A 72,089-nucleotide genomic window follows, 5' to 3' on the forward strand; every position below is an offset into this window, starting at 1 on the left:
GTGAACTCGCTCAACATTATTGTTGACACCTTACTGCATGCTTTGCAGGTAACCAGTGACTCAGGAGCTCGCAGCTTGGGGACGTGTAGTGGTCGTCAAAACCCGTGTGTTGGGTTTTAAAATCACCTTGAACTATGAACTTGTTTTTAAACCTATTTGAATTATGCTTCTGCTGTTTACTTAAACTATGATCCGAACTTGAACTTTTGAAACTTTAAACTATTATGGTTGCTAACTATTTTGGTAGGTGAACATTTTTACTATTAAATCAACGCTCAGTATAATCGGTGGCTGGATCCTGGTCAGTCACGCCCTCAAGCGGATGATACTCCACAGGTGAAATTTGGGGGTTGTGACAGATTGGTATCAGAGCCATTGGTTATAGTGAACTTGGTTTTAAAAAGGGGAAAATCTTTTTGAGAAAAACCAGACTATAACCTGTGACTCGTGACGACACTACACTCCAAGTGCAAGACTCGACTTATCTGACCTCATAGCTCGGACTCGTGTTTACTTGCTTGTTTATTTTATGCTTTCCACTCTGCTATACGTACTAGTTTGCCTAATTAGATGGATACGCCTCCCCTCTTCTATCTCATTCTCGCTATACTACGACATCACACTCATACTATGTTTTCTGGTTATGAAGACAATGAGTGGACGCGGACGAGGAAACGTCAACATGACTCAGGCTCAGTTCACTAACCTGATCAACACGGTGGCTGCAGCTTTCGCAGCTCACCCTGGAGGTAAGCTCGTTGTTTTAGGATGTTTAGATCCTACCGCCGCATCGTCTTTTCACCCCTAAACCTATTTCGCTTCACTTCTCACAACAGGTCAGCATGCGCCTGTGCAACCACGTGTTTGTACTTTCAAGACCTTCATGGATTGCAAGCCCCTCCCTTTCAATGGCACTGAGGGTGCCATAGGTCTACTACATTGGATCGAGAAGGTCGAAGCTGTCTTTGCTGTCTGCGAATGTCCCCCTGCTAATTGGGTGAAGTTTGCTACTGGCACCCTTGAGGGAAGCGCGCTTTCGTGGTGGAAGGCGCAAATTCAAATGCTTGGTTTGGAGACTGCTAATGCTACGGCATGGGAGGATTTCAAGGATATGATCAAGGAAGAGTATTGTCACAGGGATGACATCCACAAACTCGAGGACGAGTACTATGGTCTCAAGATGGTTGGGTCAGAGATTGAGACCTACACCAAGCTGTCCAACGACTATGCTGCACTTTGCCCAAACATGTCCCGACCTATGTATCGAAGGATCGAATTGTACATCAAAGGCTTGGTCCCAGAAATCCGGAGCCATGTGACCTCGGCCAACCTCGATACCATACAGCCCGTGGTTCGTCTTGCCCACAAACTCACCAACCAGGCTGTGGAGGAGGGCAAGTTGCCCAAGAGGATCAGTGTTACGGAAGGAGCTTCCAGTGACGGCAAACGAAAGTGGGATGGAAATCAGGGCAAGGATGCTAGCTCTACTCAGGCTCCAGCCCAGCAAAGGAGAACTGATAACAACAAAGGCCCTCAGCAACAAGGTGGCTACTGGGGAAGCTACCCTAAGTGCAACAAGTGTAACAGACACCACAATGGGGCGTGTAACAAAGGCCAGTGTCAGCGATGCAACAAAATGGGGCATGAAGCCAAGGATTGTAGAAGTCAGTTCCCGGCAAGGCAGAATCAGCAACAACCCCAACAGTAGCAGAAACAAGGAAACAACCGTGGATGTTACAAGTGTGGGGCAGTGGGACACTTGCGAAAGGACTGCCCAGAGCTAAACCAGAATCGCAACAACAACCAGGGAGCTGGGAACCACGATCAAAACAACAATGTTGGGAATGGTGCAAGGGGAAGAGCTTTCGTGATTGGAGCTGGGGAAGCAAGGAATGACCCCAACGTTGTGGCGGGTAAGTTCCTACTTGATGATCGCTATGTTTCTGTGTTATTTGATTCTGGGGCCGATGCTAGTTATGTATCCCTACGTATTAGTAAGAAGCTTAAGCACCCACCTGCATTATTAAGTTCTAAGCACATCGTCGAGTTAGCCAATGGCAGAAACATCGAGGCCTCGCATGTGATCCACGACTGCAAGCTAGAATTGTCTGGTCAGACGTTTAGTATCGATCTTTTCCCTGTCATTCTTGGAAGTTTCGACGTCGTCATCGGTATGGATTGGTTATCCAAACATCGCGCTGAAATTCTCTGTCAAGAGAAAGCAGTCTGTATTCCACGCCGTTTTAGCAAACCCCTCATTGTCCAAGGTAACAAAGGCGGAGAAGTCTCGAGCATCATCTCGTTCCTAAAAGCCCAGAAGTGTTTACGAAAAGGGCACATCGCTATCTTGGCACTTGTCACCGACACACAAGAAAAGGAAAAGAGGATTGAAGATTTTCCAGTAGTACGTGACTACCCCGAGGTATTTCCTGAGGAACTACCTGGACTCCCTCCTCATCGTCAGGTCGAATTCCAAATCGAGCTAGCTCCCGGAGCAGCGCCCATAGCTCGTGCGCCTTATCGACTAGCCCCTGCAGAACAGAAGGAACTCTCTACGCAATTACAGGAACTATTGGATAAAGGATTTATCCGTCCTAGTTCGTCACCCTGGGGAGCGCCGGTACTCTTTGTTAAGAAGAAGGATGGCACGTTCCGAATGTGCATCGACTATCGTGAGTTGAACAAGGTTACCATCAAGAATCGCTACCCTCTCCCGCGAATCGACGACCTGTTCGATCAGTTGCAAGGGTCGAGCTACTACTCCAAGATTGACCTGCGATCAGGTTATCATCAGCTGAGAGTCCGTGATGAAGACATCTCCAAAACTGCCTTCAGGACTCGTTATGGTTATTATGAATTCCTCGTTATGCCCTTTGGGATGACCAACGCACCTGCGGTTTTCATGGATCTCATGAACCGAGTGTGCAAGCCGTACCTCGACAAATTCGTGATTGTGTTCATCGACGACATCCTGATCTACTCAAAAAGTCAGGAGGAGCACGAGCAACACCTGCGCCTTATTCTTGAACTCCTTCGCAACGAACAATTGTACGCCAAATTCTCGAAATGTGACTTCTGGCTTCGAGAAGTCCATTTCCTTGGGCATGTGGTCAATAAGAACGGAATTCACGTCGACCCAGCTAAGATCGACTCGATAAAGAACTGGCCTACGCCCAAAACTCCAACCCAAGTTCACCAATTCTTGGGATTGGCAGGATACTACCGCAGATTCATCCAGGGATTCTCGAAGATTGCTCAACCCCTCACGGCACTCACTCAGAAAGGCATTGCTTACAAGTGGAACGAGACGCAGGAGTCTGCCTTTCAGAAGCTAAAGGATAACCTCTGTAGTGCTCCTATTCTCTCGTTACCAGAGGGTACCGACGACTTCGTAATTTACTGCGATGCGTCTATTCATGGGCTCGGTTGCGTGTTGATGCAACGCGAGAAAGTTATTGCCTACGCTTCTCGACAACTTAAGACGCACGAAAGAAACTACACAACGCATGACTTGGAACTGGGAGCAGTGGTTTTTGCTCTTAAGATATGGAGACATTACCTGTACGGTACCAAGTGCACTATCTACACCGATCACAGGAGTCTCGAGCATTCATAAAACCCAAAACGATTGATGTTCAAGTCAAACTTTGTTTGAGTAGCGGAAACATAATAATGAAAACCCAAAATAAGTTATAAGTTCAAATATCGTTCATTGCGTCACCCTGACCAATCATGTGCACGCGGCCCCGGCGTCATGGTTTCCATTGCTTCCCCCGACGCTATCCCCGTTGTCGTCCCTGTTTCCATGGTCGTGACTCTGAGTCTGGCCCTGGTTTAATTGAGGGCAATCGCGTTTAAAATGACCCTCAGCCCCACACTGGAAACATCCCCCGCTTCCACGCTGTGGCTGCTGCTGCTGTGTGTTCTGTGGAGCTGGTAGTTGCAGTTGCTGGTCCTGTGAGGATTGAGGTGGTCGTTGTGGTTCTTGAGTTACAGGACGTGAGCTTCGACAATCCTTAGCTTCATGACCAATCTTGAGACATCTCTGACATCGTTCCTTGCGACACCTTCCACTGTGGTGCCTGTTACACTTGTTACATAGTGGGTGTACTCCCCGGTATCCACCCTGCTCCTGACTGCCAGATGATTGCTGACTCGGATTCTGGTAGTCATTCGTCCTGCGCTGCTGTGCTTGAGACTGAACGGAAAATGATCCCCTGCTGGAATCCCCATCCCATTTCCGTTTGTTGTCGTTGGGTGTAGCAGAAGTAGCAGCTGGAGTGACTGTAGCAGTAGCGTTGACACGCTTAGGCAGTTTATTCTGATCCACTGCCTGGTCGGTGATGCGATGAGCGAGACGCTGTATATCCTGGATGTTGTCGAGATTAGCCGAGGTAACATGGCTCTGGATCTCTGGCGCCAATCCCTTGAGATACATCTCGATGCGCTTGTATGGAGGGTCCACCATAGTTGGGCACAGCACGGCCAGCTCGTTTGACCGTTTAGTATACGCTTCGATCTCTGATCCAACCATTTTCAAATTATACAGCTCGTCTTCCAACTTGTGAATATCTTCACGTGTACAATACTCCCTCTTAATGAGTTCCTTAAAGTCGTTCCAGGGCGTGGCGTTAGCAGCTGCCAATCCTAAGATCTGAACTTGGGCATTCCACCAAGTTAGTGCTATTCCTTCTAGCGTGCCAGTGGCGTATTTCACCCTGCGAGCCTCAGGGCATTCACACATTTCGAAAACTGACTCTAGCTTCTCGAACCAGTGGAGGAGTCCCACTGCCCCCTCTGTGCCGCCGAAAGTACTTGGACGACAGTCCATGAAGTTCTTAAAGGTGCAAACTTGTTGCGCTGGTTGACCTATTGTGTACGAATAGGGCAAAGTTTAAATACAAGGGCTAGCTTAGGAATGTAGGATCTAAAGATCCTAGCGTAAGTTATGACTACAGGGTATACTACCTGCTTGAGCAGCTGCAAGTGCCGCAGCAACTTGAGCTTGAACGAGAGCCTCTAGCTGGGCTTGAGTCATGTTGATTCGTCCAGACATGATCTTCATAGTAAAAGTAACGTAAATGAGAATGGTTCGCGAGTAGGGCGATGACAGAAAAGTGTAAGCCCGTAGGTGTTCTCATGTAACAAAGTCATGTGTATCTAAGCGTAATGCGAGCAAAGTTCTAAGCAGTTCTAGCAAACAGGCAATAAACATAAACCTTATTACCTAGGATGTCGAGTCTTGCACGTGGAGCGAAGCGTCGTTGTGGATCGTTGAGAGCACTGTTCTGGTTATAGTCCGGTTTTAATAAAACGTTTTCCATATTAAAACCAAGTTCTCTATAACCAATGGCTCTGATACCAATCTGTCACACCCCCAAAAATCCACACGCGGAGTACCACCGCTTGGAGGCGTGACATGACCAGGATCAAGCCATCAATCATATCAAACATAGCATTTAATAATAATAGTAGATACGACTGATGTTCAAAACCAAACGTTGTATATGTAGCGGAAGCATTAAATGTAAAACCCAAAACGTAAGTATCAATGTGTGAATGTAAAAGTGTTTAATAAGCATTCACGTGTTCTTGTCCACAACGACCCGCTTCTCCTCTGGTGCAAGCTCCAAGTATACCTAAGGTCCTGCAAGGCATGCAGCAAATAATCAACAAACTAGTTGAGCGAGTTCACAGAAAGTAAGTTCATAACATAGTGCATAAGTATAACTAGTGGGGGCTTCCCATACTAGTGTGTACTAAAGGTGGGGGCTTCCCAAACCTTGTGTTTATATTACCGGTGGGGGCTTCCCACTTTGATCCTTACTAACGAGGGCTTCTCATTAGTGGTACTTACTAGACTAACTTCCAACCATGTGTTCTTCTTTACCGAGAACAGGAATACGTACTGGGTCACGTAGCCTTTACGTGACGTGCCCTTCCCCGAGGACAGTGGTACGCGTGGGGGCTACGTAGGCTTTACGCAGCGTGTCCTTCCGACCCGGAAGACAGTAGAAGGTCTTGGGTTACGTAGGCTTTACGTAACGTGTCCTCCCGACCCGGGAGACAAATGGCAAATACTGGGTTACGTAGGCTTTACGTAACGTGTCCTGACTATCCTGAGGACGATGGTCTATAGTCTAGTGAATGCGTAAGTACGAGTAACTCTTTCAATATCAACATATCCAACCCAATTCCCAACCCGGGAATCCCATGCCTTGGCTGTGTGAACTCACCTTGGTTTGCTCGGCAGATACACAATGAGTATAGATAAGCTAGTAAATGGTCAATCACGTCCTAGCATAGTTGTAATACAAGTCAGGTTTTGACTAAGATAATGCACGTATACATCATAGCAAACATGTATAGGTCATGGCAACACTTAACAATCAAGTAACGAAATCAAGAAGCCCAATTAATCATCACAGATCAATTACACCTACTCGGCCCAATAAATGACATTGTGCAATTCTTACGGATTGTGCGAGTAGGATTTGGGCTTGAGGCCCAACCGTTAAACGGTTTCACTCTTTGTGCGACTGAACATGTTTTGTGCGTTCCATTTGGGTTGTGCGACCGTCTAGCCCAACCCAGCATACCCTCGGCCAAAATAGTCACACATAACAGTTAAGAAAATTCATAACACTTGTGCGATCCAGCTACTTACCCAGCCCAACAGTTCATCCGGCCCAAACTATCAAGTAACCCTTTTAACACATACGGCCCAAATAACGAAACAATCACTTGTGCGATCTGTGTAAGCTTGTGCGATAGAAGTCTTGGGCTGTCCGGCCCAACATACAGCCTTGTGCGACCAGGCTGCACTTGTGCGACTGGTTCAGCTTGTGTGATCGGACCAGTTTGTGCGACCCGTGCCCCTTGTGCGTTTGGGCCAGCTTGTGCGTGTGGTCCGTTTGTGCGATTGGACTCCTTGGTCGGCCAAGGAGTCTTGTGCGATGGTTGAACTAATTCCACAATTCAAGCAATCGGTTACAGCCATACATTCTGTCAATCAATTACCATGTTTCCATATATGCACAAAATCAATTAACAACTAATAATTTTCCATATTATAGATCAAACAAGGGTTTCCAAACACTAATTCATATGAACCCTAGCAAGAATCAAAGCATGAACAATAATAACATTCATAACAATACATACATTCTAACATGGATCTCGATTACCAACTATATCCGATCAAACAATACATAACAGCCGATCCATCATACATTCATATATATCCGATTCATGTGCAAGCCGATTACATGAACATTATCTATCATTGATTAGTAACACCCAATCTAACATTATCATGCACAACATGTTGACAAGAATCCTTCGGGTATCAAGCAATCATCAACATACAAACAATAACACACAACCAATAACATAATCACTAACCGGATTAAAGAAGGAGAAGAGGGTGATCCGAGTAGTAGTCTTGGTGGCCGTCGGTTTCAAGCAAAACGAGAGAGAGCAATAGTTGTCTAGGGTTGTGTGTGTGTTCTTGTGTTTGCTAGTTGTGAGGAACAAACCCACCACTTGGGTGTTTGTACGAATAAAAGGAGTGGGCCGGCCCTTGCTTGGGCTGCCCTTGGGCCGTGTGCGAGTGAAGTAGCCCAACATGAGCTTGTGCGATCGTTGTGTGTATGTGTTGTGCGGTTCGAGTCAAAAACATAATACATAAACTATACACAATGCACGTAACACATTAATCATAAAATCGTATAATACAGTTCTCACAAGCACGTGATGTTACATCAAAGTAAGTCTAAAGTTCGAGTTGTCACATTATCCCCAACTAATTGGAAATTTCGTCCCGAAATTTGGTATGCACTCACTAAGGAAGCTAGGTAAACTGTATTGTTCACTGATTTTCCTGGGGTGTCACATCCTCCCCCCGTTGATCTGCCCGAAATTCCGAAGTAGTAGCTTCAGCCTCAGCAGTGGTTGTACTGTTCGCGAACAATTGGGGGTACTTTTCTGTCATCCTGTCTTCGCGTTCCCAGGTGTACTCTGGGCCACGTTTGGAGTTCCAACGTACTCGAACAAGAGGGATTCTCTTGTTTTTGAGGACCTTCACATCCCGGTCCGTGATTTCAACTGGTTCCTCGACGAACTGCAACCGCTCGTCGATAGTGAGTTCCTTGAAAGGAATGATGAGGTTTTCATCTGATAGGCACTTCTTTAGGTTTGACACATGAAAGACATTGTGAACTGCCCCGAGTTCAGCTGGTAGGTTCAACTTGTAGGCTACTTTGCCAATCTTTTCTATGATTTCGAATGGTCCGACGTACCGCGGATTTAGTTTGCCCCGTTTGCCAAAACGTACCACACCCTTCCAGGGTGAGACTTTCAGTAATACCCGGTCCCCGACCTGAAATTCCAAAGGCTTTCTACGCTTGTCCGCGTAGGTTTTCTGACGGTCGCGTGCTGCCGCCATGCGTTGTCGTATCTGTGTTATCTTTTCTGTGGCGTCCACTACAATCTCTGGACCCGTGATCTGACTATCCCCCACCTCTGCCCAACAGAGAGGTGACCGGCATTTACGCCCGTACAATGCCTCGAATGGAGCGGCTTGAATGCTGGTATGATAACTATTATTATACGAGAACTCCACCAAAGGGAGATGCTTTTCCCAGCCGTTACCGAAATCAATAGCGCATGCCCGAAGCATGTCTTCGAGAGTTTGGATCGTACGCTCAGACTGTCCATCCGTCTGAGGATGATATGATGTGCTCATGTCTAACCGTGAGCCGAAAGATTTGTGCATCGCTTGCCATAGTTATGACGTGAATCGTGCATCGCGATCCGAAATGATGGATGTGGGCACCCCGTGCCTCGAAGCAACTTCTTTAAGATAGACGTCTGCGAGAGCGGAGAACTTATCCGTTTCCTTTATATGTAGGAAGTGTGCAGACTTGGTGAGTCGATCCACGATCACCCATATGGTATCATTGCCACGCTGGGATCTGGGTAAGCCTGTAACGAAATCCATGGAAATTTCCTCCCATTTCCATTGAGGTATCTTAGGCTGCTGAAGTAGGCCAGCTGGTTTCTGATATTCAACCTTGACTATCGCACAGGTCAAGCATTTTCCAACGTACGTAGCGATGTGGGCCTTCATACTAGGCCACCAATAAGTAGTGCTGATGTCGTGGTACATTTTATCCGACCCTGGATGTACCGAATAGCGAGACTTGTGTGCTTCATCCATTACAAGTTCGCGTAGACCGCCATAAAGTGGGACCCAAATACGCCCCGTTACATAGTAGGCGCCGTCTGCCTTCTGTTCTAATCGTTGTCGTGAGCCGCGTAGGGCTTCAGCGTTGACGTTTTCTGGTTTCAATGCTTCTGCCTGAGCATCTCGTATCTGTGCAGGAAGGCTAGACTGAATCGTAAGCTGTAGCGCTCGCACGCGCTTCGGTAAGGTGTCCTTTCGACTAAGGGCGTCAACCACAACATTGGCTTTGCCTGGATGGTACTTGATGGCGCATTCGTAATCGTTCAGTAACTCGACCCATCGCCGTTGACGCATGTTCAAATCCTTCTGCTTAAGAATATGCTCGAGACTCCTGTGATCGGTGTAAATCGTGCACCTGGTACCGTACAGGTAGTGTCGCCATATCTTAAGCGCGAAAACAACAGCTCCCAGCTCTAAGTCGTGCGTCGTGTAGTTCCGTTCATGAACCTTGAGTTGACGAGAGGCATAAGCGATAACCTTGTCGCGCTGCATTAACACACATCCAAGTCCCCGAATGGATGCATCACAATAAACCACGAAGTCACCTGTGCCCTCTGGCAAGGAGAGAATAGGTGCGCTGCAAAGCCTATCCTTTAGATACTGAAAAGTAGTTTCCTGCGTGTTGCCCCAACGGTAGGTGACACCCTTCTGTGTCAGTAGCGTAAGTGGTTGCGCGATCTTCGAGAAATCCTTGATAAACCGTCTGTAGTAACCTGCCAAACCCAAGAAATGGGCGTTTTTCCGTTGGCGTTCGTGGTGCAGGCCAGTTTCTGATCGAGTCTACCTTGGGTGGATCGACATGGATCCCATCCTTGTTTACTACGTGGCCTAAGAAGTGGACTTCACGAAGCCAGAAGTTGCATTTCGAAAACTTAGCGTATAGCTGTTCCTTCCGAAGGAGTTCCAAAATAAGGCGTAGATGCTGCTCGCGTTCCTCCTGACTCTTGGAGTAAATCAGAATGTCGTCGATGAATACTATGACGAACTCGTCAAGATAGGGTTTGCACACCCTGTTCATAAGGTCCATAAATACGGCAGGTGCGTTCAATAACACCAAACCACCCATCATGTCAAACATAAAGTGTAATAGTTAAAATAATTCATAAAACCCAAAACGATTGATGTTCAAGTCAAACTTTGTTTGAGTAGCGGAAACATAATAATGAAAACCCAAAATAAGTTATAAGTTCAAATATCGTTCATTGCGTCACCCTGACCAATCATGTGCACGCGGCCCCGGCGTCATGGTTTCCATTGCTTCCCCCGACGCTATCCCCGTTGTCGTCCCTGTTTCCATGGTCGTGACTCTGAGTCTGGCCCTGGTTTAATTGAGGGCAATCGCGTTTAAAATGACCCTCAGCCCCACACTGGAAACATCCCCCGCTTCCACGCTGTGGCTGCTGCTGCTGCTGTGTGTTCTGTGGAGCTGGTAGTTGCAGTTGCTGGTCCTGTGAGGATTGAGGTGGTCGTTGTGGTTCTTGAGTTACAGGACGTGAGCTTCGACAATCCTTAGCTTCATGACCAATCTTGAGACATCTCTGACATCGTTCCTTGCGACACCTTCCACTGTGGTGCCTGTTACACTTGTTACATAGTGGGTGTACTCCCCGGTATCCACCCTGCTCCTGACTGCCAGATGATTGCTGACTCGGATTCTGGTAGTCATTCGTCCTGCGCTGCTGTGCTTGAGACTGAACGGAAAATGATCCCCTGCTGGAATCCCCATCCCATTTCCGTTTGTTGTCGTTGGGTGTAGCAGAAGTAGCAGCTGGAGTGACTGTAGCAGTAGCGTTGACACGCTTAGGCAGTTTATTCTGATCCACTGCCTGGTCGGTGATGCGATGAGCGAGACGCTGTATATCCTGGATGTTGTCGAGATTAGCCGAGGTAACATGGCTCTGGATCTCTTGCGCCAATCCCTTGAGATACATCTCGATGCGCTTGTATGGAGGGTCCACCATAGTTGGGCACAGCACGGCCAGCTCGTTTGACCGTTTAGTATACGCTTCGATCTCTGATCCAACCATTTTCAAATTATACAGCTCGTCTTCCAACTTGTGAATATCTTCACGTGTACAATACTCCCTCTTAATGAGTTCCTTAAAGTCGTTCCAGGGCGTGGCGTTAGCAGCTGCCAATCCTAAGATCTGAACTTGGGCATTCCACCAAGTTAGTGCTATTCCTTCTAGCGTGCCAGTGGCGTATTTCACCCTGCGAGCCTCAGGGCATTCACACATTTCGAAAACTGACTCTAGCTTCTCGAACCAGTGGAGGAGTCCCACTGCCCCCTCTGTGCCGCCGAAAGTACTTGGACGACAGTCCATGAAGTTCTTAAAGGTGCAAACTTGTTGCGCTGGTTGACCTATTGTGTACGAATAGGGCAAAGTTTAAATACAAGGGCTAGCTTAGGAATGTAGGATCTAAAGATCCTAGCGTAAGTTATGACTACAGGGTATACTACCTGCTTGAGCAGCTGCAAGTGCCGCAGCAACTTGAGCTTGAACGAGAGCCTCTAGCTGGGCTTGAGTCATGTTGATTCGTCCAGACATGATCTTCATAGTAAAAGTAACGTAAATGAGAATGGTTCGCGAGTAGGGCGATGACAGAAAAGTGTAAGCCCGTAGGTGTTCTCATGTAACAAAGTCATGTGTATCTAAGCGTAATGCGAGCAAAGTTCTAAGCAGTTCTAGCAAACAGGCAATAAACATAAACCTTATTACCTAGGATGTCGAGTCTTGCACGTGGAGCGAAGCGTCGTTGTGGATCGTTGAGAGCACTGTTCTGGTTATAGTCCGGTTTTAATAAAACGTTTTCCATATTAAAACCAAGTTCTCTATAACCAATGGCTCTGATACCAATCTGTCACACCCCCAAAAATCCACACGCGGAGTACCACCGCTTGGAGGCGTGACATGACCAGGATCAAGCCATCAATCATATCAAACATAGCATTTAATAATAATAGTAGATACGACTGATGTTCAAAACCAAACGTTGTATATGTAGCGGAAGCATTAAATGTAAAACCCAAAACGTAAGTATCAATGTGTGAATGTAAAAGTGTTTAATAAGCATTCACGTGTTCTTGTCCACAACGACCCGCTTCTCCTCTGGTGCAAGCTCCAAGTATACCTAAGGTCCTGCAAGGCATGCAGCAAATAATCAACAAACTAGTTGAGCGAGTTCACAGAAAGTAAGTTCATAACATAGTGCATAAGTATAACTAGTGGGGGCTTCCCATACTAGTGTGTACTAAAGGTGGGGGCTTCCCAAACCTTGTGTTTATATTACCGGTGGGGGCTTCCCACGTTTATCCTTACTAACGAGGGCTTCTCATTAGTGGTACTTACTAGACTAACTTCCAACCATGTGTTCTTCTTTACCGAGAACAGGAATACGTACTGGGTCACGTAGGCTTTACGTGACGTGCCCTTCCCCGAGGACAGTGGTACGCGTGGGGGCTACGTAGGCTTTACGCAGCGTGTCCTTCCGACCCGGAAGACAGTAGAAGGTATTGGGTTACGTAGGCTTTACGTAACGTGTCCTCCCGACCCGGGAGACAAATGGCAAATACTGGGTTACGTAGGCTTTACGTAACGTGTCCTGACTATCCTGAGGACGATGGTCTATAGTCTAGTGAATGCGTAAGTACGAGTAACTCTTTCAATATCAACATATCCAACCCAATTCCCAACCCGGGAATCCCATGCCTTGGCTGTGTGAACTCACCTTGGTTTGCTCGGCAGATACACAATGAGTATAGATAAGCTAGTAAATGGTCAATCACGTCCTAGCATAGTTGTAATACAAGTCAGGTTTTGACTAAGATAATGCACGTATACATCATAGCAAACATGTATAGGTCATGGCAACACTTAACAATCAAGTAACGAAATCAAGAAGCCCAATTAATCATCACAGATCAATTACACCTACTCGGCCCAATAAATGACATTGTGCAATTCTTACGGATTGTGCGAGTAGGATTTGGGCTTGAGGCCCAACCGTTAAACGGTTTCACTCTTTGTGCGACTGAACATGTTTTGTGCGTTCCATTTGGGTTGTGCGACCGTCTAGCCCAACCCAGCATACCCTCGGCCAAAATAGTCACACATAACAGTTAAGAAAATTCGTAACACTTGTGCGATCCAGCTACTTACCCAGCCCAACAGTTCATCCGGCCCAAACTATCAAGTAACCCTTTTAACACATACGGCCCAAATAACGAAACAATCACTTGTGCGATCTGTGTAAGCTTGTGCGATAGAAGTCTTGGGCTGTCCGGCCCAACATACAGCCTTGTGCGACCAGGCTGCACTTGTGCGACTGGTTCAGCTTGTGTGATCGGACCAGTTTGTGCGACCCGTGACCCTTGTGCGTTTGGGCCAGCTTGTGCGTGTGGTCCGTTTGTGCGATTGGACTCCTTGGTCGGCCAAGGAGTCTTGTGCGATGGTTGAACTAATTCCACAATTCAAGCAATCGGTTACAGCCATACATTCTGTCAATCAATTACCATGTTTCCATATATGCACAAAATCAATTAACAACTAATAATTTTCCATATTATAGATCAAACAAGGGTTTCCAAACACTAATTCATATGAACCCTAGCAAGAATCAAAGCATGAACAATAATAACATTCATAACAATACATACATTCTAACATGGATCTCGATTACCAACTATATCCGATCAAACAATACATAACAGCCGATCCATCATACATTCATATATATCCGATTCATGTGCAAGCCGATTACATGAACATTATCTATCATTGATTAGTAACACCCAATCTAACATTATCATGCACAACATGTTGACAAGAATCCTTCGGGTATCAAGCAATCATCAACATACAAACAATAACACACAACCAATAACATAATCACTAACCGGATTAAAGAAGGAGAAGAGGGTGATCCGAGTAGTAGTCTTGGTGGCCGTCGGTTTCAAGCAAAACGAGAGAGAGCAATAGTTGTCTAGGGTTGTGTGTGTGTTCTTGTGTTTGCTAGTTGTGAGGAACAAACCCACCACTTGGGTGTTTGTACGAATAAAAGGAGTGGGCCGGCCCTTGCTTGGGCTGCCCTTGGGCCGTGTGCGAGTGAAGTAGCCCAACATGAGCTTGTGCGATCGTTGTGTGTATGTGTTGTGCGGTTCGAGTCAAAAACATAATACATAAACTATACACAATGCACGTAACACATTAATCATAAAATCGTATAATACAGTTCTCACAAGCACGTGATGTTACATCAAAGTAAGTCTAAAGTTCGAGTTGTCACAGAGAACATCAGGGCCGAGTCTCTGCGAGGATCGAGACAGCGATTAGAACAAAAGGAAGATGGCGCATACTATGTGACAGGGCGCATTTAGGTTCCACTCTACGGGGATCTACGTGAACTAGTGATGGACGAAGCCCATAAGTCCCGCTACTCAGTACACCCTGGATCAGATAAGATGTACCACGACTTGAGGACTACGTATTGGTGGCCTGGCATGAAAGCCCACATCGCAACATATGTCAGCAAATGTTTGACTTGTGCAAGAGTCAAAACAGAGTACCAGAAACCAGCAGGCCTACTCCAGCAACCGGAAATTCCGAAATGGAAATGGGAGCAAATTTCCATGGATTTTGTCACAGGGCTACCTAGGTCTCAACGCGGAAACGACACTATCTGGGTGATAGTAGACCGATTGACCAAGTCTGCACACTTTTTGGCTATTAAGGAAACAGATAAGTTTTCTACCTTGGCAGACGTGTACTTAAAGGAAGTGGTTTCGAGGCACGGGGTGCCAACCTCCATTATTTCCGACCGAGACGCTCGTTTTACTTCGGAATTGTGGCAAGCTATGCACAGATCCTTTGGCTCACGACTAGACATGAGCACCGCTTATCATCCACAAACGGATGGGCAGTCCGAGCGCACCATCCAAACCTTGGAAGACATGCTTAGGGCATGTGTGATTGATTTTGGCAAGAATTGGGAGAAGCACCTACCGCTAGTAGAATTCTCATATAATAACAGCTACCACTCTAGCATTCAGGCAGCACCTTTTGAGGCATTGTACGGTTGGAAATGCCGATCACCCCTTTGCTGGGCGGAAGTTGGTGACAGCCAGATCACAGGCCCAGAACTGGTGGTAGACACAACGGAAAAGATTGCCCAGATCAGACAACGCATGGCGGCCGCTCGTGACCGTCAGAAAAGTTACGCTGATAAGCGTAGGAAACCGCTAGAATTCCAGGTCGGTGACCGGGTTCTACTTAAAGTCTCACCCTGGAAGGGTGTGGTTCGTTTTGGTAAACGAGGCAAGCTTAATCCGTGATACGTCGGACCATTCGAAGTTACCGAGAAGATCGGTAAGGTTGCTTATAGACTGAATCTGCCTGAAGAGCTGAGTGCGGTGCACAATGTTTTCCACGTGTCTAATCTGAAGAAGTGTCTGTCAGATGAAACACTCGTAATTCCTTTCAAGGAACTCACTATTGATGAACAGCTACACTTTACTGGGGAACCGATTGAGATCACGGATCGAGAGATCAAAATCCTCAAACGTAGCCAGATACCTCTTGTGCGAGTTCGTTGGAACTCACGGCGTGGCCCAGAGTTTACCTGGGAGCGGGAAGACCAGATGAAGCACAAGTATCCCCAGTTGTTCCCAAACGAAACCCCCAGCACTGAAGCTACAACCGAATTTCGGGACGAAATTCCAAACTAACGAGGGGATGATGTGACACCCCGTTGAAACACTCTCACTCATACTAGCTTGTCAGTGACTGCCTTAACTTTCGGGACGAAAGTTCTTAAAACTTGGGGATAATGTGACACTCTGGGTTTTCCCGAGCAACTATCTTGTATCGGCATTATGTGCATATTTTATTGAATGGTAATTTGTGAATTTTGTTGGTGTGCTATGTGTTATTAACGTGTATGTAAGTATATATATATATATATACATATGTATAAAGTGAGCCGAGACCAGCGAACCCGACTCGAGACCACCCGGTCTCGAGTAAACAATAGACACTTGGGCTGGTTGGGCCATACAACCGAGAAGCCCAATTCGGAAACCCCTAACCCACTCGAGACGGATATAAAACTCTAGGACTTGGCCACTGTTTCCATTTTTGACAACAACCTTTGTGCATCAAAACCTCTCCTCTCATTCTCTCTCACTAAAACCCTTAACAAAATCATCCTCCTCCCCTTTCTCTCTTGGACTCAACCGGAAACATCAAGACTCTTGGATCAAGCTCGAGATCGCCACTCGGAAGTGGATTCTTTGATCCTTCATACCCTCAACATCAACCGGTTAGTATATTTAGGTGTTTGCTATGATTCTTGGGTATTGATGATAAGTGTTTACCATGTTTTTTTAACTAGAAATGTCACTAATGATGATGATGAACATGTTTTAGCTAGTTAGAAATTGAACCATGTGTTGTTGCTATTGATGATGTTTTGACCGAATACTAGCATGAATTCTTGTTCTTAAAATGGATGAATGTTGATGTTTAACATTATGCAAGCATGTTGTAAAAATTATTGTGTATGCTAAATTAGGAGCCGAAGATGATTTCTGCCATGAGTTCATGTTAGGATAGGTTTGGTTTGGTTGTATAAGCTTGTTGTTATGAAAGTTTATGCATGATGAACAATTTGAATGTATGATGATGAACTAGATGAATGTGTGATGATTATGATAAGAATATTTCAAATTACTATGTTTGATCCGTTTTGTTTGGAAATCAGACAAGGGGACATGTTTGTGCATTTCGGTTGGTTAATATAAAAATCATGAAAATGCAATTCTATTGGATAGTACAATTGGACAGGTTCTGGAAGGATTTCTGTGCACGTAACCGTGATTGCGAGTCGAAAACCTTAGGTTGCGACTCGAGACCATCCCATGACAACTCGAGACTGTCATTCAGGGGCTCGAGACCGGCAAGGTCTCGACTTGAGACTTCATGATCTCGACTCGAGACTGGACTCGAGACCTCTGAGGTTGCGACTCCTAACCAGCACCACTCGAGACCAAAACATGATAACACGAGATCTCCTGGTTGCGACTCGAGACCGTGTGTTCTCGAGTCGAGACCGCCTTGTCTCGAGCTGCCTACTATGGTTATTGGGCCACAATGTGTTTTGTTTGGGCTACCTGTTTGACTGGACTATGTGTTGCTGAATTCTGTATGACTGTGCAAATATTAGGGCCGGCCCAATAACCCAACAGATAACTGTATGTATCCTATGTGTTTAGTGCGTGTATGATATACGTGATTACTTGTCCCCCCAACCTGACCTATACTGGTAACCATGCTAGGAGTGGTGACCAACGTGTTTGACCACGTAAACAAAACCTACCGAGCAACCCAAGGTGAGTTCACAACTTAAAGCATGCGTTCCCGGTGGTTTGGGAAACGGAACTAAAAACAACACTATCCCCTTGTGAGGGATACAACTTACTTTTCTTCCCTTGTTATTGGGAACCTTTAGTTAATTACTGTTTATACGGAATGCAACAAGCAGCACTAAACGAAACTCTATCACTTAAGTCCCTACTACTTAATACCGATTAGTCGCCGGGGCCAGGCGAACGGGTTATTAGTTGATAGCGCTATTTAGGTCTTACCAACCTCACACCGTGCCCGTGTATGGGATCGGGAGTGAACTAATGGACTCTGGCATCCGTCAATGATGATAGAACATTGACATCGGGGCATTCTGCGGAAACGTACGGTTACCTAGTATTCGGTATTGGAAAAACAGTTTAGTCGCTTACTTTTGGGGTAGCTCCCCTTGGCATGTATAAACGGATAAATTAACTGGTGAAACAAGTTTTTGGTAATTAAAAATGGACAACTCGTGAACTCGCTCAACATTATTGTTGACACCTTACTGCATGCTTTGCAGGTAACCAGTGACTCAGGAGCTCGCAGCTTGGGGACGTGTAGTGGTCGTCAAAACCTGTGTGTTGGGTTTTAAAATCATCTTGAACTATGAACTTGTTTTTAACCCTATTTGAATTATGCTTCCGCTGTTTACTTAAACTATGATCCGAACTTGAACTTTTGAAACTTTAAACTACTATGGTTGCTAACTATTTTGGTAGGTGAACATTTTTACTATTAAATCAACGCTCAGTATAATCGGTGGCTGGATCCTGGTCAGTCACGCCCTCAAGCGGATGATACTCCGCAGGTGAAATTTGGGGGTTGTGACAATGATGTAATTGGGAACTGATAGGGATGATCGGTATTTATTTGGGGGGTTTTTTAATAAAGAAATTGTTTTAATGGAAATTAAATGGACAAAACTACCCCTGCAGATAAAGACAAAAAAGGGATGTTGGAACAGTAAAAAATGAGAGTTTTTGAGATTTGGACTAAAATGGCAACAAAATGCAAACCACGGGTACTCAGATTTAAAAAGTTTGAGATTTGGACTAAAATGGCAAAACTGCCCAAACCACAGGGACCAAAATGGCAGTTTACTCAAAATATAATTTATACATATATACACACACACCTATATATGCACACACATACAGATATACTTAAATATAAATTAAATTTACAGTTATATATATATATATATATCACTCTATAAGATTTTGGTCCACTTATATACAAATTTACAATTATATCTATACGTACTAGACCAATCACACCAACAAAAAAAAATTAATACCAAATCTAAAAGTTAAACCCTAAATCGATAAACGACAGTCTACTTATCACCTCAATGTTTCATGTCGTTACACTAAGTCGACTGTATCCTAGTCTTAACTCATCTGAAGGGTGTTGATCAGCCCTCTGGTTCGGAGCCTATTGATGTTAGTGATGATATTGAAGCATCAGCAGATCAAGCTATGGATGTCAGCAAGGGCAAGGAGAAAGAGTTAATTGTTTCAAGCAAGAAGAAGAAGTTAATTAAGAAAGGTAATACTCCTGTTATTCAAGGTTCATCAATTAAGAGTGTTGAGAGCTTCGAAGGTTCGGAGGGTCAGGAGGTTTACGTGCCTAACTGGGGGGGTTAAGGTTGGTGATACTTTCAAAGAACCGGCTGTTTGTGCTGAGGCCTTAGCTCGTTTTGCTCCTCCCGGTGTTCGAAGCGCCATATCTGAGATGGAGGCTGATCATCTTATTTCTAGGATGATGTTGAGTTCCTGCAACCTTTCGGCCATGTTGGCTGAAGGTGTTACTCGTTTTGCCAAAGGTATGCAGGAATATGAGGAAGCCTCCAAGAAGAAGGAAAGGATGAAAGCTTCGATTGCTGCCATGAAGAAGGAGATTGATAGCTTTTCTGAAAAAGAGCTGGCTTGGGTTAAGAAGGAGGGTGAGCTGATAAGAAGACATGAAATTGAGATGAGTGATCTCAAAAAGAGTTTTGAAGCCGATAGATTGAAGCTAAAATCTGACAGGGAGGCCTTAGTTGTTCAACAAAAGACCTTTGATGAGGAAAAAGAGAGCTTAAAGGCTTCGGTTGTCCAAGCTACTGGAGATAATCAGTGGCTTATTGAGCAGGGCTTTCACCAAGTTGTGACCTACCTTCTTCATTCCAAAGAGTTCAATTCTGCTCTAGGTGAGGTTTACACTAAACTGCTCAATCTGGGTAAACATCAGGGTCTTATTGCAGGTTATATGCTTCATGAATCTGGCCATCCTTTGGAAAAATCTCCTTTGTACCGTCCTGAGGCTTCTGATATCTTCAAGGGTTCCGTAGAGCAGATGGAAAGGCTAACATACCCATATGTAAGCCAGGTTGCTTCTTGCTATGGTAAGCCCCTTTCTGTCTTGAAGGGGTTAAAGCCTGATGGTCTCAATGAAAAGGTGTGTGTCGAAGTACTCAACTCTCTTTCAAGGAAACGTTCCTATTCAGGGGATAGTGAAGATACCTTTTATGGAGAACTTGATGCTCCTAAGGATGCCAGCTTGGATGGTTCGGCTGTTGGTGGTGAAGGCTCAAAGGCTAAGAAGGTTAAGAAGACTAAGAAGGCCAAAGGTAACAACTCTGGTGCTTCTAAGCCTTCTACTGATGCATGATATTCGTAGCTTTCTTAGCGTTTTAAAACAATTTGTGGTTTGTAACCTTAACTTTGAACAATATTAGGTTTGCAGGAACCCTTAAGGTTCCTGTTACGTGGTTGTGCTTTTAGGCCTGTATGGCCGTTTGAATAATATCTAAGCTTGCAAGTCACTAGGACTTGTTTTAACTTGTGTTTGAATGGTTGAAAGTCCTTCGGGGCTTTCTTTGTTATGATATTATGTTTAACTATTTTCTTTGTGTTTTGTCTTTATACTTGTGCCTATTTCGTTAAGGCAGCTTTGCTGGTTTTAAGCTTTTAAGCTTTTTGGCTATCTGCGGGTAGGTTGAAGCCTTTAAGGTTTTGAGTTATCTTGTAAGTGGCTTGAAGCCTTAAAGGCTTCTTAGTTTTGTAACTTGAATTGGTTTGTATTTTTAACTTTTGGTACAAGTTGTTGCATTGTTTTTTGATTTATTTCTTTTTCTTGTATCTTTGTCTTTGTTAAGTTTGTGTTGTCTTTATGTTTTTTATACCTTAAAGGATTCAGTGCTGCAGACACTTAGCCTTGGTATTTTTAACAAGAAGACATAGCACCTATCCTTTTCACCATTTTATTTGATTTCGTAAGCCTGTTTGTTTGCTATTTTTCTAAGGCTTAAGGAACATTTGGTGTAGGCTGTTCAAACCTGTCTATGAGACCACTTTGTTTTTGATAATAAGTCTCATGGAGTTGTATTGATTTAGGAACTCACCCCTTATATAGGTCCATTCAACCCTTGAACCTATTGAGCGATGTGGCCTGGGAGCTCAACCCCTTACATGGCCCTTGCCATGGAGTTTCTTGCTAGGTTCTCAACCTGATTTTAGGATAGAAAGACAAATTTGATAAAACAATTTCATTCATTCAAGAGACATTTTTACAAAAGGTTTTCATAGTTCAACTCTTGAAATGCAACATTGTGAAATACAAACCAATCTTTCCCGCTTAGACATGGAACCTTTTCAAGGTTTTTCCATTCCAGTGCCTTGGAAGCCTTTTACCTTCTGGGTCTGCTAGCTTGTAAGATCCACCCTTATGTGCTTCAAGGATGGTGTACGGGCCTTCCCATTTTGGGCCAAGCTTTCCTTGATTCTCTTTCTTGCTAGCTTCATTGTTTCTAAGGACCAGGTCTCCTGGCTTGAAACGTTCATTCTTGACTCTCTTGTTGTAGTAGGCTTCCATTCGTTGCTTGTATTTGGCTTCTTGAATTGCGGCTTGGTCTCGTGCTTCCTCTAGGAGTTGTAAGTTCAACATAGTCTCTTTTTGGTTTGTTTCGGGATCTATGTTGACGATTCGTTGTGTTACAACTCCTATTTCAGCAGGAATTACAGCCTCAGACCCAAATACTAGGCTATAAGGTGTTCTTTTATGGCTTTTTTTTTCGGTTGTCCGGATTGCCCATAAAACGCTTGGCAATTCTTCAAGCCAGTTGCTTTCATACCTTCCCAATCTTGTTTTGATCCCTTCCACTATGCTTCGATTCGTCCTTTCAACTTGTCCGTTTGATTGCGGGTAAGCCACTGAGCTGAAGACTTGGTTGATCCTGTATTCTTTGCACCAAGCACTGAAAGGCTTCTCAATAAATTGCTTTCCGTTATCGGTGACAAGTACTCTCGGCAATCCATAACGGCAGATAATGTTCTCCCAAACAAAGTCAATGACCTGCTTGCCCGTGATCTTTACAAGTGGTTTAACCTCGGGCCACTTAGTAAAATAATCTATGGCCACCAACAAAAATTTTACCCCAGCTTTGCTTGGGGGGAATGGACCGACAATGTCCATGCCCCATTTGTAGAAGGGCCATGCTGAGGTTATTGAGACAAGATCATGTTTGGGACTTTTTGGGACAGGTGCATGAACCTGGCATGCATCACACTTCCTTAGCTGCTCAGTGGCATCTCGGTGCATTGAGGGCCAAAAATACCCAAGGTTCATGAGTTTGGCAACCACCGATCTAGCTCCAAAATGAGCTCCGCATATACCTTCGTGAATTTCCTTGATCAAATACTGACTTTGCTCGGGACCCACACATCTTAAAAAGGGAGCAAGATAACCTTTTTTGTAAAGGGTTTCACCTTGTAGTACATACTGTCTTGCCTTGATCTTAACCCTTTCAGCCTCTGTTTGATCACTAGGAAATTCACCGTTTTTGAGGAACTTCTTTATTGGAGTCATCCAATTTGGATCTTCATCGGTGATTACATCTTGAACTTCTAACTCATCAATTGATGGAGCCTTTAACACTTCTACCAACACCTTCTTTGTAAGGTGAGCGAAAGTGAGAGATGCGAGCTTGCTTAAGGAATCTGCCTTCTTGTTTTGGGACCTGGGAATTTGCTTGATACTACATGTTTGGAAGGTATTCATCAATTCTTTGGATTTTTCTTTGTACCTTTTCATGTTGGGCTCTTTTGCAATGTAGCTATCATTTACTTGGCTTGATACCAACAACGAATCTGTGAACACTTCAAGCTTCTGAACCTTCATTTCTTTAGCCAGTCTTAAGCCGGCTATTAGTGCTTCGTATTCGGCTTCGTTGTTGGTTGTCTGAAAATCAAAGCGAAGAGCGTATGTGAATTCTAACCCTTCTGGGTTGATCAGAATAAGCCCAGCCCCTGACCTTCAACGCTTGAAGCCCCATCGGTAAAAAGCTTCCAGGCTTCAAGGTTTGAGGGCTCAGTGGCGGCCGTGTTTACTTCGGTGATGGTTTGCTTAGGGACTTCTATAATGAAATCAGCCAAGACTTGGGCTTTGATGGCTTTTCTTGAGACATAGGTGATGTTATGTTCACCTAGTTCCACTGCCCATTTGGCTAATCGTCCCGAATTTTCTGGTTTTTCAAGCACACTTCTAAGCCTTCTAGCTGTTTGAACTAGGGCTAAGGCCACTTTTTCCAGAGGAGGATATTTAGTTTAGGCCAATTTTAGAGTTTTGATGAAGAAATAAACGGGTACCTGGGTTTTATCTCTGTCAATGGTGAGGACCGCGCTTATTGCTTCTTCAGCAACTGATAGGTATACTGAGATCACTTCTCCCGTTTCTGGGGCTGCCATGTCAGGTAGGGAAGCTAGGTGTTGCTTCATTTGGGTAAAGGCTTCTTCAGCCTCCTCAGTCCATCTGAAGTCTTTTTTATCAGTGCAACCCCTGAGCGTTTTGAAGAAGGGGAGAGACCTTTCCGCCAACTTTGAGGTGAAACGCTTCAAGGCTGCAAGCTTCCCATTTAAGCTTTCTACCTCTTTCTTAGTTTTTGGTGGTTTGGTTTCAAGAACAGCTTTCACCTTGTTTGGGTTAGCCTTGATGCTTTGTTTCCCAACAATATGACCCAAGAACTTACCTTCCTCTAACCCAAATGAACATTTTTCAGGGTTGAGCTTCATATTAACCTTTCGGAGGTTCTTGAAAGTTTCTTGAATGTCATTGAGCATCTGATACTCCATCTTGCTTTTGATCACCAAGTCATCGACATATGCCTCCATGTTTCTACCAATTTGGCTTGCAAAGGCTTTGTCCACTAGACGTTGGTAGGTCGCTCCAGCGTTTTTGAGGCCAAAAGGCATCTTTTGGTAACAAAAGATTCCTTTATTAGTGTGGAACACTGTCTTTTCTTCATCTTCTTCTTTCATGAGTATTTGATGATACCTTTTGTAAGCATCAAGAAAACACTTGAAAGGGTAACCAGCGAGGGAGTCGACTTTGAGATCGATTTCTGGTAACAGGTAGCAATCTTTGGGACAAGCCTTGTTGAGATCCTTGAAGTCTATGCACATCCTCCAGGAGTTGTCTGGCTTTCTGACCATAACTGGTTTTGCAACCCATGACTGGTATTTGACTTCTCGGAGGATGCCTGCTGACACAAGCTTTTCAACTTCTTGGCAAGCAGCAATGTTCAGCAATGTGTCGAGGGATCCCTGTCATATCTTCCGGGCACCAAGCGAAGACATCGCTGTAGTGTGTTAGCAACTTTTCAAGATACGAGAGGGTTTCTTGTGAAAGGCTTGGATTGACCCTTATTCTCTGTTCAGGGTACTTAGGATTTATGGCTAGCCTTTGCTTATCTTCTTCACCTTCGAAACTTTTACCTTCAACTAGGTAGGCCTCCTGAGAAGGTTGAAGGGTTGCTATCCCCCTCTCGGTGGGAAATTTGACTGTGCCATGGCCAACAGACGCGGCCATATAGAATGCACATTGCCCCGGCCTTCCAATGATCACATCATAGTTTGAAGGTATGTTGATAACCACAAAGGTGAGTGGTTGGATTCTTTCCTTCTGACTTTCGCTGAAACAAACATTAAGTGTCAGTTGCCCTAGAGGCTTAAGGGGTATATCGGCAATACCTTTTATGGAGGTTCCAGAAGGTTGGAGCCTTGAACGTTCTTCATTGCTCAAGCGCTTGAAGAATTTCTCGAACATGATTTCAGTGGCCGCCCTAGTGTCTATGTATGCCCTGCTTGTTTGTAGCGTTCCCACAGTTGCATCTACCACAAGAGGGTCTTTCTCCGTTGGGGGAAAGCAAACACACTGAAGCTCCCAAGTTTCCAACCGTTGCCTCTTGTGTGGAACCCTTCCATCAAAATCCAACATATTGACTTCCTTGCCTTTTCCTTCAGCCATTTTGTCTCTTACTCCTTTCACCAAATGAGCAAGTTCTCCGAACTTAACAGCTTCTTCAATCCTTTTCTTAAGCTGGAAGCAATCATTGGTGTGGTGACCCTTTTCTTCGTGGAATTCACAGTATTGTGTGGAGTTCTCATTCTTTCTGCTTTTGGGGAGAGGCCTAGGAGGCCGAAAGTTTTGCTTGACTTCTTCCGTTGCGAGGATTTCTTGAGGAGTCTTTGTGAGGGGTATGAAACTCATGCCTTTTTCCCTGCTGTAAGGGTTATGACCTTCAGACCTTCGATGGTCTGAACCCTTTTGGCGTCTGTCATAGGAGTTAAAGTTTCCTCTCTTTCTAGCTGGGCTGTTACCTCGCCGGCTGGATTCTCTTTTCCTTTGTTCTTTGATATCTACTGCCTCTTCCCCTCGAATGTGGGCCTCAGCCCTTTCAAGAGCTTCTTCCAAGGTCTTGGGGAGGGATTTGTTGAAATCCCTTGTGAGGTACTTAGATGTAATGGCATTCATAAAACCGGCCACCCTCATTTTTTTGTCTGCCCCCACATAGGTTAGACCTTCTTTCTTGTATCTCTCTATGAACTCTCGAAGGCTTTCATCATCTCTTTGCTTGATCTGAAAGATCACTGTAGCATCTTTAATATACCGCCTTTGTTGGGAGAAATTGGCTAGGAACCCCTTGCTGAGGTCATCGAAGCTTTGAATGCTTCGAGCAGGTAAGTCATTGAACCAGATTCTTGCTGATCCGACAAGGGTTTACATGAATATTAAACAACATTCATCGTTTGACCATTTCTCGATTCTTGCGGCACCAGTAAAGATCTGGAGATGGTCCTCAGGATCTTCAGTCCCATCATAGGTTTTGATGTGGGGCGGCATTTTGATCTTTGTTTGAAAATCATAATCGGCTATTTGTTGTGAAAAGCATGAGAGGTTACTCGGCTTGTAAGGTTTGGCTAAATCTTCTTCAATCCTTGCACCCACGTTGTTGCTGTTTCCTTGGGTTGCTAGCACTTGATTGATGAAGTGCTGTCATGGGAAACTGGCCATCATCTGGGTCATCATCTGAGGCAGAAGGTTGAAGCCTTGAAGGCTTCCAGGTGCAACAGAGCAGTTATCTCCCAAGGGAGTGCTCATAACGGCATTTCGTGCCAAAGGGAGTACCGACAAGGCCTGTTCCCATGAAGTTGTTGTTAAGGGTGGAAGGCTCGTCACCGGGGACTGTAGGAGCTGGTCAAGGGTCAGCTCATGGCCTAGTGGAGCACCACTTGTAGCTGGTTGGGATGAGAAGAGAGGGTATGCTATGGGATTTGGCCTTGCGGACAGATACGGGTTAGGATTTGAAGGATTGCTGGGACCTACCTCATCCCTAGATGCAAAAGGAGGAATGGGAGGTCCAGGAGATAATGTCAGCTCAGGTTCATCATAGTCTAAACGGATCCTCACTCCCTTGTCCCTTTCTCTACTCACATATTGATTGAGGAGAGACCTCAGCTTGAGAAAATTGTTGGCGACCCCCTCCGGGGTAAGCTCGACATGCGATGGAGCACTAGTGACACCAACATTAGGGGATGAGATCCCTGATCTGGACGGGGTAGGTGTGCTGAAAGTCAGAAACTCAGGAGTGCCTCCTGGTGTCGAGAAAGAAGCAGGTGTAGTTGCCTGAGCTTGACTAGCACCTGGGGTGGAAGCGTTAAGGACTTGATTCACTTCTCCAGGGGATCCACTTTCCGACATGGTAATTTTATGAGAATGGAGCTACACTACTAGGTCTTTTGGAGAAAAATAGTGGCGTAGCCCCACGGTGGGCGCCAACTTGTTGATGCAACAAATAATAGACCAAAGATAGTAGCTTGGCTGGTTAGGCAAAAGGGTTGAAGGGTTCAACCTTGCCTAACGCAGGTCGTGGGGTCCCCCCACGTTTGCAAGACGTGGAGAGTGGTTCACTAGTTTGATTTTGTAATTCGCTGAAGATCCTCCTCTGAAATGTGTTCAGATTCAGATGAATTAGCAAAAGGAATGTGTGTGTTGATTGTGAGAAAAAGTATCTTACGAGAAGCAAGTACTCGTGATGTATGACCAGAGATTTCGAGAAATCAGGGCTGGCCAGGGATGTCTGCTTAGTAAATGAAGTGCTTAATTTATAGGAGAAGACATCTCCCAAAGAGGAATGCATTTGACTAGTGACCATGCTTGCAGTGAGGGACTTACCCTTTCGGGGGCTGAAGCCTTTTGCCCCGCGGATAAAAGAGTGTGCTCTGAGGACCTGCGTTACTTTTGCGGCTGGTGAGTTGGTGAAGTAATCCAGAGACATGACTACTTACTATTCCGTGTTACTTTATTTCGGTTCCCCAGGTTTTTAACCTTTGAACCATTTCGCCTTTTGGGCATTCATGTATTGAAGTCATTTATTTTTGGTTTTGGGCTACCCCCGTCATCATGCACCAAGACAACACTAAGACAAACAAAATTGTAGAAAAAATTAAGGTTCCAAGAAAACTTAATACGATATCTCTAAGAACTCATATCCACGATCATTTCCTTGGAGAGGTATACATCTAACAAATATATCTAATCCGCTCATCCAATATCAATTTGAGGTTGCCTCTACTTCCTCTCCCTCTACTGCACACGTTTTCGTTTATAAATTTAATCACCAAAAAATAAAATTTATTTAAGTAATTGTTTTTAACTATATACAAGTAATTGTTTTGAATATTTAAAAATAGGTATTTTAGAATACCTTTTGTTTCTCTCTTCTTCTCATCCTCTCTCTACCAACATGGCTCGAACTTGTGATCAAGTGACATCAAGTTGTACTTGATAGCCATCAAACCACAAGGAGGTTGGTGCTTACATTCAATATGTTAAATTTATCTTACACTGAAGGTTTACATGGTCAATGAAGTCAAAGATGTAAATTTGTGAAATTAAATTGCTGTCAGCTGTCATGTGATGTAACATTTAGTATTTACGGAGTACAATAATGTAAAGTAAAGCCAATTGGGATAAAAAAATGTTATTGTCAACCATTAAATACATGTAACAACTTGCTTAACATTAATGTTACACCCTGTAAACAGAATATATCCGATTTAGAAAAAGACTTTCTAAAATTAAATGTATCGAAAAGTTGGTAGTAGTAGACTCCTAGTAATAAGAGAATAAATTGCACACCATTTGTTAGGTATTAACGCTTGTTGTCAATTATTTTAAGTTTGTGGTGAAGTGGTAGTGGTGTGGGGTGAGAGATGAAACAAGATCTGGGTTGGACTAAAATACCTCTTTTTGTGTTTTTCAACTTTGTCATGTGTCACTCTATTATTGCTTCATATATTTCCTACCAAAATTAAACTTCCTATTTTTTTTTTAAACGCTAATTTCTTTAATCTCCTGTCATCTGTGGGACTTGAACCCAAAACCTTCCCCTCTCCAACCTAAATGTTTTAAAGGCTTTGCTTTTATCAATTGACCGTCACCCCATTATAAACTAAACTTGTATTTGATCTTTTCCCTTCAAAATAGACTAAATTGTTAAACCGTCAAACTATATATAAAAATCAAACAATGAATCATATTATACACGCAAGACCAGCTGTGGACGGTTGGAAATTTAACACCCCAACCTACAACTTCAACTACAACTAGACATCCATTAAAATGGGAGAAAAATAATGTTTTAATTCCAATGCCATGCCATAAATGTTACCATCTTACATCTGGCCGTTACTCCAAATCCTCCTAGCCTTTATTTATATTTCCGTTTAGAACACTCTCATACTCATGTGAATTCAAAGTGAGCTCATCAAATAATAAGTGGATAATGGGGATCATTTCTTTGATTACAGGATGGCCAGGCCCTAGCGGCTTCGGATCAGCCACCACCGCCGAACAAGTGACCGAAGGAATCGATGCATCCCATCTCACTGTAGTCATTACAGGTAACGTATCATAATTGGTTTAGCCTATCTAACTCACCAACACCACTGAACCATAACTGGTTTAGCCATGTTGACCCGATAAATAGACTAGTAAGCCTTGACTTTTTCTAAATTACCAAAACAACCGTTTGACTTTTAAAAATTAAAAACATAAAGCTCAACCTATAATATGAACTCATGTACTCACATGGCAAACCCTTGGTGAAGTAGCAAATTAAACCCGTTCCGCTAGGGGTGTAAACAAGCCGGGCCGAGCCGAGCCTGAGCCTTTCACTACTCGAGCTTCGCTTGTCATATTTTTTTGAAGCTCTAGTTGGGCTTGGTTTGAGTCTACTTAATTAAGCTCGAGCTCGGCTCGAGTTATTTTGAAAACAATATCAAACGAGCTAAAAGTTGGGTTCGAGCCCACTTCAATATCGTTTACTATTAGTAAATTACAAAGTATCATATGGGTCTAATATGGATCTAATATGGGTCTAAGTTGAAATAGACTTGGGTTTTTTTAGGATTGGGCTTATAATAATCATTATCCTACATTATATATAAAAAACTAAAATTTTGTTTGGGCTCGTTTAGGCTCGCAAGCCTAAACGAGCTTTGTATTTTAGGCTCGAGCTCGGGCTCGATAACTAAACGAGCTGTATTTCAGGCTCGAGCTCGGGCTCAGGCTTGTTAAGGCTCAACCCATTCGAGCTTTTAACCGAGGCGATCATGATTAGCTCTCGATCATCTAGACTTGTTTATACCCTAGTTGCCTCTCCAAGCTAGTGTTTATCAAAGAGAATGGTGTTTTTACAATGTATATTATTACAAAATCACTTTTTTTATTACTTATTTTTATTTTACGTATAACGTTTTTATATATACTTTTATTTTACAAGTTAAAATTTTATATTAACTATTTTAATTTTGCAGATAACGTTTTTATCTTAATTATTTTTTTTTTCAAGTAAAATTCTTACATCGGTTATTTTTACTTTATTAATTTCTTTTTTACATATATAGTATCTTAAAATTATTTATTTTTTTATAAATAATTTTTTTATTACCATAATTGATATTAGAGATACCAACCATTATATTATATTATACTAGGTTATAACCCCGTGTATTACACGGGGTTGAATAAATAAATTTTATATACTAAATAATAAAAATAATATATCTTTAAAAACCTCATTTATTGTACGGGTTGAATAAATATAATTTTATATACTAAATAATAAAAAGTTATATCTATAAGAACCATATTCTACGGATTGAATAAATGTACGTAATTTTATATACCAAATAAAAAAGTTATATCTTTAAACCATGTGTATTACACGGGTTGAATGAATGTAATGTTGTTTACCAAATAATAAAATAATACATCTTTAAAAAACCTCATTTATAACACGGATTGAATAAATGTAATTTTATATACCAAATAATAAAAATTAAATCTTTAAAAATATGCGCATTACACAGTTTGAATAAATATAGTTTTCTGTACTAAATAATAAAAATATATATCTTTAAAAAACCCCGTGTATTGTACGAATTGAATAAATCTAATTTTATATATCAAATAATCAAAAGTTATATCTTAAAAAACCTCATGTATTACATGGGTCGAGTTAACGTAATTTTGTATAGTGAAAATAAAATTATTTAATATATTAATACAAAGTTTGGTTTTCGTGATAAAAATAGATTATTCTGTTGTTGTAAAATTTGTTAACGAAATCTCAATAAATTTAACCCTTTATTTAAATCTACGTAAATGTATAAATGATAAATAATATTAGTTAATTTTGTTTTAAGTTTCGTAAAATCTGTTTGATATTAAACTAAACAAAACGTTCAAATATAATTAATTTAAATAAATAATATTATAATGAGAAGGAGATTAAACTAAATAATAATTATCCATAAGATATTAAACTAATAATATTTAGTTAGAGGATTATCTATAATATAAAATATTAAAATAAATAATATTTAGTAGAACGGTTGTTTATAATTAATTAAAAGAGATTAAACTAAAATTATAATTATCTATAAGAGATTGGCTAATATGATGACAAATGTCCTAAAGTGATTTCTTTTATTATCTAACTACTATAATAAAATAAACCAACTTTTGACACGTGTCATTCATTGAAGATATCATTAAATTTTTATTTATCTTATATTAACTAAATAAATAAATAATAAATTAATATTAAATCTTATCATAGTTTAATAAAATATTATTCTCAATCTAAATTGTTAATTTAATATATTTTTAGAACAAATACATCTCTTATCTACTTATCTTATATTAAATATATAAATAATAAATTAATACTAAATGTTATCCTAAGTTATTAAATTTTTTTTATTATTTGGTATATAAAATTATAATTATTCAACTCGTGTATAACATAGGGTTTTTAAGGATATATTTTTTTATTATTTGGTAGATTTTTCAACCCGACTATACACGGGTTTTTTAAAGATACGACGCTTTTAATATTTAATATACAAAATTACATTTATTTAGGATATAATTTTTTTTTATTATTTGGTAGATTTTTCAACCCGACTATACACGGGTTTTTTAAAGATACGACGTTTTTAGTATTTAATATACAAAATTACATTTATTTAATATGTGTAATACACATATTTTTAAAGATATAATTCTTTTTTAGATCTATTCAACACGTGTAATATACGGGGTTTTTAAGAATGCAATTTTTTATTATTTGGTAGATTTATTCAACCCGATTATACACGGGTATTTTAAAGATACGACATTTTTAGTATTTAGTATACAAAATTACATTTATTTAATCTGTGTAATACATATGGTTTTTAAAGATATAACTTTTTTTTATTATCTGATATATAAAATTACATTTATTTAACCCGTACAATATACAGGGTTCATAAATATATAACTTTTTATTATTTAATATATAAAATTACATTTATTTAACCCGTACTATATACAGATTTGCCCTGATAATCAGAATGAAATATATGTTAACTCTCATAACAAAATCATTTAATATAATAATCATGTTCTTCTAATACTTTTCTATCGTTTGATACTTTAAAAAAGTCCCTTTTTCGTTTAAAAAATTATTTATCGATTCATTTAGTAGTTCAATTTTTGTTTTTATTTATTCTGGTCTTCATATATTATTAATATATTATCTATAATATAAGATATTAAAATAAATAATATTTAGTAGAATTGTTATCTTTAATTAATTAGAATAGATTAAACTAAAATTATAATTATCTATAAGAGATTGGCTAATGTAATGACAAGTGTTCCTAAAGTGGTTTCTTTTATTATATAGTATAGATTCTGATTATCAGGGCAAATCTGTATAACCCGTACAATATACAGATTTGCCCTGATAATCAGAATGAAATATATGTTAACTCTCATAACAAAATCATTTAATATAATAATCATGTTCTTCTAATACTTTTCTATCGTTTGATACTTTAAAAAAGTCCCTTTTTCGTTTCAAAAATTATTTATCGATTCATTTAGTAGTTCAATTTTTATTTTTATTTATTCTGGTCTTCATATATTATTAATATATTATCTATAATATAAGATATTAAAATAAATAATATTTAGTAGAATGGTTATCTTTAATTAATTAGAATAAATTAAACTAAAATTATAATTATCTATAAGAGATTGGCTAATATAATGACAAATGTCCCTAAAATGGTTTCTTTTATTATACAGTATAGATATAGATTATATTATATTATATTATATTATGTTATGTTATGTTATGTTATGTTATATTATATTATATTATATTATATTATATTATATTATATTATATTATATTATTTTCTTTTCCTTTTTATTTAATTAAATTACTTTTCTACTACCCTTGAACTTTAGTAATATTATTATACATACGTTTTTACACCGATATGTTATAAAAGGTAACATATTCTCTACATATACATTTATAACTTGAGGGAATAGTGCCAGGCAAGCTTCTCTACATATACATTTATAACTTGAGGGAATAGTGCCAGGCAGCTTGCCTGGCACTTCCCTATTGGACCAACCTATTTTTAATTTAATTTTACTCCCAGTTTAAAATTATGCTTTCATTCTTCGTTTAAAATTGCGTTTTTACACCCAGCTCAAATTATAATTATAAATTTTCCCATAGCTCAAAATTACGCTTTTGGCCTTGGGTCAAAAACTCATTTTTAATATTGTTATCGGTTTAAAATTAGGATTTCGCCCTCCGTTTAAAATTAAATATTTTGCTCACAGTTCAAAATAAAATGTTGTTTTTCCCTATAGCTCAAATTTACGATTCTGCCCTCAACTCAAAATTACGTTTTTGCTCACAGTTCAAATATTTTCAAGTTGAGGGAATAGTGCCAGGCAGCTTGCCTAGCACTTCCCTATTGGACCAACCCATTTTTTTTTAATTTTATTCCCAGTTTAAAATTACGCTTTCGCCATTCGTTTAAAATTTCGTTTTTGCCCCAGCTTAAAATACAATTATAATTTTGCCCCTAGCTCAAAATTATACTTTTGCCCTCGGTTCAAAAACTCATGTTTAATTTTTTTCCCAGTTTAAAATTACGGTTTCACCCTCCATTTAAAATTACGTTTTTTTACCCCCAGTTCAAAATAAAATGTTGTTTTTTCCTCTAGCTCAAAATTACGATTCTGCCCTCAGCTCAAACTTACGTTTTTGCCCACAGTTCAAAATAAAATTATGTTTTCCCTCCTAGCTCAAAATTATGATTTTGCTCTCAGTTTAAAATTATAATTTCGCCTCCAGTTCAAAATATAATTACGATTTTGCCCTCTGTACAAACATACATGTTATGAGAGAGAAATATTCGGCTTATTGCCCCATAACGCGGGCGGGGCAAAATCTAGTTCTATACTATACAAAAAAACGTGAACAGTGATTTGCTCTTCTTGGGTCACGTGACCCCATACCATTAGGCTTTCTTTTTTTAACAAATGGTGAGTTGGTCTGATTGGCCCTCAACCATTGGAATATGTTTTATTATTTTGTGTAATATTAAAGATTTAAGATATATAATACTACAGGAAAGCTTATATAATATTAAAGTTATTTTAAATGAGTGGGTTATGTTTATACGTTGAATTGGTTCGGTTTTAACCAACCCTAAACAATCATTTTATTATCTTGGTCAACTACAACCGAATACGTGTTGATAGCGTTTTTGTTAACCACCACTTTATTTTTATTTTTTATGTTTTCAATGGATTGTTAATGTTACCGTATTTGGGTTTACTCTTTCGATTACTATACCAAGTTTTGCCTTCATTCGAACTGAACGGCACCAACGAAATTCCTGCTGGGCGTACCCGCCACGGAGCGCGGGCATGTTAGCTTAACATGTTAAAACAGTTGAGTTAGATCAACCAACAAACATGTTACTATGTTAGTATTAATTTATGAATTTCAAAATAACTATGTTAAATATTAGTTACAAATAATTTATCACATTGAGTAATACATATAACTTATGATCTGTTTGAGAGTTTTGGTCTAGTTCATTTTGAGAGTTGACCATAAGAAGTCAAAAGGTTAATGGTGAAATTACAGGAGGTGCTAGTGGAATTGGATTAGAGACAGCAAGAGTACTGGCACTCAGAGGAGCACATGTTATAATAGCAGCAAGAAACATGGAGGCTGCAAATGAAGCAAAACAAAACATCATTAAAAACAATCAAAATGCTAAGCTTGACATTCTTCAGCTTGATCTCTCAAGTCTCATGTCAGTCAAAGCTTTTGCAGATAACTTTTTAGCTCTTAACATTCCCCTCAACATCTTGATGTGAGTCCTTAACTTTTTCTTTGTTATTTTACATTTACGTGCCTAATATATGTAGATGGTGTCCGGATTTACGTTAAGCAGATAAACAGTTTTAAGAGTAAAGTACACTGATGGTCCCTGTGGTTAACCAAAATTTTGGAATTAGTCCCAAGTTTCTTTAAAGTACACGGATGGTCCCTGTAGTTTGCACTTTGTAACACATTTAGTCCCCAACTTTTGCCAAAAGTACATGGATGATCCCTGTGGTATGCACTTTGTAACGCATTTAGTCACTAGACGTTGGGGACTATATGCGTTACAAAGTGTAAATCATAGGGACCATCTGTGTACTTTTGGCAAAAGTTGGGGACTAAATACATTACAAAGTGCAAACCACAGAAACCATCCGTGTACTTTTAAAAAACTAGGGACTAAATCCAAATTTTTCGTAAACCACAGGGATCATCCGTGTGCTTTACTCCGGTTTTAATAAGCAATCGCAAACACCACTAAGTAAACTATGTCCATAAATCCATGTCTAATTAGAAAAAATAAACATGTGTTATTAGAAACAATGCTGGTATTATGTTTTGCCCCTACCAACTTTCACAAGATGGAATCGAGATGCAGTTCGCGACAAATCATTTAGGTACATCACCCGCTCGGTTTTTATATACTTTAATGATATATTACATAAAGGAGCTAAAGTTGGTGAAATTATTAACACTTTATTTCCCTGTGATAACAATGGAATGACCATTTTCAGGCCACTTTTACTTGACAAATCTACTCCTTGACAAGATGAAATCTACTGCTTTAGCTACCGGTATCGAGGGTAGAATCGTCAATTTGTCTTCTGTAGCCCATCTCCGCACTTATAAAGAAGGGATCAAATTTGACACCCTTAATGATAAAAACAGGTAACATTTTAAAATTTGTTCTTCGACATCGTTACACATATTAACAAGCTTTTAACCTTCAAGGGTTGGCGCAGTGGTAACCGTAAGCACATGATTCCCACTAGCAGTGGGTCTCAGGTTTGAATCCAGCTTACACAACGTAAGATGGTCCCACTAATATTCATGCGTCATGAGTTTTCCCTAACGGTTATCATGGTCACCAGAAAGAAATATATATATTTACACACTTACCAACGTTTATATTTACAATCATAACGCGGAAACTCTTGTTAAATTTATATTTCTATGTGCTTATAAATCTGAAAAATTGTACAAAAATGTTGATTGAAACAGTTATTCGGACAAATTGGCATACGGGCAGTCGAAATTAGCAAATTTATTGCACGCAAATGAGCTTTCCCGGCTCTTAAAGGTGGTTTTCCGTTTCTTTATTTTTATTTGTTTATTCTTTTGTGGAGGTTTTATATCTTCTTAATTACTTGACTGGAAATGCAGGAAGAGGGTGCAAATGTTACAGTGAACTCTATACACCCAGGGCTAATAATGACAAATCTTATGAGACATTCTATAAAACTCATGAGTAACACTATGTTCCCGAGTTTCATTTAACAAGGGAAGAGAAAGGAATTAAAAGGAAAAGAGTAAAAAATGTGTTCCAGAGATTTTTTAGAAAGGGAAGTGGTGAGAAAAGAAAGGAAACAAGGGGATGATTGATGCAAATATTCATCCTCCCAATTTGGAGAGATTTGGTGAGAAAAGATTATTATAAATCTTAGACTTTTTTAAATTTCCTAAATTACCCTCTAATTCATTATAAATAAACTTTCTTTTCTTTTCCTCCCAACTCGGGAACACATAAAATGTTTAATTTCCTTTCATTTCCTTTTCTTTTCATTAAACTCGGGAACACGAATATAATCACATCTTTTCCTTTCCATTCCCTTATAATTTCTCTTCCTTTCTCTTCTATCGTTAAATGAAACTCGGGAACACAGTGTAAGTGTAAGAGCCGTTCGCGTAAATAATTAAAATAAAACAAATTTTATTTAAATGATTACAATACAAAGAAATAAGAAAGCTGAAATACTATTACTATTACAACTGAAATAAATCAAAATACAAGAAACGAGTAGAAGCAGAGTGGCTGAGGCACGTGAACACACGCTTCCCTTAAAACAAATTCCGAGTCTCCCAGGAGTACTCGTTTTGTTTCCCAGGGTACAACAGCCGGAGCAGTGGTACTGCCGGAGTAGACCTACAACCCGAAGGTTACCTTGAAGAATGCTGGAGAAGATCTGAATATTGTAGAGAGAGAGTTGTTTGCTGTTGTTGTTGCTGGTGTGCTTCTGAAGTGGGTATGGAGCTGTATTTATACAGCTCCTAGGTTGAAACAGTCAAAATGAATTAAATGAGAGGTTTAAATTGCATTAAACGTCTTCAATGCAATTTAATACGTCATTTAATTCTCAGTCAAAGCCTATTAACTCGTCAGTTACGAAGCTGGACTGAAACTGCCCTGTCATTCAATGCTGGAAGCTTCTGCGCGCGCGCGCGCCCATGCGCGGTGCGCCATGCGGCGTGCGGCCTCTTGGCTCACTGCCGTGCGGCTCTTGGCTCACTGCCGTGCGGCGTGCGGCTCTTGGCTCACTGCCGTGCGGCGGTGCAGCTCAAGTCCGTCCATGCGGCGTGCGGCGTGCGCCACGTCACCTGTGAGTCTATACATGCACCATGCTCCCAACCGCGCGCCTCGTGTACCCGCGCGCGCATGCGCATGACTGCCACGTCATGCGCCGCATCACCTACCACTTGGTCCTTGCAACCCTTGTGCTTCACCACGCGCGCGCGGTCAAAAATACAAAGGCGGCTCTCAAGCGGCTCGCGGCGATGCGAGCGTGCGAAGTGCAAAGTGCGCCATCAAAGCGCCACATTGCGCCTCATCCCCCACGCCACGCGCGCGCGCGCGAGCGTGTGCGAGTGCGAGTGCGAGTTAGGGTGCTCCGCACCCTTCGCGAGGACACTAGTGAGTGCTTCCATGAAACAATAAGGATGGAGAGTTCCACCTTAAATACCCATTTAAGTTCCATCCCTCCTCCTATGTGGGACAAGGTGCTACTTTCCCTTTAGTTTCAACATTGAATGTTCCAAACACCCAACTTTGAGCATCGATATCTCATTCATCTTAGCTCGGTTTTGGACGTGGTTTAGTTCGTTGCGAAGCTCTTCCAACATAGAACACAAACCCACAAATAAATACATAAAACCCGCTCATTTTATTATATTTATTTCTAGTCCAAAATAGGAAAAAATCATTTTCCTATATTTGTGAAAAATGCTATTTTCACCTATTTTTCCAACAATCCCCCACATGAAAAATGCTATTTTCATCAAATTTCCAACAATCCCCCACATGTATGGAAATGGATCTTTTCCTTACACTTATCAAAGATAAACTTCGACAGTTGAGTATTGCAAGATAGGTAGGTTGAAGCCTTTGAACCTTCTTTTGTGAAGCGCACTTAGCTTACTAGCGGTGTGTAGACGCGATGTCCTTGAACATACCCCCATTTGTGTAAACGACAATACACTTCACACAATACTCTCCCTGGTTTGGCCAACTCCTCATTGTCGTGTCCTATTATGGTCCTGGAACACTAGCCTGGTTCTGCGAGAGCTCTAGGATTTGCGCACCCCACAAATCCATTTGAAGCGACCCCACTTCTCTCTAACATAGGTGATTCCCATGAATCATTAAAAGCATCATGGTTATTTGATTTCCCGAAATCATTAACCTTAATATGCTTAACCTCACTTCATGTCACTGATTGGAATGGACTAGGAAGTATATGTAACTCCCTTTTATGTAGTTTGGGGTACTCCCCCACAGTGACTCCGTTCTGGTAATATGATTAAGTTGTCCTATTGAACTTAGATCTTGGGATCTCCAGTCAACTAAGTTAGGTTTCCCTCATATTCCCATTAACCACGGGCTTTAGTCCCATTCCTCTTGACGACGTTTCTACTAACTCTCTGCTTAAGCCTTTTGTAAACGGGTCCGCAATGTTATCCGCTGATCTCACATAATCAATTGTGATAACACCCGTTGAGAGTAGTTGTCGTATCGTGTTATGTCTACGTCGCATATGCCTTGATCTGCCATTGTACATCAAGCTTTGAGCTCTACCAATCGCTGATTGGCTATCACAATGTACACATATGGCTGGCAAAGGCTTTGGCCATCTTGGAATATCTTCCACGAATTGACGTAGCCATTCCGCCTCCTCGCCTGACTTATCCAAGGCGATAAATTCAGATTCCATTGTGGATCTTGCTATGACCGTTTGCTTAGAAGACTTCCAAGCAATAGCAGCTCCTCCAAGTGTAAACACGTAACCACTTGTTGATTTGGAATCTTTATTATCCGATATCCAGTTTGCATCAGTGTATCCTTCGATCACTGCTGGTTGTCGGGTATAATGCAGTCCATAGTCTCTTGTGTATCGTATGTATCTAAGCACCCTCGTGATAGCCTTCCAATGATCCGCGCACGGATTGCTGGTGTATCTACTTAGCCTACTCACCGCGTAAGCCAAGTCGGGTCTAGTACATGTCATTAGATACATTAGACTGCCTATAATTCTTGAATACTCTAACTGAGCAACTCCATCTCCTTTATTCTTCTTGAGATGTTGGGAGGTATCAACTGGAGTTCGAGCGACACTCGTATCTCCCGAGTTGAATTTTTCAAGAATTTTATCCACATAGTGAGATTGACTTAACACAAGACCTTCTTGGGTTCTTATGATCTTTACTCCAAGAATCACATCCGCTAAACCCATGTCTTTCATGTCAAATCTCGCTTTCAACATGCTTTTAGTAGCTTTGATAATTTTATCATTACTCCCAATGATAAGCATATCGTCTACATAAAGGCATAAGATGACATAACCTTCATGTGTGTCTTTGAAATAAACACACTTGTCGCACTCATTTATTTTGAAACCATTGTCAATCATGACATGATCAAAGTTTTGGTGCCATTGTTTTGGTGCTTGCTTCAAGCCATACAAAGACTTGACGAGTTTACATACTTTACCCTCTTGACCTGGGGCCGAGAAACCTTCAGGTTGCTCCATGTAAATTTCTTCTTCTAAATCGCCATTTAGAAATGCGGTTTTAACGTCCATTTGGTGAACTTCCAAATTTCTTAACGCCGCTATAGCAAGAACCAATCTAATCGAGGTTATGCGCGTCACAGGCGAGTAGGTATCAAAGTAATCTAGACCTTCCTTTTGTCTAAATCCTTTAATCACCAACCTAGCCTTGTACTTATCAATACTTCCATCAGTTTTCATCTTCCTTTTGAATATCCAACGATATCCAAGTGGTTTGCAACCAGGTGGAAGATCTACTAACTCCCAAGTATGATTTTGCAATATAGAATCTATTTCATTTCTTATTGCTTCTTTCCATTGAGGTCCTTCTGAAGAGGAAACCGCTTCGCGATATGTATTGGGCTCGCCCTCAACCATATAGCTAACGAAGTCTGGACCGAAGGATTTTTCAACCCTTGGCCTTTTACTTCGCCTACGATCGGTTTCTTCAACCTCATGTTGTTCATGTGTCTTATCATGAACCACCTCATCAACTGGTGTTGATGAACTTTCACCTACTTCAAAATTAGGTGTTGATGACGTTGCATGTGTTTGTCTTCTCAAAGGAAACACATTTTCAAAGTAAGACACAACGTTAGAATTCACCTCCATAATAGTGTTTACGTGTACATCAGGATTCTTGGACTCATGTACAAGAAAGCGATGTGCACTACTCTGATGTGCATACCCAATAAATATGCAATCAACAGTTTTGGGTCCTATCCTAAGAGCCTTAGGAGGTGGTACAGTCACCTTTGCTAGGCACCCCCACACTTTCAAGTATTTGTATGAAGGTTTCTTCCTTTTCCATAACTCATATGGAGTTTCGTCTCTCTTTTTGAGTGGTATCCTATTCAAAAGATAATTAGCCGAGAGAATGGCTTCCCCCCACAGTTCGTGGCTCACCCCAGAACTTATCAACATGGCGTTCATCATTTCTTTCAATGTGCGGTTCTTTCGTTCCGCCACGCCATTTGATTGTGGAGAGTAAGGAGGTGTACACTCATGTACAATGCCACTTTTTGCGCATAACTCGGCAAAAGGTGCAACATATTCGCCTCCTCGATCGCTTCGCAAAGCCTTTATCTTCTTTTGAAGTTGATTCTCAACTTCATTTTTATACAAGATAAATTTACTTATTGCTTCATCTTTACTTTTTAGTAAATAAACATAGCAATATTTAGTACTATCGTCAATAAACGTGATGAAGTACTTATTTCCACCTGTTGTGGGTACCGCTTTTAAGTCACAAATATCAGTGTGAATTAAATCAAGGGGTTCGGTTATTCGTTCAACCGATTTTGATGATGTTCTTGTAAGTTTGGATTCAACGCATGTTTCACATTTATAGTGTGAATCAATATGGAATGTTGGTATACAATTTAAATTGATTAAACGGCGTATAGAATTAAAATTTACGTGACCTAATCTACCATGCCATTTATTCGATTCAGAAAACTCAAGCATATAAGTAGAAGTAGTAGCAATTTTATTCATGTTCTTGACAGCCATTACATTCAATTTGAACATTCCATTTTGGGCATAGCCCTTGCCTACATACGTTCCTCGTTTAGTTAGTACAAATTGATCGCTCTCAAAAACTAAACGAAATCCAAACTTGTTAAGCAACCATCCCGAGACTAAATTCTTTCGCAAGTCTGGGACATACAACACGTTGCTTAGAGTGAGCTCCTTCCCCGAAGTCCACTTCAAGATCACCGTTCCTTCACCCATGATGTCAGCGGTGGCTGCATTTCCCATATACAGCTTCTCTTCTCCAGAAAGCGCCTTGAAGGTGGTAAAGAGACTTTTGTCTGCACAAACGTGACGGGTCGCACCCGTATCAACCCACCATCCTTTTGGAGTGTTGGTCACAGTATTGACCTCATCCATCATTGCGCTTTTGTCGGAAATCATTGCCACCAAAGGCATTCCGTCTTCATCCACCATGTGCGCACGCTCACGCTTTGGTTTCTTGCATTGGTTAGCCCGATGCCCCGGCTCGTCACAGTTGTAACAAGTCCCTTGGAACGTTTGAGGTTTCTTTTTCACAACCCCTTTCTTCGGTCCAAGGTTGCTAGCCTTTGCTTTCCCTTTCCCTTTGTCCTTTTTCCCCTTGCCCTTTGTGCCTTTAGAGGATTGCCCATGCTCAACCACGTTTGCACTAGCACTAGGCTGCACAAGGCTGTTTTTTAGGGCGATCCTATTCTCCTCTTCTATACGAAGACGAAGAACAAGGTCCTCCACCGACATTTCCTTCCGCTTGTGTTTAAGATAATTCTTAAAGTCCAACCAAGCAGGAGGTAATTTCTCAATCATGGCTGCCACTTGAAATGTCTCGCTAAGTATCATTCCCTCGGCATGAATGTCATTTAGTATAATTTGCAACTCCTGGACTTGATTCATAACCGGCTTGTTATCAACCATTTTGAAGTCCAAGAAACGGGCGACAACAAATTTCTTTGTTCCCGCATCCTCCGTTTTGTACTTTTTCTCCAAGGACTCCCATAATTCTTTGGAAGTCTTGATATTATAGTACACATTATACAAAGCATCCGAGAGACCGTTGAGTACATAGCCTCGACATATGAAATCCGAATGCTTCCACGCATCTACCGCGCTCAGAGCCTGAGCGTCGGTCTCCCCTTCCGCAGGTTGGGGAGCGGTTTCCGTCAAGAACCTCGCAAGGTTCATGGTGGTCAAGTAGAAGAACATCTTCTGTTGCCACCGCTTGAAGTGTAGACCCGAGAACTTCTCAGGTCTTTCAGCATGATTTGCCACTGTGGACGCTCCCACAGTGTTGGCAGGGGTTCCAACTACAACATTCGTATTGTTGTTGTTTGAGGTCGACATTCTGAAAAAAAATTAAAATTTTAAAAGTTTAGTCAAAAATATTCTGATTTACGCAAAACCAGAATTAAACAATTAAATTTTAATTTTTTTTTTTTTACCACAAATTTACTGTTTAGGCTTCTAAGTCCAACTTTGAAGACCAAAAACAGAAAATTTTTATTAGTTATAACTTACTGATTGGCTTCTAAGTCCAACTTTGAAGACCAAATCAGAAAGTTTATTACCAATTTTTAGGACAATATATAAGTAACCAAAGTGGTTTTCAACCAAAGTCGCACCTTTGAAGATGAAAACCAAAAAAAAAAATCTGTTTTTAAAACACAAACTGAGTGAAAACAAAACTGGTTTGAATCACAATCAGAATGGTTTTGATTACACGAACGGTTTTAAAAATTTGTTTTAAGATTGTAAGAGCCGTTCGCGTAAATAATTAAAATAAAACAAATTTTATTTAAATGATTACAATACAAAGAAATAAGAAAGCTGAAATACTATTACTATTACAACTGAAATAAATCAAAATACAAGAAACGAGTAGAAGCAGAGTGGCTGAGGCACGTGAACACACGCTTCCCTTAAAACAAATTCCGAGTCTCCCAGGAGTACTCGTTTTGTTTCCCAGGGTACAACAGCCGGAGCAGTGGTACTGCCGGAGTAGACCTACAACCCGAAGGTTACCTTGAAGAATGCTGGAGAAGATCTGAATATTGTAGAGAGAGAGTTGTTTGCTGTTGTTGTTGCTGGTGTGCTTCTGAAGTGGGTATGGAGCTGTATTTATACAGCTCCTAGGTTGAAACAGTCAAAATGAATTAAATGAGAGGTTTAAATTGCATTAAACGTCTTCAATGCAATTTAATACGTCATTTAATTCTCAGTCAAAGCCTATTAACTCGTCAGTTACGAAGCTGGACTGAAACTGCCCTGTCATTCAATGCTGGAAGCTTCTGCGCGCGCGCGCGCCCATGCGCGGTGCGCCATGCGGCGTGCGGCCTCTTGGCTCACTGTCGTGCGGCGTGCGGCCTCTTGGCTCACTGCCGTGCGGCGTGCGGCTCTTGGCTCACTGCCGTGCGGCGTGCGGCTCTTGGCTCACTGCCGTGCGGCGGTGCAGCTCAAGTCCGTCCATGCGGCGTGCGGCGGTGCAGCTCAAGTCCGTCCATGTGGCGGTGCGGCGTGCGCCACGTCACCTGTGAGTCTATACATGCACCATGCTCCCAACCGCGCGCCTCGTGTACCCGCGCGCGCATGCGCATGACTGCCACGTCATGCGCCGCATCACCTACCACTTGGTCCTTGCAACCCTTGTGCTTCACCACGCGCGCGCGGTCAAAAATACAAAGGCGGCTCTCAAGCGCCTCAAAGCGCCACATGTGCGAAGTGCAAAGTGCGCCATCAAAGCGCCACATTGCGCCTCATCGCCCACGCCACGCGCGCGCGCGCGAGCGTGTGCGAGTGCGAGTGCGAGTGCGAGTTAGGGTGCTCCGCACCCTTCGCGAGGACACTAGTGAGTGCTTCCATGAAACAATAAGGATGGAGAGTTCCACCTTAAATACCCATTTAAGTTCCATCCCTCCTCCTATGTGGGACAAGGTGCTACTTTCCCTTTAGTTTCAACATTGAATGTTCCAAACACCCAACTTTGAGCATCGATATCTCATTCATCTTAGCTCGGTTTTGGACGTGGTTTAGTTCGTTGCGAAGCTCTTCCAACATAGAACACAAACCCACAAATAAATACATAAAACCCGCTCATTTTATTATATTTATTTCTAGTCCAAAATAGGAAAAAATCATTTTCCTATATTTGTGAAAAATGCTATTTTCACCTATTTTTCCAACAGTAAGTGTGTATGTGCGGCGCGTGTGTGAATGTGATCATATATAAATGTGAAATCTACTTGTAGAAAATTTATAATATTTTTTTGCGTATGGTTTCTCGCAGGAATTATGAACTTGCTCACTTATGTTCTATGGAAAAATGTCCCACAGGTACCCTCTTTAAGATTATCACAAAGAAACTTCATAAAAATGCTATTTTAGCAACTTCAAATGATTGAATATTTGAATGTAATGTGTTTGATATTGACAAACAGTTTCACATTTTAATTCCGAGTGTCTAATATTTTTATATACGTGAATATGGGTTCATTACACTAAATAGAACTTACTCTCACCTGTTTGTCATTTTATTGCATGACCATGAGAACCCGCGAGGGAAAACTCACGGGCCCCACCAATACTCTGCTAACAATGCAGCTTAAGTGCACCTTTTTTGTCATTATATGTAAAAAAACTAAAATTTTCCAAACTATAAAAAAAGAGTAAATTACGATTTTGGCCCTTGTGGTTATATCACTTTTACCTTTTTAGCCCAAAAAGGAATCTTTTAACATCTGAGCCCCTAACGTCTTTTTTTCTAACTCTTTTGGCCCCACAACGTCTTTTTTTCTAACCCTTTTGGCCCCTAAAAGTAAATGGATGGGGTTAGTGTTAAGGGCCAAAAGAGTTAGAAAAAAAGACGTTGGGGGCTCAGATGTTAAAAAATTCCTTTTTAGACTAAAAGGGTAAAAGTGATATAACCACATGGGCCAAAATCGTAATTTACTAAAAAAAAACAGAAAGTTACTCACCCACAAAAAGTTAACTTTTTTTTTCTGAAAACGACTAACACAAGGGTGAATGTAAGTTACATTTCGGGGTAATTAACACGTTATTATTTTTCTGAAAACAATGAATAGAAAGGTGAAAGTGAGTTACATTTCGAGGTAATTAACACGCGAATGCCTGATGATAAAACAGGGGGCAGCAACAACATGCTATGTAGCAGTGCATCCAGATATGAAAGGGGTGAGTGGCAAGTATTATTTGGATTGCAATGAATGGCCTGCAAGTGATTTTGCAAGAGATCCTAAGTTGGCTAAGAAGCTTTGGGACTATAGTAACCACCTGCTTGATTCTGTTCTTCAACACACCTACTAATATACAATGTTTATGCATAAATTACATTCTGTTATTTCATAACTTGTATCTTGTATCCACATGGCAACTATTTGAAATTCAATTAGAATTTTGAACATTATCTCAACTATAAACAAAAAAACCATGGCTGTAAAAATCCCGACTAGCCTCCGATTAGTCGCCAGGTTCACGGAGTAATTTTTATCTAGTCGGACAATTAATCAGTAGCCAGTAGGCGGTCAACAATAGTCAAATTCAGTCGTAGTTGGCCAAAAATCGAAGGCAATCTCGCAATTCTGGCCAGATTGTTGACCCAAACCAGTATAGTATATTCTGGCAATTAATCCTATCTACTTGAAAATATGAGTCGAAGAAGGTTAAAACATGTCTACTTAAAAAAATACATATAAAAATGTGTGTATATACATACATATAAAACTGAAAATTACGTATAAAATCCAATCCGATCAATCTTGATTAATCGCTAGTCGGTACCCCACCAGCCGACTAGCGTCTAGCAGTTCTTACAACACTGCAAAAAATCGAAGTGCAACAATTTTGTTCTAATGAGTAATCTTATTGACCCTCAACTTCATCCACCTCCCACAAGCCAAGAGCTCGGACCAAACACGCCGAGGCTGCCACAACGATGGCCGCGAAGATGGGCGGGACCACCAAGTCCATCTTGGACTTTTTAAACATCTCGGCAGGAAGACAAAAGACCTCCGACGGAACATCAAAAGGGACTCTCACGAAGCCTTCTCTTTGATCTTGACATACCCGAGAGAATAACGAAGACGGGGCTATGGCCCACACAAACGCGAATTCTGGCGCGAATGAGGTTATGGCTACTGTGACGGTTAGAATGGTTGTCCAGGTGGTGGCATAGACGAGCAATGGCCACCGCCTGGACAACCGTTCTACAAGTGAGTTGAAACAAAAGGTAAGGATCATTTTTTTTTCTTCCTAATAGTTTCTAGGATCAAGGATATGTATACACATGTATGTATATGTATTGTGGGAAGATAAGCTGATGAACCAATCCAACAACTTATGAAATGTGTATTAGTTGATGTGGTGTGGGAAGGGGAAGTGGACTAACTACTCTTACAAACTGCCTGATTGGTCAAACATTAGTTGGGATTCATGACGTTGACTTTGGCTTTTGTTTTTTAAAATATTAACAATAACAATTTTTTTTACTAAATGCATAATTATGGATCATGGATACATAAACAAAAATGATCACGTGATATTAAATAATAAAAATTAACCATTAATGGACAATAAGAACGTTGGAGATTATGTTTTATTGTACGTAATTACAAAATGGGATAGTGGGGGAGAAACAGGGTAAAAAATCATTTTATACATCATATTTATTGCACAGTATAAATTATCATACAATTCTGGTAGTTATCTAACTGATAAAAGGAAAACTCAATGAATAGTGATTTTTTAAATTTTTTATTATGTGATTTTTTTATATTGAGCAACACCATATATTCATTTATTAGACTATGGGGTATGGGGCGAGGGTTGGGGCATGGGTTGGGTACAAATGCCTAAGTCACCACCCCGGGTGGGCTTGGTTTCGGCGTCGCCCCTTGGGCGGGAGTTTCACCCCGGGCGTTGGGCATGCCTAGCGGTCCTCCGTGGCCGGCTCTCATTGGCTGGGTTGGCTAGGCCATAGCGGCTAGGTTTAAATTTTAAAAAATAACCGTTTGGCTTGTGAAAACTCAATGAATAGTGATTTTTTTAATTCTTTTTTATGTGATTTTTTTATATTGAGCAATACCTTATATTCATTTATTAGACTATGGGGTATGGGGTGAGGGTTGGGGCGTGGGTTGGGTACAAATGCCCAAGTCACCACCCCGGGTGGGCTTGGGTTTCGGCGTGGCCCCTTGGGCGGGAGTTTCACCTCAGACGTTGGGCATGACTAGCGGTCCTCCGTAGCCAGCTCTCATTGGCTGGGTTGGCTAGGCCATAGCGGCTAGGTTTAAATTTTAAAAAATAACCGTTTGGCTTGAGAAAACTCAATGAATAGTGATTTTTTTAATTCTTTATTATGTGATTTTTTTATATTGAGCAATACCTTATATTCATTTATTAGACTATGGGGTATGGGGCGAGGGTTGGGGCGTGGGTTGGGTACAAATGCCCAAGTCACCACCCCGGGTGGACTTGAGTTTCGGCGTGGCCCCTTGGGCGGGAGTTCCACCCCGGGCGTTGGGCATGCCTAACGGTCCTCCGTGGCCAGCTCTCATTGGCTGGGTTGGCTAGGCCATAGCGGCTAGGTTTAAATTTTAAAAAATAACCGTTTGGCTTGAGAAAACTCAATGAATAGTGATTTTTTTAATTCTTTATTATGTGATTTTTTTATATTGAGCAATACCTTATATTCATTTATTAGACTATGGGGTATGGGGCGAGGGTTAGGGCGTGGGTTGGGTACAAATGCCCAAGTCACCACCCCGGGTGGACTTGGGTTTCGGCGTGGCCCCTTGGGCGGGAGTTCCACCCCGGGCGTTGGGCATGCCTAGCGGTCCTCCGTGGCCGGCTCTCATTGGCTGGGTAGGCCGGCTCTCATTGGCTGGGTTGGCTAGGCCATAGCGGCTAGGTTTAAATTTTAAAAAAATAACCGTTTGGCTTGAGAAAACTCAATGAATAGTGATTTTTTTAATTCTTTATTATGTGATTTTTTTATATTGAGCAATACCTTATATTCATTTATTAGACTATGGGGTATGGGGCGTGGGTTGAGTACAAATGCCCAAGTCACCACCCCGGGTGGACTTGGGTTTCGGCGTGGCCCCTTGGGCGGGAGTTCCACCCCGGGCGTTGGGCATGCCTATCGGTCCTCCGTGGTCGGCTCTCATTGGCTGGGTAGGCCGGCTCTCATTGGCTGGGTTGGCTAGGCCATAGCGGCTAGGTTTAAATTTTAAAAAATAACCGTTTGGCTTGAGAAAACTCAATGAATAGTGATTTTTTTAATTCTTTATTATGTGATTTTTTATATTGAGCAATACCTTATATTCATTTATTAGACTATGGGGTATGGGACGAGGGTTGGGTACAAATGCCCAAGTCACCACCCCGGGTGGGCTTGGGTTTCGGCGTGGCCCCTTGGGCGGGAGTTTCACCCCGGGCGTTGGGCATGCCTAGCGGTCCTCCGTGGCCGGCTCTCATTGGCTGGGTTGGCTAGGCCATAGCGGATAGGTTTAAATTTTATAAAATAATCGTTTGGCCAAGCCAAACGGTTCACCCAAGTCACTAAAAAACCCCCCAACCCCACCGCCTGTCCACATCGCTACCCCAACCCTTCACTCCTACCCGAACCCGCTACCCACACTTGATACCGGCACAACGCGATGAAGGGCCGCCAACCCGGTGAGACCCGTTACTGGCCGGAAGCTTTCGTTAGCTACCGGCACAATTTAAACGCGTGCCAACACAAGTGGCGCGAGCTACGACCGAAGCTCGACCGTTTTAAAGGCTACTACGATAGCGTCCCGGGCGGTGATATAAGTCACGAATACCGGGTGGCGGTGGCCAACATCGAGTTCCGGGGCAAGAAGCGGAAGCCGTTTGACAAGATCGCCCTATTCGAAATCTACCTAACGCTTTAGGCTTTTTTTTTTTAATTTTGTAATCCTTTTTTTTAGAATTTTTGTAATTTTTAGGAACTTTTAATAATAATTTTAGGCTTTATTTTAGGTCTGTGTGTATTTTTTAATTTTAGGTTTTTTTTTATTTTTATAAAACTGGCCAACCCACGCGGGCTAGCCTCGCCCCGCCATACTGACCCAACACGTCACTCACCAGCGCGAGGGGGGGGGGTCGAAGTCCACGTGTCAACCCATGCCCCAAACGCCGCCCCACTATACCCCACGTTCGAAAACACCAATGCCTTTCGCGCAACGCGCGTCATTGAAAAACACTAGTTGACTTTAAAGAGCGACCATACAACATTACCAACTCATCATAATTTTGGGTGTTCATATCAACTCATTGTAATTTTGGGTGTTCAGGATCGGATTATCCGCTTTTTGGATATCTGAAAATTTCGGATAATGAACATTAATATCCGAATCCGAATCCAAAATTTCGGATACCTTGAAATTTCGGATTTGGAGATGGATTGATATTTTTTAAATTTCCATCAGTGAAAACAAAAGGCGTTCACAAATACACATCCGAATCCGATTATTTACTACTTTTTACTATATTTTAAAATAAATTGCTCATATAATATATAGTTACCATTTTTTTAGTTTTCGGATATCGGATAATCCGATTATCCGAAAATTTTAGAAATCTACATCTAAAATTTGAATTATTCGATTTTCAGATATTATTTCGAATACGTAGTTTCGGAATACGGATTTTCGGATATTTCGGATTCGGTTTCAGATCCAGATTATTTTGAACACCTCTACATCATATCATGGTAAAAAATCAATTTAATATAATAATCATTCCATTTTTATTAATGCAACTTTCATATTAGTCTTCTTTTGCCTTTTTTTCTGTCATGTAATGATAAAACCGCAATCTGGGAGTATTGGTCTTTTTAGGCCATAGGCATACTTTCACACCCCTTAACTAACTATATGTAGGCGTCACATCACCCACTTGACTCTCTTTCATTCACCTCCCACCAAGAAAATGGTTTAACCCCCAACACCCCTTAGATTAATTAAAAAACATATATATAGCATGTTGTTTGCGTTCAAATTTCCCAATGTTTGATTCCCTCCCTCTCTCTCCTAGTTAACATTTTTAACACGTGAAGCTTTTAATGCCCCTTAACACCCTCCAGGAGTAGTATGACAAGTGTTTAATAAATGCCAACTAGGATTAACACCTATTGGTGTTATAGTATACCAGACAGCCTTACCCTCACAAAGTCAAAAAAGAGCAGAAAGCCACATTACTTTGGATACACACTGCTACCTCTTAACTAATATACAATGTCAATAGTACAAAACAAACAGCACATACTAGGAATGAAAAAATGGTCAAAAGAGAAGAAACAAAACTTAGCATAACGGACCAAAATTTCGGGCAGTCGAGTGGTAATAATGAAAGCACATAAGAAATTAAAAATGAATCAAGAGAAAACGTGTTTAATGAAACTACATTAAAATGTTTCATCACTCGGGAATCATCTGCTCGTTATCAGCATCCCCTTCGGTCTCAATAGTGGGTTTTGATGGTTGGTTAGATCCAGGAGCTTGCCTCTTTTTGATTCCACTCACGATATCATCGATTCTTAAAAGCATAGAAGCAGCTTCGATGGCTGTCTTAAAGGTCTGCGCCTTCACGTTATAAGCATCCCAAATCTACAAACCAAGAAAAGGCTTTGAATTATCTCTGATGTCGAGACTAGAAGTGGCAAAATAGATGTATGCATTGGGTAACGAGACATACAAACAATTTTTGTTAAAGTTTAATTTCTTTAAAACATAATAAAGGTGTTCACTATGATTACAAAAATAAATTTATCCAATTCTCTGGATTAGCAGGTTTGATGCATTAAAAACAAACTTAAAGAAGACCTTCAACCCACCCACTCGGATCTAAAAGAATTATATGACCCGTTTGTAGGCTGTAAACGAACTAAACAGTTCGTGAAACGTTTGGCGGGAAGTTCGCTTGTTTTTGTTCGTTTAGTAAATGAACGAACACGAACAAGAAATTTCATTTGTTTAGTTAAATGAACGAACATGAACAGAGGCTGCATTCGTTTATTTATGTCCGTGAACGCTCGGTAATGTGCACGTTTGTGTTTTTTATTTTTATTTATTGTTTATATACTTCAAAATTCCGACAAATAAAAAAATGGAAAAATTACAAGTTTTGTTCTTTATCTTAATACCACTTATCAGGCGGTGTCCTTTTTAACGAATTTTTACAAGTTTTGCCCTTTACAAGGAATTTTGTTGCACGTTTTGTCCTTTAGGCTTAACCCAGTTAGATTTTATTAGACCAGAATTATATATTAGTTTGTTATTTTTGATTTAGTTTCCATAGTTATCTTTTCCTTATTTATCTAGGTCTAATAGTCTATATATTGTCCTGTATAATTCTCTTTTTCAATCAATAACAATTACAATTTCCCTTTAGTGAGTTTGATTGATTTTATTGTTAAATCTTGTCACCCAAGGGTATTTTAGTCTTTCTACCCATTTATTTAATATTATTTAAAAGAATAAAACAAAATATTTTAGGGTCGACTCTTGAAATAAATGGGTAAAAAGACTAAAATACCTTTGGGTGACAAGATTTAACAAGAAAATCTAACTGGGTTAAGCCTAAAGGACAAAACATGCAACAAAATTCCTTGTAAAGGGCAAAAGAAAGGACACCGCCTGATAAGTGGTATTAAGATAAAGGACAAAACTTGTAATTTTTCCTAAAAAAATTAATAAGTATTAGTGTATTACATATTATGCTCATGAATATTAGTTTATGTTCGTTTGTTTTCATTTGTGTTCATGAACATTAGTTTGTGTCCGTTTGTGTACCTGAACGCCCGTTTGCATTCTTTACCTAAAATTAATAAACGAACACAAACACGAAATCTCGTTCGGTAAGTGTTCATGAACAGTTCGGGAACACATATATTTCCTTAACAAACGGACACGAACAAGGTCTTGTTTGTGTTCGCTCGGTTCATTTGCAGCCCTACGTGTGAGATTTAACATAACCCAAATCGACTTGATCATACGTAAATGTGAATTTGCCACCTGTATTCAATTACTAAACAAAACTCGTAGAAAAGAAGAATGTGCACCTTTAGTTCTTTCATATCAGCAATTTCACCTGAATTGCCATCTATACCTGTCCAGGCATTCTCACCATTTGCATGCTGCAAAAAACAAGCAAAACTGTTACTAGCGTGTCTTTAAAAGGGCATGCATATTATCTTAAGGACTATGTAGTTAATATCGCAATATATCACCGATATATTGTTTATCGGTCCCCTGGTGAGATATCGGTGCAAAATATCGGTCAGAATATCGGTACCGATATTATTGGCGATATTGACCGATAATGGACCGATATATCACCGACCTTCCCCGATATTAGTACCTTTCTTCTTAGTTCTGCCATTTGTCTTTCTTCTTATTGCTGCTATTAGTGTTTTAAGTCTTAATTATCAATTGTTAGTGTTAAATGTTAGTGTTTTAAGTCTTAATCATTTCCTGCTTGATATATTGTTAGTGTTTTGCAAGTTGCAAAAGGTTAAAATTGTTAATGGTAGGAGAGTATACTAAATTGTTAGTGTTAAATTGCTATATATATATATAAATTCTGCATGGTATTAAAGTTACTGATATCCGATATTTTACCGCATTACTGCATAGTATACTAGAAAATTTTATGCAGCAGAATTCAATGGGAAAATGACACAAGAAAACTCTTGGCATGGAACTCAACTATGAAACATCATTTCTAGATTATATTCTATTCTTACGCTACGTAAATAAAATAGGTAAACTTGCCTTTCCCTGAAGAGCAGTCATGGTTCTAATGACATTGACACCACAGTTCTGTGCCAATGTTCGTGGTATAGCTTCAAACGCTACGGCTGCGGCTTCATAAGGCCACTGTTTCAATAACAAAGAAATTAGCATTTACAATATTCACAAATATTATGTTTCATTGGAGACAAAGATAAAATCATATATATATAAGAAAAAAACGTTGCCTTCTCAATGCCTTCTATCGACGAGCTCTTCTGCTTCAGGGTAGCGGAAACAGTTAACTCAGTTGCACCACCACCGGGAACAAGTTTCGGATGCTTCAGGATGTTCCTAGCAACTGACATTGCATCCTACAAACAATAAAAACAGTTTTACAATGGGTGTACTTCAGTTGTAAAAAAATGCATGCAATTACTAGGGGTGAGGGTAGAGATAACAGGACAAAATGAGTAGATTTTTGTACAAGTCGGGTCGAGCCAGAATACTTTTCGTCCAGATTCTTGTAATCTTTTTTATGAATAACTTATCTGTGAAAATATGATTTCAAGATTCATATTATTTCAGTAGGTAACTTGTTTTATAATAAGGGCATATATGACCATTTTACCCTTGTCTTTCTAAAACTTTGAAATCTCATATATGACCTTTTACTTCAAATATTATATTACTCATTTCTAGCATAATTTATTTAGCTTTAATATTATATATGGAGTATACTATTGTTTATGGGTAAAAATAAAAAAATAGAAATAAAAATGGGTAAAAATAAATTTAAGCAAAAAATGTGTTAAACAAAAATATGAAGTTAAAATATGAGCATATATGAAAACTTGAAGTTAAAAAAATAAGGGTAAACTGAATATTTATTAGATTATTTTTATTAAATTCGGTATAGTTGATATTTTAGCTACATTGCAAGGGCAAATATGATATTTTTAGTTTTGGTTCAGTGTATATGAAATTTTTAAAGTTTGTAGAAGTATAAATGAAAATTTTAAAGTCTGTAAAGGTATAAATGAAATTAATCCTTAATAAAATGATTCAAGGATTTTCACGCATTAAATAATATTACTTCAGCGAAGTTTCAACTCATTTGACCAAATTCGCACATTCTGACCCTACCTTTTTAGCCTGTTACCCAGCCAATTTCAAATATATATACCTGCAAGTTCCGTTCAACTTCATTCAAAAGATCCTTGCTGGCACCTCGAAGAAGAATCGTGCACGCTTTCGGGTCTTTACAATCCACAATAAACGAAAAAAACTCATCACCAATCTTTTTAACCTCAAAAAGCCCAGCACCAGTCCCAACATCCGATTCTTGAAGTTCATCGGGCCGATTCACAATAACCGCCCCACACGCTTTCGCAATCCGGTTATTATCGGTTTTCCTCAATCTCCTAATCGCGCTAACTCCGGCTTTACTGAAATAATGACACGCCAAATCACTAAGCCCCTTTTCGGTTATCACCAAATCAGGCTTGAATTTAAGTATTTGTACGCAAATGTTTTCTATGTATTCTTCTTCCATTTTTAAGAGTATGGCCCAATCTTCTTCTCGTACTAATTCGGCGTTTGTTTGATTCTCACCCTTTTTGTATTCTAAAGGGCAATCTAGTAATATGATACGCGGGTTTATAATTTTTCGTTTCATTTTTCCGGGGACGACGACATCTTTGTTGAACATAACGCCTTTGAGGACTTTGGAATCTTCTAATTGGCCACCGGGGATTTTCTCGACTTTAATGTATTTTTTAATATCCACTTCTCGTATTCCTTGGCCTAGGTCCACACCGACTGTAGTTGTTGCGTCGAGTGCTAGATCCTAAAACATGACAAAAATTATGGTCAGTAATGTATATAAAAGTAAACGCACAACCGAATATATAAATTATGGTCAGTAACACTTAAATCGTCAATTTTTTAACTTCTATTAGCAGATATATCCAGATCGATTGCAGCTACTATAGATCAACTGCAATAATAATCTAATTTTGAGTAAGATCGTATAGCTAATACATAATTCTTTTACTTTGAACTGTTGAACTGTTTGAGATAAAACATGACCAAATCGACCCATTAATATGTAGATTGGACAAAATAGCAACCACTGAACAATCTTTACTGAAAAGTCAAAAACTAGAGCTTAAAACAATTTTAAGATCGTTATAAAAGGAAAACTTGTATCTACTTACTAAAGTAGCACAAAGTTGGCAAAAGTATACCAAACATTTAACTATTACTAGATTTGAAAAAAAATAAAAAAAATAAATAAATACATCTTTAGATGTAAGAAAAACCAGTCATCTTTACGTATATAGGAGATAAGTTCAATTATAGTTTATACTTTATAAGGGACAAAGAAAGAAAGAACAAATAGAATACTTACTGCAATCAGATCCCCAAATTGACTGGTAAATTTTGTGCCGATACAACTCTTAACCAAACCCAGCATCATTGAACCTGCAATGCAAGAATTTCAAAAGTTGAAAATACAGAAACAAATTCAAACATATATTCATATGAGTATGGTTCTTATAGTAAGTAAACTTTGAAACACAATTGGTCTAGCAAATACTTAGAAAAAGCAATTGCATAAGCTAGTTTAGGGGTGTGTTTGGTTTAACATTTAGATAGAAATAACTGAAAAAAAGAGCTTACGGTCATTCACATCAATAGACATGGAGATTTTGTCCAACACAGCAAGAGCATCCTCAAGAGCCTTGATGTAAGCTGCAAATGTGTAATTCATTACTTGTATCTGGTAATATTTGCAGGGTTTAAGGAAATAATTTAGCCATAAAAAATTAGAAGATACCTCGGCAAATAACTGTAGGATGATACTTCTTGTCAATGAAAGCTTCTGCAACGTGAAGCATCTCACCAGCTACAAATTTCCAAATTTAACAATCAGAAACATAGAGCATAATAAATAAAATCTACATTGTTTCAAGTTAAAACTTAGGAGAAAACGGTTACCAAGAACAATGACTGATGTAGTTCCATCACCAACTTCCTCATCCTGTGTGCGGCTTAGTTCAATCATGGACTAGAATAATAAGAAAAAAACGATTTAGAAAACACAGTAAAGCTTAAAAATGTGAAGGACAATGATAATGATGAGTCAATAAAATCTATCAAAGAGGTAGCACTCTTGAGGGTTGCAATCATAAATAATATACTCCATTAGCATGGATACCTTTGCAGCAGGGTGAGCAATATCCAACTCCCGCAAAATGGCATTCCCATCATTAGTGACCACAATTCCTATTAAAAGTACATTTGCAAAAAAAAAAAAAAAAAATCAACAAAAGTTCAATTCTCATGATGACAAAAACATGGACAACATGTTGAAAGATTATAAACGGTAAGCACCTCCTTGAGCGTCTAAAAGCATCTTTAGCATCGACCTTGGACCCAAAGTGGTTCGAATAATATCAGCCACGGCCTATAAACAAGAAAGAAAATGAAATTATAGTTCTATGATGGACTTGAAAGTTAATAAGTAATACACATACATAGCAAGAAAGCTCCTAAGTATTAATCCAGTTGTCCCATATAAAGTATGTTCTACTATTAGTCGTCTAAATAGGTAAATCCTTTGAGTAGTACAAAGGTTTATGAAAAATGGTTAGACTGGACAATGAGACCATCTTACATCCATTTGCTTGTGCGTGATTAAACTTCCTTACAAAAATTATTTTGAAAACAAATAGAATGTGTGTTACGGATAGTTGTGGCCTCCTTTGATATTAGATGTCCTAAAATTGAAAATGATCTGACAAAAAGATTAGGCCAGTTCAAGGATCAAAATTCATCTAAATCCAGACATAATATTTATATAGATAACAACATCAATGATCAAACAATGAAGCATACCAAGTCGTGCAACAATGATAATGTGGATTATGTTGTGAAGCAAAAATAATTAGTAAAATTGATTTATAGTAGATATTTTGCTGAAGATGCTAGTGGCAACACATGATTTTGGCAATGAGAAGGTAATGTCACCACTTATAATTTATAGAACATATACAGGGGTAAGGAAACAATCTCGTCAAACTGCAGAAACAAAGTGTTGCATCCATGATCACTCGGCTAGAAATCATCCGGTTGGTATAATAATAAATACTATCAGACAAACTAAATAACTAATGCATCAATCAGCCAAAGAGTCAGTATGAGTAACTGTGAATAACTTCTAAGATTCTTTACATGAAGGAACAACTAGTTTAGTAGAAGCAACTTCTAGAATAAAGTATGACAACAAAAATGAATTTCTGCACACCTTTGAAGCTTGAATATTTGCATGATGCACCTTACTTCCAGATTCACGAGTGAGAGAATCCTCTGCAAATTCAAAGAGTATACAAATAAGCTGTCGTTTCAATATAAGTTTCTACTATGTTTTTCCCTAGTGTTTTCAATGTTTCAATCTTATGTATACATGTTTTAGTGATGTTCTCAATTCTTATGCTACAATAATTTCCCATCAAACCAAGATAAGTTCATCCTTCCTGAAGCAATCTGAAACATCTTTATTTCCTTTTAGTTATCTGTGATTGTGTTCATACTTAAGTTATCTCTATGTAGGTAAGTAGGTTGAAAATAAATTACGGAATATGAAAAGAAATGAGTTAAAAGAAATCTGAACCTAACCACAACAAATTCTATGTACATGATAAAAGCTAGTAGGTGCACAGCGTGTGATATGTGGGACTCACAAGGCTCGCTGTGAAAACTTTTTACCAAACTATTATTTTGTAGATCTGCTCCAAATAATGATCTTTCTTAATGATATATATCCCAAGTTTTAGCTCACATGAACTTACAATCCTAAGGTTTCATTACTCGAAAGCACTGTTATCAAAATACGCTCGCCTAGGCCGCCTACGCGACCATTCTGGGCGAGTCGACCTTTTCCCACTTCTTCTTCCTAGGTAACTAGACGACAGGCGCGGCCTATGCGCCTTGAGTGCGCCTAGCGCATTTGATAACTATGCTCGAAAGTAATACGGAACAGGAGTATAATGTAGTTTATTCAATAACAGAGTTGAACACAACACCCTGGCAAAGAAGCCGTGGCTTTTCAATCAGCGATATCTAAGAATCTAAAATTCATTTAGAGTTGATATTGATAACCACAATAAACTTAATCGCAAGTGCTTAAATGAATAATAATAATAATAACAATTAAAAAAATACTCAAATTTGCACCTAAAAAAGCAGTAAAACTTAATTTAAGAGACAGCCAAGCCAATACATAAATAGTTCCTGGACCAAATGTCAAATGCAGCTACAGAGTACAGATTTCAAATCCAGATTCCATTGATACACACATACATACGCATGTGATTCAAATCTTCGAGAAAATACATACATTATGTACTCACGTAATCATAAAATTCAAAAACTAAGCTTACAAATTCTCATAATCCAGTTAAAAATTTCACCAAAACCATATTTCATTTTCACTACACACCATAAAATAAGCAAATTTAATTCGAGTTCGCAAAATGCTAAACCTGAAGGTCTCTAAAATGTGACAACAGAGTCAAAACCAGATCAACGTAAGCTAACGTTAACAGTATCATTATTAGGTTACAAAAAAACGCAGCAAATGGCGAGATCACGTACATATGATCTTCGAAACATCATACGAGTGAGAGAAATAGGACTTACTGAGAACGAGAACCGGTGATTGCATAGTGTAGTAAGAACCCTAGGGATCAGTTCTCGAAGGTGTCTAGGGTTTCTCCTTCGCCTTCTTTTGGAGCTGAGAGAGAGAGAGAGAGAACAACGGTTGCAGCACTTCGCAGTGAAACAATTCAACACCCAGAAACGGGCTACAACAATTTAGCCCATGGGCTTATGTGGATGGCCCATTCGTTTTTGCTTTGTTTTGGACCGTAAAAGTAGGGTGAGCAAATTAACCAATAACCATAACCGACAGAAGCAAACCGATTTTAACCGATAACCAACATAACCGATTCTTATGAAACTTTGGTTAATCGTCCAATCAGTTATGGTTATAGTTATGAAGCTTTGGCTAACCGATATAACTAAAAACGAACCGAACTTGTAATGTTAAGTCTATAATTCATGGATTTATGCTTTACAATAACCATGTATTTTTTTTACTGATAGAAAAGTATGTTAGTAAAAAAAGATATTGATGTAGATGTCCTTCATCTTGATGAAGAAATATTCGTATGAATCTTTTGTATAACACTGACTACATAATTGCTTTAATAAAATGTATACCACATAAGTAGTTTAACCAAAAAGTACGTATAGCCTTCGTTATTTTATAAAAAAAAACCCAATCTAAATCCAACATGGTGGGTTTCATTCTTATTTTGTAGGCCCATTGGCGTATAATTTTTAACTTTTGCCGAAAAGTTACTTTTGATAAAAGTTTTTGGTTAATAACCAAAATTAACCAAAACCGAACCGTAACCGAAAATTTGGTTATTGTTATGTTAAGAAAGTCTGTAACCGAAGTTAGGAGTTATAGTTATGATTAATGTTAGTAACCCAACCAAACCGACCCATACACATCCATAATTGTAAAATTATCAAAAAAAATTCAAAGATGGATCATGGATGATACTTTTAAAAAAAAATCTAAAAGCTCCATATCGTTATTTTATTAATAATAGCTTTATTATGTCTTTAAGGGTGAGAGGGGCACTCCCCTCTTAGGGGAGTTCCTCTCTTACGAACACCCAATCAGGTTATGTCACGTCAACTCCCCTCTTAAACTCTCCTCACACCCTCAATTTGATGACGGCACTCCCCTCTTAGGAGACTTGCTTATTTTATTCAAAAAGAAAAAAAAAAAAGAAAATGTTTTGATTGGTTGAAAAGAGGGTGGCGCACCATCTCCCTCCCTCCTTCATGCGGTAACCCCTCCCCGATCCACCTCCCCGCGGTGATGGCGGCGGTGTTCCCGCTCAGGGACTTGGGTCACCACAGCCATCCCCGCATAGTGTTGCCGACACCCTAACAATAAATGTCATAACGAGATACGTGATACATGAAACTCCAATCAATAGGAAGATTGGAAGTCATAATTATTTCTATACAAGTATCTTTTAAGCAGTGGTAGACTCAGAAATTTTTTCACAGGGGTGCGGAATATTTTTAAAGATTTTAGGAACTAGGTACATAAAAAAATTTGATTCATATCGGGTCGGGTCATGTAAAACAAAAGAATATCAAGCTAAAATTTATATAATTATCAAAAACATATCAAACGTCGTTATAAACGTATTTAAAATGTTGTTTTACGGGTTTTCATTTTTTGAAATCTATTCAAAACATCTAGAGCTACTTTTCTAAGCAAGTCCTTCTCTATATAACATATATAACTAATTTTCAACACTAAACACTTAAACAATCGTCACCAAACTTCATAATTTTCAACTTTAAAATCAAGCCCTAGTTTTAATTGTTGATTCCTTCTAACTAACCATTTAAACACAGTAAACTTTAACTAAAACAACAAAATCAACCAAATAAAGTTTCAAAAAACAACAAAACAACTAAAATTTCAAACTTTTTTACCAATTGTATTTCTCCAAAAAATCCAAATAAAACAAGAAAACAAAAAAGTAATCGAACCATACCCGAAAATAGTGATGAGATGCTGTTTTCGTGAGTTTGGTGGCCGAAATTGCGGTGGATTGGGTTATTATATTTTAGTTCAAATTAGATTATTAGATTGGGTTGGGCTTGAGTTATGGTGTGTTTTGTGTTAAAGGTTAAGAGAAAGTTAATTGGGTTAAATGAAAATTAATTAGTTAAGTGGAAAGTTAATTAGATTGTATTTAAAAAAAAATCAGTGTTTACATAATTTTTTTATAAACTCATAAGATTTTTTTTCCTAAGGGGGGCGGTCGAAAATTTTCAAGGGGTGCGGACGGAAATTTTCAAGGGGTGCGATCGGGATTTTATCTGAAATTTAGCACTAAATTTTATTTTTTCAAGGGGTGCGCCCGCCCACCTTAACATATAAGTGGGTACGCCCTTGCTTTTAAGTCCCGATATATACTTTATTAACTACGCATATCTATACATATAATAAAGTAAACTAAATGAGGGACACGTGGCGGATTATGGGGTGTTCTCTATGGGGGTTTCCCGCTTTTTTAACACCCACATTGCTTTCACATAAACCCGACCCGTAATTCTTATCATACGCGTATCCCTTCTAAACCCAATGTGTACTCCGTCACTTTTCAGAAACCCTAATTTTCAAGCCATCCACCGTTTCGTTTGAAGCCTAATCGACCTTGCAAAATCTTCTCCAGATTAAGGATATCAACCACCAAGATCACAAGGGGCCATTATCAACGGGTAAGTTGTATCTATCTTTTCATTGATTATTAAGTTCTTGCATACCATATGTTTTTTTCAATATCATCTTCTCCTATTTACAAATCTAATGTTTTTTCCCTCCCGGTGTTCGTATTTAGGTCTGGCATTTAGGTATATATCTAGGGTTTTGTTATTCCTTCGATTTTCGATCAACACTACCACATCGTCTCTTTCCTACCCTCAAGGTACGTAAAATCAATTTCAAGTCATATTATTTTTGTGTGATGATAGTGACTGTAATTACTTAGATCCAATAGAATCTGTTATACGGTTTGCTAATTTGTCGTTTGACAAATAACCGATTGAATTATTGTTCGAGTTATGTGTTGGTATAGATATAGGATATGGCTTTTGTTTCGAGGTAAAGAATGTTTTCTTTATTGTTCATCTTTAAGACCATATTTGACAAATGTTATTGGGATAAAGCCATATTTTTCAATGCACTTCAAAGTATACTGATGTTGATTTGGGGGTTTCAAGATATTTATGACTTTGTTGTCCATTTTATACGTGTTTCTAAATTGCTTTTATATTATCTGTTAATCGTTTTTGTTTTCTTTAATCAGCCAAAGTTGTTATAGACCCATAGCCCGGAGATAAGTTATGGCTAAAGAGATGTTGTAGCAAGTGGTGTAAGCAAAACCTACATAACTTGCACCGTAATCTCTGTCAATTTCATGTGAAGATTTTGGCCTAAGGGTTGTAGGTGTTGATCCCTCTAGCCTTGGGATATCAGGTCCAGTTAGCACCCACATAGGGAGCCTGTATCTGAAGGAAGTTTTAGCGAAAGAGATGTTGTACTGAAATTTGAATTGTTTTTTTTTTAAAAAAACTATCCTATGTATGTTTTAGTTTATTTTCTAACTAATGAATAATATTTCATTTTATTTTTATTAAATATGAACAATTATTTTTGTTAAACCGCGTGTACACGCGGGCGTTAACCTAGTATTGGTATATGATCTAAAAAATGTAACATGAGTTCTTTATAAAGTACCCTTGATTGATAACTTTAAAGGTGCTGACTGATAGAATATACAAAAATGTCAAATGGAGTATTATAAAGTACCCTTGATTGATAGCTTTAAAGGTACCTGACTGATAGAATATACAAAAATGTCAAATGGAGTACATAAAGTATGTATTTTCTCGAAGATATTTGGTCCCACGTGGCATGTGCCATGTATGCTTGTTTGACTTCTGTTGCGGCAAAGAAGGTCTAACCACTTAACCTTCCACACCGAAGGTTACAAAGGAAATCAAGCTCAGATAGTACCAGAATAAGTAAGTGAAGCAAGGAACTCGAAACCATTCTGCCAAATTTGGTAAATTCGATAAGTGGTGACCCTTGGTTTTGCGACACACTCTGTATAAACTTAAGTCCAAAGTCTAGATTTTCTGATGTAGTCGAAACCATGGTTGTAATTGTAAAAATCTCGACTAGTCTCTGATTAGTCGCCGATTAATCACTAATCGGAGGTTCACCGATTAATGGTCGGTTAATCGTTAGGCGGTCAATGGCGGTCCTATTCTGGCCAAATTTTGGCCAGACGCAAGCCAAATTTCGACCAAACCTTATAAACTAGTTTAATACCCGTCCGTTGGACGGGTTACACTAAGGTAACAAACAAAGACAATGTATATTGATGGTGTTTCGGTTTGCTTCTTCTTTTCCTCTTTACCATCTCCTATTTGAAAATATTACAACCATAGAACTTTCCTTTTTCTTCTTTTTAAACCAGTGAAACGCATTCTCAAAACACATTATCCAAACACTACAAAAATGACATATTAACTTTTAAGAAGTAAAAAACTTAAAAGCAGCTCAAAATAAACAATCCCAAACGCCCACGTTAGGTGAACACAAGTCTAAAGAACATTATAAACAAAAGCACCATTCTTTAATTTATAAAAGGAAAACGAATGTGAACAGTGTACAACCACAAAACAATATAAAATAAAACTGATAGAATGGTAAAACATGAAATGAAATGGTTTCATTTTAATGCAAAAGTAAACGATAGACAACATTGGGGGAAAGTGTTATAACATTCAAATATGTAAGCGCTACATCAAATAGTACTTTACCCGTCCGGTGGACGGGAATATTAACGTCATAATGTAAGCGCTACATCAAATCATATTGGCTACAAAAATCATGTTGCTTTAAAAAATGAAAAAATAAACACAAAAACATAAATAAACAACAAACATCATCCGAATTTTTTTAACCCACTATTATCTTACATGCTGTTATGATGCTTCTTCCACATTTTACTTTTTTAATCACCAACTTTTCCCTTTTTCAAATCTTTTCCATATGCAAGTGCCCTTTCAGACATATTCTATGCATGATAGTTTCTTGTAGAATCTGTCTTTGACTATATTGAGTTTGACTCCCTTTTGTAACTTCATCAATAATCTATCTCAAAACAACAGCTTATCATCACCATGATTATCAACATATCAACCCGTATATTTCACCCCCTAACCAAACATGTCAAAAGAATCAATACTAACATAAAAAGGTTCGACTCAAATAGCTTGACCAAGGGAACCCATACAATGCAAATTTAGGGGTGTATTATGAACGCTAATTACGGTTCAACTATATAAAACAAAATACCAAATTCTCCCTAAAAGCTTCAATCATGCATCCATTTCAAACTGTTTGACCCGTTCGATGAAAATCATAAATTTGACTGGTTCACTAAAAATAATATGTTTGACCCGTTTACTGAAAACAACAATTTTTAATCTTCTACTTATATGATAACTTTGACCCATTTACTAAAAACAACTAATAACCTGTTTACTAAAATTGTAATTTTGACCCAATCACTAAAAATAATGGCGAGTTTGACTCGTTTACTAAAAGTGATGAGTTAGGCCCGCTAATTGAAGTACTGACCCGCTAATTAAAAATGAAAACTTGACCCGTTTAAAGAAAAAGCACACAGTGCTAACAGGAAGCACAAATACACTAAGGAAAAGTTATTCCATAATTACAATAAAGTTAATAGATACAGAACTTAGAAAACATTATTCACATAGATGAGACCATTTAGGTTCACGTATCGGCTTATATACACTTTGGAAAAGACCATTATCATCATCAAGTGTGAAGGGTACTTTACCTTAATGTGATCGTTGACAAAGTAAGCATGCATGCTACGTTAACCTCAGTACCATGGTCATGACAAGTTGGCTGTCAAAGGTTGTCACATAACAAAGTTACAATCTTTTTGGCAAAATAAGATAAAAGATTTCATAATATATTAACAAAAAGCAGAAATCTAATGATACATTAGCATTACTTACAAAGATAATCCTGTTATAGAGGATGACCAAATCGAGACCCACCAAGTCACGCATTCCGAATTCGACCGTAATCAGAACAAAAACACATCAATAAATTACCATATTTAAATACAATCATTTTTTAATAAAGGAAATGGATATAACATTATAATAAAAGGCGTACCCCCATTCCACTTCCTCCTAGATTCTATTGTGATGCATTTACCCCCTGCCATTGTTCGCCGTCACTTCACCAAAATCCCAACCTTCACCAAATCTAAAAATAAAAATGAGCAAGTTGTTAGCAATTCCAATGAATCAAATTATATGAAGTCATGACCTAAATGCTTTATAATATATATATATATATTATAAACCAAATACACCACATCTTAATTTGTAGTATAATCTAACCTGAAACCTATCAACTTTTTTAGGGTAAAGCAGAAACCGTAAAACTAAATAAATTTATCAATAAAATTACAAAAATAAAAGAGTTGAACCTGTTGGGACAAACCCCAACAAAAATTTTAACTCTTTCTGTGTATCTATGGCAATGAGTTTTAATCTCTGGCCAATTATGCCTACACATCTCAAGCCTATTGGGCTCATAGTAAACCCAACACTTATTACATCTATTAAATACCTCTAATCAAGCAATCCTAAACACAACATGATATATCCAAACTATATATTACAAACATTGGGCTCAGCCCATATCTTGAATGCTAGTCATTCTTTGTGCGCCACATGGTAGGCCTTGAATTAAGAAGTCCTTCACGTTCCAATTCAGTATATCCCTATTTTGACTTGTGTTCTGCAATGTTATACTTTCACGCGGATAATGGCCATGTAACGTCCAAGCCATTGAGCACTTGAAAACTAAACGGCTAGAGCATAGTTTCCTTTAACCGTATTAGTTAGGCTTGAACTAACTTGTCCACTAACTATCCAACACAAAACGCAAGCATTTAATCATAAACCACCTCCGAATATCCAAGTTCACCTACAATGCTTCTTAGACTTTTTTCCATATTAACTCCCATCCCAATCAGTATAGGCCCATGACAATTTACAAGATTCCTAGGCATCCAACCCAACAAATTAATTCCACCATAAGAATCCCATCTAATAATCCACACTTATTTTATTTTCTAGGCCTGCTCATTATTATTTTTTAAATCTACAACCCATGTTTTCCTCTTTTGAGATCCACTTTAGTACCGGTCCACTTAAAAGACGACAAATCCATAGGCAATGGTTTATCCCAGTACACTTTAATTTCCAGGCCCACTTGTTTGTATCCAGTCCATTCTACTTGTCGAGTATTTCTCTTGTATTTTATGAGTCGAATTAAATTTCTCTCATGGCAGTTTTGGTCTAACTTTTACCTTATTTTAAGTAACCAACTTTTTTTAGGAAAGAAAAAATCATCAGTTTCCATAATTCTGATACAAGGTAACAAACTTTCTGAAGCTTGGATTTAAGGTAATATGATCCGGTAACTGACAATTTTGATGGAGAGGTAATTTGTCCATAACAAAAAGTGATTTTACGCAATAAATGTTACCTTTTTTTTCACATTTATTGCGTAAAATCACTTTTTGTTATGGACAAATTACCTCTCCATCAAAATTGTTAGTTACCAGATCATATTACCTTAAATCCAAGCTTCAGAAAGTTCTTACCTTGTATTAGATTGTTGAAACTGATGATTTTTTTCTTTCCTAAAAAAGATGGTTACTTAAAATAAGGTAATAGGTAGAACAAATTTTTTTCACAATTTTAGCCTCGCGTCACAGAAATAGTCCAGCAAAATAGTTACGTGTGAATAAAATTGTCAACTGAAAAATGTTTGATGTGTGCAAATTGCCTCCAATCATAATTGAAAATTTTCTTTCTTAGCATGTCGTCTAAAATCAATTGTATGTTGGGTATAAGTTTAGCGTTCTTACCTCCATTCTAACCAACTTGAGTTCTGCTTCCAGTGAAGCAATAATGGCCTAAATAGGGGGCATCTCATTACCTTTCTCATCCGCACAAACTTTTGGAAGGGTGGCTTCTGCAACAAATTTTGCCAAAAACGCTAGAAAATTAGTTTAGTTCAAAGAAAAGATCGTGTTGACGATTGACCCACTAACCTTGTTTTGAACATTCATAAATAACCAATGTCTTTAGTTGCGTTTACAATGGTGAGCCGGTACCGAGTAGTACTGGGTCGGTTCTGGGTATGGCGGGTTTGACAGGATCGACTGGTAATTCATTTGGCCTGCATAAAGTTTGGGTTTGCATTGTGTTTGTACTGAACCCGTATCTTTCTAATTTGTGTTTCCACAGATTACCCATTTGTTGGCAAAGTGTATCAACGACTGAATCATTTTCAGCATTCAAAACCTTCACCATAGCAAATCGCTTCCAGGATATATTCAAAGTCGCCAGTGATAGACAATTCCGATCTAAAGTTTGCAAATCGCTTGCACTAAACTGAAGCCCTGTAGTGCAAACAATAATTACATAAGAAACACCACAATACAAAAAAACACTACTAAATTAAGCAACAAAAACAGTGAATAAATGGGTAAAATCAATGAAAACATCTTGCTCTGTACGAGAATTAGAACCGAAAATGCAATTGAAGCAAAAGTAGAAGTAATAAAAACCAACGCCCTTGATGAAGGTTGAAATCTGTAGTAAACTAACTGGAATTGATTGAGATTTGTGGATTTGATTATGAAAGCTTCCTTTTTTCATTAGGGTTTCCTGTGACGGGGAGGTTAAACGGTGGTGATTGGAAACAACAGGAAAGAATTAGAAGAAATAAAAAATAATAATTTCATACTAAGAAGTCGCTAACCTTGAACTCGTGGGAGGAGAACTGAATCAGTGGAAGGCATCCTGGTTTGATGAACTGCACCAACTGATGGAAGTTCGAGAAAAGAAAAATTATAATCATAAGAAACCCTAACTTCAATCTGGATGCTTACCCTATCAATTAGATCAACCCCTGTTCTGGAGAACTCTGTCAATCGTAGGAGGCATCTACTTTCTTGCATTTTTTATTTGGAGATGGAACTCATGATTTATGGGTGGGTGAGAAGCACCAATTACAGGGGCATGGGGAACCGTCGTCAAGGAGAACTCCACTTCAGATTTCCTTCTTGCTAGGGATGGCAATCAGACCCGAACCCGATGGGTAAACCCGAAACCCGACACATTTGGGACGGGTTTGGGGTCGGTTAATCGGGTTTGGGACGGGTTTGGGAATAGTTTTTATTTTTTTCGCGGGTTTGGGACGGGTTTAGGATTTAGTGATATACCCGCTTACCCGACCCAATTACCCGATAAAGTGTACCCGTTTAACCGATTGTATACCCGATATAATTTCTTTTATATTATTAATATGTATATATATGATACATCCATTTTTTACACATATAGGTGTTCTATTCCGTATACATTGTAGTTATTTGATATATATTTTTATAATAACAATACACAATGTAACCGCTTAGTAGTTACCCGATAGATACCCAATGAGCCTTGAGATGAGTATACCCCACGAGTAATCTTTTTAAATTAACGGGTTTACCCGATACCCGATGGGTATTTACCCGCTAGAAACCCGACGGGTTTTGGGACGGGTTTGGGACAAGCTTATCTAATCGGGTTTGGGTTTGGGATTACCTAAACCCGTCCCAAACCCGACCCATTGCCATCCCTACTTCTTGCGCTCATTCTATATTTAACCTCTTCAAACCCTAAAATTAGGGGAGAGTGGGCAGTTGAATTGGCGGTTTACAGGATTGTAGGAGGCTGGAGTTATGGAGGTCATGAGTGGAGCAAAACCACCAGCTTGAATTGTGGAGATAATGGGCAGAAAAAGACGGTGGTAACCACCTGTGAAGAAACTACCTTGAACTTCTTTGAACTGCCATCATGGGAAGTTATTTTTGTGAGTTTAAGTGGCTGAGATTTAATTTCAGCCAAATCCAATGGTGGATATTGATTCAAGAGTTGGTTAGACTTAATGGGTTTAATATATATATATAGGGTAGGATTCCAGCGTGAACAACCTCCCAAGAGTGAACTGCGTGAACAGATCTGGACCCTTGATTTCCTTTTTAGTTGTTAAGGGTAGGATTGTAATTATATAAAAATTAGATTTAAATCATTATTTTAATAATTAAATTAAGTTACATCTTTCCTATTTTAAATTTATTATCCACATTATGTTTTATTTATTAATAAGATAATTATCAAAACAAACAACAAATCACCAGATTTCAATTTTAATTTTCATTTCAGATTTCATCACCAGAATTCAAATTTTGATTTTTAAGATCCACGTAACCTTCATATTTCAATGGTATACACATGTGTACTTGGATATAAATAGAACAGTACACATGTGTACTTAGCATCGTACATATGTGTAATTAGCTACATAATACATACATAGAAACAATACCTGTAAAATTATTTTATATTTAACAAATTACAAGTTCCATAATGTTTTCCAAACCAAACAAAAAAACATATAATTACAAATTCCAGTTTCGTAAAAACAATAAACCCAACATAATCGAAAAAACAAAAAAAAAACATAATCTTTTACAACTATTCACCACGTTGTATGTTGAATCATCCTTATCGACCAAGCAAACAAACATATGTGAATCATCCTTATCGACCTCATACGTGAATCATCCTTATCGACCTTCCATCTCCACTTTTCTCGTTAACGACATCTCCTATAATAGCCAAAAAAAAAAAAAAAAACTCAGCAACTAATACTTTCCATAATTCACAAGTGTACATCAACAACCTTACACATTCAATACACAAAAAATTATGAGATATCACAAAAACAGACGGTATACACATGTGTAAATCGCGTTAAAATCAGAATACACATGTGTACATCACTTTAAAAACATAGCAAAATCAGAACACACATGTGTACATCGCATTGAAAACAGAGCAAAATAAAAAATTGAACAAAAAAACTCAGCAACTAATACTTTGCATAATTCACAAGTGTACATCAACAAATTTACACATTCAATACACAAAAAAAAAAAAAAAAATCTTAGATATCATAGAAAAACAGACGCTATACTGTCACACCCCGATTTCCACGTGTCTCACCGGTGGGCCCGGTGGGGGATTACCGTGACGATGTTGGCAACAATATAGTCAAACCACACAATTATTTAATGCACAGCGGAAGCATAAGATAAATATATAAATTTCAACCTCTGATCATAATATCAATGTATTACAGAGTTGAGTATCCACAGTGGATCGTAAATAAAGGTAAAGTATTGTTCCATTAGATACTGCAATCAAGCTTGCGAGGCTTATCCCGACGCTAGGGAGCTAATACCAGCCAATTACGTTTAGGTACCTGCACTTAATCTTTTTGGGGAAAATACGTCAGTTTACACTGGTAAATACATTCAACTGACACATTTGAAAATGTTTGTCAAAATTGATTTGAATGCACAAGGCATAAACTCTTTTATAACTTGGGAAAATTCATAATGATCTTGTGAACGTTTTACATGTTCTTTTATGCGTTCAGTAGCCCGGGTCGTGCCGGGTTAAAGATTTATAGACACACCACGTTTGCGTAAAACCGTAGTACAGAAACCAACGGCTACGTCTTTTAGTTTCAATGTCGACACTTTATACCGGGTGTACGCCTACACCGGGATGTCGATGGTCGTGGCCATTTCGTAAAATGATGCCGAGGATATCCGGGACAACGGTCATTAAACCCCCCAAAGGCTTATAAGCAACAAAACTGTTTAAATGAGCCAATCATATTTAATCAATTAACCACCTAAGCGATGGAAGTATATAATGCTCAATCAAGCGGTATTAGTATACCGTAACCCAAGCCCATATAGGGGAAATAAGTCAAAAGTATTTACCTTTGCAAGTATAAATCCTTAATTTAGATCAAGTCACCGATAGCTTTTACTGGGGCTCCTAATCTGGAACGAAGGTTTTGATTAACCTCTTAGAATCCTAACGGTCCTTGTATTAGCCGTAGCTTAAACCGGTTGATTCCGATATATAGATATGGTTAATTCGCACGAAAAGGCGAAAACCGAGAATGGAGTATGATTCTGACCCAACAAGTTCAGAGACTTGTTTTATATGGGTTTATAGTTCATACTCTGGATTTTAGGGTTCAAATAATATAATTTGACCCATATCGGCTATTGCACGAAAACTAGTTTCATGAGCCGTACCGTGTGCGCAAATAGGCGAAACGGTTAACCATAAGAGTCGTACGCTTATTTCCTAAGTCAATATGCCTTAAAAGTATTTTGGTATCAGTAGGATACCTTCCGTAATGCCCGTAACGAGTTTAAGTTTATATTATGCCCCGTAGGGCTTTTCGGTCATTTTAAAGACTTTAAAAGGGATTTTCGAGTTCTACAGGAAATCTGAGTTTCCCGAACAGTTTATAAAGCTTAAAATACTTTATTTATTATTTAAAACCAGTAGCAACTGGAATCGGGTCAAAAGACCTTGTAGAACTCCCGTTTTGGCCAAAAAGGGCATATTCGGTATTTACCGAATCGTAGCCATAACCGCAGGTTATGAGCAAGGTAAAAATTATTAAAAATCCTTAAAATTCCCAAAATATTATTTTACCACAGTGGGTAAAAGTTTTGGTGACGAAAACTTGGGTTAGATGGGCGTTATGCTAATTGCGCCGTTAATTACTAAACTTTCTTAAAAGTGCGCCTTTTAGCATAACTCTCATTCTAGACCTCGGATTGACGTGAAACTTTAAGGACATGCTTATAATTTAATAAGCAAGGTTTTGGTCCGTTCACGTGTCCGAAATACTCGTTTTAATTTTAAAAGGCCGTTACGGTCAACTTTTAGGCGAATGACGGAATTGCGCTAAAGACTCGGATAACTCATGAACCGACCACAGAGGCTTATACCAACATGTGACCTGGTCCTAAGAGAGTCCTAAGGTATATTTATACCTCACTAAAACGGGTCAGAACTGAAGTCAAAGCAAAAGTCAAACTTTTGCGACTTTCGGCTCCGAACCGGTTCTATATAGTAAATGATCGATTCAAACGAGCGCAAACAGGTTTATATACTTATTATCATGTTTTATGATTGTCAAAACAGGTTCCATAACATATATATCACAGATTATGCTTATATTGCTAAAATAGCTTTCTGTTGACTTTTTAACCGCACGTTTGACTCGATAATTGACATAGTTAGAGTGGTGATCAGGGGGAACCATTTTAGAGGTTTAATACCCACATAAATACCAACTCAAAACTACTTTTGGTTCGT

At 39.4% G+C, this 72,089-nt stretch overlaps 3 protein-coding genes and 1 long non-coding RNA gene across 4 annotated transcripts; 1 reads left to right on the forward strand and 3 right to left on the reverse strand.

The window, feature by feature from the left end:
- The first annotated feature begins 28,564 nt into the window (after window positions 1–28,564).
- On the forward strand, window positions 28,565–45,700 carry LOC110898239 (short-chain dehydrogenase TIC 32 B, chloroplastic). Its single transcript, XM_022144997.2, has 8 exons — window positions 28,565–28,871; window positions 34,484–34,715; window positions 35,264–35,343; window positions 35,461–35,614; window positions 35,948–36,026; window positions 36,110–36,194; window positions 44,558–44,604; window positions 45,415–45,700. The coding sequence occupies exons 1-8, from the start codon at window positions 28,754–28,756 to the stop codon at window positions 45,592–45,594; spliced, it is 975 nt and encodes a 324-aa protein (XP_022000689.1). The 5' UTR covers window positions 28,565–28,753; the 3' UTR covers window positions 45,595–45,700.
- Window positions 45,701–45,974: 274 nt separating this feature from the next.
- LOC110898241 lies at window positions 45,975–46,574 on the reverse strand. Its single transcript, XM_022144999.2, has one exon. The coding sequence runs from the start codon at window positions 46,525–46,527 to the stop codon at window positions 46,150–46,152; it is 378 nt and encodes a 125-aa protein (XP_022000691.1). The 5' UTR covers window positions 46,528–46,574; the 3' UTR covers window positions 45,975–46,149.
- Window positions 46,575–50,509: 3,935 nt separating this feature from the next.
- On the reverse strand, window positions 50,510–58,889 carry LOC110898238 (T-complex protein 1 subunit gamma). Its single transcript, XM_022144996.2, has 13 exons — window positions 58,752–58,889; window positions 57,358–57,419; window positions 56,445–56,517; window positions 56,269–56,336; window positions 56,049–56,118; window positions 55,888–55,956; window positions 55,731–55,802; window positions 55,459–55,532; window positions 54,232–54,894; window positions 53,294–53,419; window positions 53,088–53,192; window positions 52,376–52,450; window positions 50,510–50,921 (listed from the first exon to the last, which is right to left on the reverse strand). The coding sequence occupies exons 1-13, from the start codon at window positions 58,774–58,776 to the stop codon at window positions 50,733–50,735; spliced, it is 1,671 nt and encodes a 556-aa protein (XP_022000688.1). The 5' UTR covers window positions 58,777–58,889; the 3' UTR covers window positions 50,510–50,732.
- An 8,592-nt stretch (window positions 58,890–67,481) lies between these two features.
- On the reverse strand, window positions 67,482–67,817 carry LOC118485648. Its single transcript, XR_004877221.1, has 3 exons — window positions 67,736–67,817; window positions 67,606–67,668; window positions 67,482–67,511 (listed from the first exon to the last, which is right to left on the reverse strand). It is a non-coding gene; the product is annotated as an uncharacterized LOC118485648 (long non-coding RNA).
- Window positions 67,818–72,089: the final 4,272 nt, after the last annotated feature.

Source organism: Helianthus annuus, chromosome 13, assembly GCF_002127325.2.
Source record: "Helianthus annuus cultivar XRQ/B chromosome 13, HanXRQr2.0-SUNRISE, whole genome shotgun sequence".
NCBI lineage: Eukaryota > Viridiplantae > Streptophyta > Magnoliopsida > Asterales > Asteraceae > Helianthus > Helianthus annuus.

What these genes read in the sequence shown, in the direction of transcription:
- LOC110898241 (XM_022144999.2), bottom strand. Translation starts at nt 46,527, where the DNA reads ATGATCCTTACCTTTTGTTTCAACTCACTTGTAGAACGGTTGTCCAGG.
- LOC110898238 (XM_022144996.2), bottom strand. Translation starts at nt 58,776, where the DNA reads ATGCAATCACCGGTTCTCGTTCTCA. An exon ending in GTCTATTGATGTGAATGACC is followed by an intron (nt 55,533 to 55,730) that starts GTAAGCTCTTTT and finishes CTTGCATTGCAG; the next exon opens with GTTCAATGATGCTGGGTTTG. An exon ending in CTGATATGAAAGAACTAAAG is followed by an intron (nt 50,922 to 52,375) that starts GTGCACATTCTT and finishes CTTGGTTTGTAG; the next exon opens with ATTTGGGATGCTTATAACGT.
- LOC110898239 (XM_022144997.2), top strand. Translation starts at nt 28,754, where the DNA reads ATGGGGATCATTTCTTTGATTACAGGATGGCCAGGCCCTAGCGGCTTC. An exon ending in ACCCTTAATGATAAAAACAG is followed by an intron (nt 35,615 to 35,947) that starts GTAACATTTTAA and finishes TGATTGAAACAG; the next exon opens with TTATTCGGACAAATTGGCAT. An exon ending in AGCTTTCCCGGCTCTTAAAG is followed by an intron (nt 36,027 to 36,109) that starts GTGGTTTTCCGT and finishes CTGGAAATGCAG; the next exon opens with GAAGAGGGTGCAAATGTTAC.